We start from the raw sequence: 72,089 nt of genomic DNA on the forward strand, positions 1-72,089 counted from the left end.
TAGGTATTGGAGATTATCGTTGCTCCCTGGAGTTGATCAAATAAATCACCAATCCTGGGAAGCGACTATCGATTCTTAATCTTCACCTTGCTCAGCTCCCGATAGTCTATACACATTCTCATCGAGTCGTCTTTATTCTTTACAAACAATACCAGGGCTCCCCACAGAGAATGACTCGGTCTTATAAACTTTTTATCCAACAACTCCTGCAGTTGAGCTTGCAGCTCCTTCAATTTCACTGGCGTCGTCCGATACGAAGCTTTTGAAATGGGCGCCTTCTTTGGAATAATTTCTATTTCGAACACCACTTCTCACTCCGGCTGTAACGACCCAAATTTGCTAATAAGGCTTAAGGGCCTTGATTAGTATGCCTGGAGGGCATAATGGGAATTATGTGTGACTCTAATCAGTAAGATGCATGATTATGATTTAAAGCATGTTATATGACTATTTGAATATTTGAGATGCATGACTATGTGTATTAGTATGCATGTAGGCCCTGATTAGGTTAGAAGGGCATAATTGTAATTTTGGCCATTATGGGCATAACTGTACTGATATATGTGATAATTGTCGAGACCACATTATTATGTGGATATATCTGTGATCTGTGACTCGAGACGATCCTAGTGAGCAAAGTAGCGAAAAATTCATGGCGGGGATTTATTCCTGGCTCGGGGTGAGCCTAGGGGTACAAATGGGAATTTAGTGAGTATATTGGGGTCTATTTTGACATCGAGGAATATTATTGGTGATTAATTAGGTATCGGGAATTAAAGAGACACTCGAGGAGTTAGCGGGAATTGGGTGAAATGACTAAAATGCCCCTAAGTAGATTAAAGGGTTAGAATTAAAAGGGAGGGCATAATAGTCATTTGGCTTACAAGAGTTAAGTGTTACTGAGGCTTTATGTTAGTGGAAGTTGTAGAATAGTACAGAAGTCTGAAGAAAGAAAAGAAGGAAAAGAAAGAAAGGAGAAAAGGAAGAAAAAACAGAGTTGTATTCTCTAGGGTGGGTTTGTGGTTCTCACACCACTTTCCTTGGGTTTTCTTGGAGCAAAGCTCAGAGGAGAGCTGGGTTAGGCTGAGCATCAAGGATCCTAAGCTAGGTTTGAAGAATAGTAGAGGTTTAGCAAGAACACCCTAACACTTGATGTAAGGCTTTGTAGTTTCCTCAGTTTCTGGTTTTGGTTTTTGAACTATGGTGTATAAGCTGAGTTTGATGGGAACTTTAGGGAATTCAGGCCAAAGTTTGAGGAAGAGCAAGCTAAGGAGGTGCAGAGGTTGTCTTGAAACCGAATTCCCATTAAAGGTATAAATTCTAAAGCTTCTAGCTTTGATGTTTAATTGGTTTCTGCTGAGTTTTGATATCTAGAAGTGGCTATGGTGAATTTTGGGATTAGGGATGCATGTGTTTGGGTTTTGAGTATTTGGGGTGCTTGGGATGAGTGGAGTATGTTCATAAGGTTGTTGTTGAGTTTGGTGAAGGTTTGAAGAAGTTTTGGTTGAGTTTGGCTCGAGGAAATCGCAGGAAGGAAAACTGAGGTGGTGTCTGTCTGTGACTAGCGCTACAGCGCTAGCCTTTGGGCACTGTAGCGCTAGGCCAAGCTTCCTGGGGGATTTTTCTTCTATTTGTAGCGCTATAGCGCCCTCCCAAGAGCACTGTAGCGCTACCCTATCTTCAAAAAGGGATTTTAGGGTTATTTGCAAGGGTTTTTGACCAAGGGTTTGAGGTTTGGTTCCACCACCTTGTTTGGTGGAACTAGGACTTCCCGGGGGCTCGGGATTGGTCCCGAGGCTAGGTTTTGGACTTGAGGTTTGATGATGACCTTGACCTATGGTTGTGTTTAGGTGAGCGCTAGGGCTCGAGAGGGATCATGCTCAAGGAGTCAAGTGATCAATGCTTGCGAATCGAAAGGTAAGAAAAATGCACCCGGTTATATGTTTTTGATGGGACTAAGTGCTTCCGATAATTGTATTATGTCAATGATGGTATTATGCCATGGGACATGTGATAGCGGCCTAAGGGTGCCGTACACAATATTTGCGCACAGGGTGTGGCTTGGCCACTGGTAGCCGAGGACAGCTTAATATTCACTAAGCTCGGTTTAAGCGGGCCAGAGTCTATGGGATAACGGAGGGAGCGGCCTGAGGGCGCTAGCCCTAGTTATCATTTGTGAACTGATATATGATATGAATTGATATGCTTAGTATGTGGAATACTTGATTATACTGAATGCTTATTTGGTTGAGAATATGTGATGCAATATGAGATATTGATTTGTCTGTTGATTGCTTATGCTCTATTGTTGTGTTTTCTTACTGGGCCTTGGCTCACAGGTCCTACGTGGTGTAGGTAAAGGCAAAGGCAAGCTGGACCAATCCTGAGATGGAGAGCTACGGGGTTGAATGTACATAGCCAGCTGTTCGATCGCCATGGTCGAGGAGTGGATCAGGACAGGGATTGCCTAGCTGTCTGTTTTGCCTTAATATGGTTTGATATTGTATTTAGTTCTTAAATATTTTGTAAGCAGTTTAATCTTAACATTTTTGGGATCCCATGTAAACAGAAAAAGTTTCTTTATGAAAACGTGACTTTTGAGACCAAAACATTTTAACCCTAGTTCCTTTATAATTTCAATAACACGTTTTTAATTAAATGACTTGATTAGCAAGTCTAGCACTTTATAAACACACAGTGTAGCGGTCTTGGCTATCCAGGGCGTTACACCGGCGGTAGCACAGGAAGGTCATCGGGAAATACTTCAGGATATTTACATATGATGGGTACTTCGTCTAGTTGTAATGTGCCATCTTTATCCTTATCCACGACGGGGCCAAATATCCAATGCAACCGTCCCCTAACATCTTCCTCGCCTTCATAGCAGAGATCATCACGAATTTCTTTCCCTGGTTGTGCCTTGGAACGTAAACAACTCTTCTCCTACTGGTTTAAAAACCATTCTCCTCTTCATACAGCTAATTATGGCGCCATACTTAGATAACCATTCCATCCCTAATATTACATCATATTCGTGTAGGTCTAAAATCAACAGGTCTATTTTCAATTCTCGTCTCTCTACCCAAACTGGTACGGTTCTTACCCATGACCATACCAACATATCTTCGCCTAAAGGCAACGACACCCCACAAACACTAGGCATAGGTTCAGGCATTCTATTCAATTTTTCAACAAAAGAGGCAGCTACAAAACAATGTGATGCACCAGTGTCCATTAATGCATATGCTGAGGTTTGGGCAATAAAGATCTGAACTGACACCATCTCAGATGGTCCGACTTCTTTGTTGCCTTGAGTAAGAGCGTAGATCTGTGGGGGAGCTCCTATATGCTTTTGTTGGTTGTTGTCACCCTTCGAGTTCACACTTGGGCTATTCTTAGCGAGGTGCCCTAGTTTTCTGCAGGCATAGCATGCCTTCGCCTTACACTCACCCAAATGTCGATGGCCACATTTGTCACAAACAGGCCAGTACTCGAAATCTTGCCTAGGTTGTTTGTTTGAACCCCTGGCCCGTCTGTCAGACGATCCCCCTTTTCTCTTGTCATTTCCATTGCTACTCGGCCTTCAGCCTCCTGGGGCTCCAAAATTCCCTTTATTGTTGTTGGGCCTGGGGAAAAACCTTCCCTTGGAGCCATTCCAGTTAGCTCGGGTCTGACTCGAATTTCCAGAGGTAAACTTTCTTTCTTTAAACTTCTGGGATTCCTTCCTTTCCAGGCCAGACCATGACTCTTGGTGAAGAGCTCACTCCACTGCTTCTGCATATGTTTCTGGGCTTGTCTTCTCGGTGTCCACGAGTTTTCTGATCTCTCCTCGAATTCCTCTCATAAACCTCCATACTTTAGTTAATTCAGTACTAACTAGATCTAGTGCGAATCTGCATAGTTGATCAAACTTCCTGGTATATTCCTAGACGCTTGAATTCCCTTGCTTCAGAGTCGTAAACTCTACCACCTTGTGGTCAATCACGGTACCACTGTAATACTTAGAGTTGAACAAGGCGAGGATTTCTGACCATTCCATTTTGGCCACATTATGACCCTTATTTGCAGCATCCCACCAGATGCAGGCATCTTTTTTCAACATATAACTTGCACAGACCACCTTTTCATGCTCAGTAATTTCAATGAAATCGAAGATCCTTTCAAGTATGCTAATCCACTCTTCTACCACCATTGGGTTAGCAGTACCTTCAAAGGTGGGTGGGTTCTGGTGACCAAACTATTCAAAGATGGGTTTCTATTGGGCCACCCTGGATGCCTAAACCTGTAGTTCAACCCATGCCCCACCAGCAGATGGATCCTGGTTCATTATTCCAGCAGCCGCTACTTCTGGTTGTTAGCCGGTGCTGCTGGGAGGCGTTGAAGTAATGTCTTAAACATCTCTGTTTGGCGGGCATCAGAGTCATCTTTCCTCTTATGTTCCTACTCAATGTTAGCATTATTAGCTACCATATCCCTATGGAGCTCCACCATCTGAGCAGCAAGGTCAGGTCCTTATTCGCCCCATGACCTCGCCCTTGGCCTACTGGAACTTGCGGGTTCATAGCCGATTGCTCTACTGGATCTTGTGCATTATCGGCTTGACGACCTGCCCTAGCTCTGGAATTAGGCACCATCGTGAATTTCTATACAACAATGTATAGTAGGGGAGAATACTAACCTAGCATTAAATGAGCATACAAGTTTTTCTTATACACAAGAAAGAAGAACCATAATGATTGAACCCAAAGCAGGTAGTCATAGCATTCAGGGATGTAACCTAGCAATACAAAATGATCACGATCGATCATGCCACAAAGTTTTAGTTAGCAAAACAATAAATACAAAATAGAACCCTAACTACGCATGGGGTTTCTACATACGCCTGCTACCACTATTCAAAAGTTCTACAACTTAGTAGGTTTACAAAGTCTTTACAAAAGTATCAACAAGACTTTCACAACAAAACCTAATCTATCTTATCCATCAGCATATCCAGCTCTATGTCAGAATCATCATCCAGCTGCTCAGGATCCTCCTCTGGATCTACCGCCCCACCTTGAGGTATACTATCAATCACGGAGATAGGCAAATCCATGGTCCAAACGCTAGCTTGAGCTGCATACAGTAGTCATCCCACGTGCCATGAATCAGCCGCCCACGTCTGTGACAAAATCATACCTGAGCCGTACCTCTCAGACAAGTGCTGACATACCACAATTTTCGTCGATTGGGTGTGTTGGCTCTACCAATGACTTCCATCATGTACTGCGTCCATTGCCAAATGGCACGCCGATGTCGTCGATCATACATGAAGTGGAGAGGAACCTCATTGTGAAAAAATCTATAATAATTGATCTTAGGCAGAGGGATCATGGGTAGGTTTCCTATCACAAGGTTACCTATCTCAGGTATATCGACCATAACCTACAATTTATAAAATTGAGGTAAATAAAATAAAGCAAAGGAAACAGATATGAAAAGACAATACTTACAGTGAGTTTCGGTCTATATTTGTGAATGTACATGTGAGCTTGTCTACAAAACCGGTTTAGCTCAGTGCTTTGATACCAACTGTAACATCCCATAAAATCTCTTAACATAATTTCCAGAAAAACACAACCATTTTATAAAAATAAGGTAACCGAAAATCAATATAGTATATGAACCCTCTAGGACAGCCAGACTGCTTACCTTAGTCATGAGTATGTGAACCCTCTAGGACCACGGTCTTGAGTAAACCTTCAAAGACTAGTTCAAATTATTAGCTTATAACTTAGTTATCTAAACTAGTCATTAATGTGTTGTAACCAAACATATCATAAGTTGTCATACCCAGATTCCTTAACACTTGCTTATGGAAATCTTTTATCCAGAAGCGAGTCTTCCTGCTTAGATAACACTGTAGTGAAACCACACAGTGACTCGAATTAATTATGGCGTTTGATTAATTAAGTTTATGCCTTTAAGTTGAGTGATTATGAATGAACTTAACAAATTTCCAATACTTTAAAAGCATTTGCTCTTAAATATTAAACCTTAGACTAAGCCCTTGAATTTATAGCCTTATCAAATTATTCATAAAAACATGCCTACAAATAATGGTGCCAGAAATTTGGAAATAAATTCTCAATTGCATAAAGAGACCACTTTCTTAAGCCTAAAGAAAACTTTCATTACCGCTTTCTTATTTTCCTTATAAAATAAAAGTGTTAAACTCTATCTCCCGCTTTATTAAAATTATAAATAAATAAAATCTATTTTCAGTAAATTAAGAAATTCATAAGTTTTATTATCCAAAAAGATTTTATTTCCTCAATTAACCAAATAAATAGTTTTAGTCTTATCTCACACAAGAGTATCATCTTAAGATTTTTCAATAAAATGTAAAACCTCATTATATTTTAAGTCACTTAAATCTTAACCCTTAATCCATAGAAATTTATCTTATATTTATTTTCAGAAAAAGAAACACGACTTGACTAGTGAATTATAACTTAAAGTTTAAAAAACCAAATCTGTCCAAAACATAATTTGATTTGACAACCATTTTAGAAAAACAAAACTCACAATCTATGGGGTGTTTCTTAGTCAACTCTTGCAGGGCATTTAATTAATATAAAAAGAGTCCAAATAATTAAAACCATCTAAAATTGTTGATTTTAAACTTGTCAAAACATGCATTCTTCAAGCTGTTAGTTTTTCACTCCAGCTTGCACATCAATCACAAAAAGCTTATAACTTGACCTAGACATAACATTTTTTGGTTTTTAAAAATGCTAAAATCAAGTACTCTTCCTAAATAATGAAATTCTAAAAGTCTCATTTGAAAAGTTGAACAATAACCTAGTGTTTGCCCCATTGGAAGCCACTATAACAAAACCATCTTGGCAGCAAACAGTTTTTTAACATCTAAATTGGAATTTTTTTTTTTTTTAACAAGAGAAAATCTTTATTCAAAAACCAACCAAGTACACAAAACAAAGAGAGCAGCTGCTACAAACCAGCAAACTGCTAACTCAGCAAACTGCTAACTCAGCAAAACACTAAGCAAAAACATAAAAAACTACCAGCCCTCTACAACCTTACGAAAATACATGTCCCTTTTTCTATGAGAAAGAGAACCCAAGCCCAAAACTCTATACTTGACTGATTCCTTGATGTCTAAACTAATGCTACTGGCCAATTTACAAACTGAGTCAAAAATGCAGCTGTTCCTATTGCTCCAAATAATGTACCAGGAAGCAGATAACACTGCATTTACAATCTGGTTCTTCAGATCTCGCTTAGCTTCCAAGCACCAAAGATTAAGCTCCTCATACGATTTAGGCCAATGGAAACAACCCAGCCAACTTCCAATTTCCTCAAACACTTTCCTGGAATAAATGCACTCCATGAACAAATGGCTGTGAGATTCTATTCCAGAATCACAAACAGGGCAGAGATTAGAGGAGAGATGCAAGAAACGGCTCAAATTATCTCTAGTAAGCAACTGATTGTTGAAAATCTGCCAGTATATGAATCTATGTTTGGGCACTATAAGTTTGTTCCACACAGTATCAGCAAACCCAACAGTTTGAGCAGAAATAAGAGTGGTATAAAAGTGTTTAATTCGAAATTTACCTCCCTTAACAGCTTGCCTCAAGGAACCCTCATCAATAACTTGTCTCAGCCTCAACAATTTCTTAAAATACCAGCTCATTTCCTGTTTAATAGGAACAGTCCAAATGATATGCTCTTTCAGATAGATGGAACTAATCCATTTTACGCAAAGGCAGTCTTGTTTGGTTGTTGTCGCCCAAATAAAGTTCGCCATTAAAGCCATGTTCCATTTCTTACCTTCTCGAAAACCAATACCACCCAGCTTTTTAGGGAGACAAACCTTTTCCCAAGAAGGGAGTTGAAGCTTACTTCTATTCCCATTAGTTCCCCAAAGAAAGTCCCGACAGCTTTTATCAATGGCTGCAGTGATTTTGGCCGGAAGTATGAATATACTCATCCAAAAGTTTCTAATACCAAGCAAAACTGAGTGTATAAGTTGGGCACGACCAGCAAACGAAAGATTTCTACTCGCCCAACAATTAAGTTTCTTGTTTAGCTTATCCAGGATCACCCCACATTCTGAAGCTTTCCACTTAGTAGGTCGAAGATGAACCCCCAAGTACTTCAAAGGAAAGGAACCTTCTTCCATATGCATCAACTCAAGAATCTGAACTTTAATGGTATCCTTAACCCCTCCAAAGAAGATATGAGATTTAGATTTGTTCGCAGAGAGCCCTGTAGAACCACAAAATGAAGTGAAAGCTTCTTGAATCTTACTCACTGAACTGACATTACCTTTACAAAAGATAATCAAATCGTCTGCAAAACATAGGTTAGTTAACCTAAGATGTTTACACAAAGGATGAAAACCAAAACCTTTTTTGTCAGAGTAATGAGCAATCTAGTAAGGTACTCCATTATTAGCATAAACAAGAGAGGAGACATTGGGTCCCCTTGCCGAAGGACTTTTTCCCCTTTAAAAGAGCCCTGAATTCTACCATTCATTAGAAGATTATAGCTGGTACCTTTCAAGCAAGCTAGAATCCAGTCGATAAATCTTGAGGGGAAGCAAAGATGCTTAAGCAACTCCTCCACAAAATGCCAGTCAACTGTGTCATAAGCCTTGGTCAGATCTATCTTCATTATACATCTTGCTGAAATATTCTTTCTAGTGTACCCTTTGAGGAGATCCTGGAAAATCATTATATTATGAGCAAGAACTCTGTTTTTTATGAAAGCCCCTTGATTGCTATGAACAAGGAAGGGAAGCACTTCCGAAAGTCTAGTACAAATCATCTTCGATATACACTTGTAGAGAGTATTACAACACGCAATTGGCCTATAGTCACTAGCTGAGTTCAGATCTGCAATCTTAGGAATGAGAGAAATCACCGTTTCATTCAGATCCTTCGGCAAGAACCCATCCTGAAAGAATTCCAACACAGCATTAGAAATTTCATCACCAATATCTGACCATAATCCCTTGAAGAAACCCGAGCCAAAGCCATCCAAACTAGGACTTTTAAAGGAGTGAATGCTAAAAAGAGCCTTCTTCACATCACTCTTGCTAAACGGTCTCAATAACCTGACTTGATGTTCCAAAGACAATCTGTTTCCCTGGTACAAACAGTTTTTATCAATCTCCTTAGAAGCCAAACTTCTCCTCCCCATAAAATTCTTAAAATGAGAGAGAAAGTGCTCAACAACTTTAGAATAATCATCTTCTATTTTGTCTCCAAGAGTGAAAGTCGTAATTTTATTTTCAACTCTTCTCTTCCTCATTATAGCATGAAAGAACCTCGAATTTTCATCACTGAATTTGACCCAATTTAATTTACTCTGTTGTTTGAGATAACTGGCATATCGACTCTGCATAAGTGTAACATTTTGTTGAGCTTGTTTAACTGTTTGATGAAGAGAAAAATCAGATGGATTAGCTGCCAAGGCCTCCTGAACCTTACAGAACTCCTCCTTAGCCTCCCTATAATTCAAAACAACATCTCCAACCTCTTCCCTGTTGAACCTTTTCAAAACATGTTTCACTCTAAACAGTTTCTGAACCACCTTGCTAAGACCTCTACCGGATCCAACAGAAGCATTCCAACAGTGAAGAACAGCTTCTCTGTAACCTCTATACTGCAACCAATTGTTACCATAACGAAAAGGAATGAATCCCACCTTGTTAACTTCTTGACTTCTAATCACATAGAAACTATGATCAGATATACAGTCCCATTTGAAGCATGCTTCAGTTTTAGGGAAAGCATCCAGCCACAAATCATTAATAAAAACTCTATCTAATTTTGAGAAAATTTGGTCTCCTGCTTCATGTTTGTTCGACCACGTATAGAGAGCACCAGCACATTTAAGTTCCTCTACTTGGCCTAAAGCCAACCAATATTGAGCATCAGCAATATCCTTTGCAAGGATTTGTCTCCCACCATTCCTATCTTGGTAGCTAAACATGGCATTAAAGTCTCCAAATATAATCCAAGGAAACTTCAGCTGACCAATACTAGCTAACTTATCCCAAAGTTTTTTCCTCTCCCCCATAGAGTTACTACCATAAACCACTGTAGCGAAAAACAATTTATGCTGGCCACTCACTCTAATCCTACAATGCACAAGTTGAGGATCTTCTAGCAAGATGTCAACCTTCACAAACTTAGCTTGCCAAAAAACCAAGATTCTACCAGATGTAATAGGACTTGAAAAGTAATCCCAATTGTGAAAATTATTTTCAAAAACTTCATTAAGCTTCTCATGTTTCACCTTAGTCTCAAATAAAGCACCAAAACCAACCTTATTTTCCTTGCATATTCTAAGAATAGCATTTTGCTTATCTCTTTTATTCATACCCCTCACATTCCATCCTATCATATTACAAACTTCCATCACTTAATTGGTCGAGAAATTCCTTTTGAACCAAAAAAGACTTTGAATCCGGCAACCAAATGACCAACCCCAGATTCTTGAAGAACAGCATAACCATTACCCGAAATAGCCTTGCCTAGAGCTATATCTGTCTTGTGAGGATCTGCCATAACCTGTCTAGACCCTCTCCTTTTAGGAGTAATCCAGTTTCCAGCACCAACAGTACTCCCTGTTTCAACTTGCTGAGCATCATTTGAAATTCCCTGAACAACACTACTTTCCTTTTAATCATTTAGCTCATGTGTGCTCTTTGTCCTCTCCTCATCTACATTACTTGAAGAATTACCCGCTCTGGTTGCAGGACTAACAGACCCAGAAGGCTGTTTAAACTCCTCCTCTGAACAGACTTTAATCTTGTCTAATTTAACTCCATTCTCAACATTGGGTTTCTTCTTCCAAATCAAACCATTAGTCTTGTTACAATTCGCCATAACATGACCTACACTTGAGCAAGCAGCACACTTAGAGGGAAGCCATTCATACTCCACCAACTATTCAACTAATTGATCCCTTTCATTAATAAAAGAAATGGATTTCGGAGGGTGATCCGTAATCTCCATATCCACCAAAACCCTTGCATATTTCACCATCGATCTACTTTGCGTCACTTTATCCACCATAATCGGCCTCCCAATAGTGCTCACCATAGCACTAAGACTATTCTTTCCCCAGTATTGCAAACCCAAACCATTCAGCCTAATCCAAACCAGCACCAACTTGACCATTCTCACAGAGTCCATGTCTGAAGTCCAAGGACGAAGAACCACCAGTTTTTTGTCAAAATGAATGACTCCTGTTTCCAATATCAGATCCCGAGTTGCTTCATCCCTGAAGTTAACAAGAGTAAAACCTGAGTGCATTCTTACTATCTTATCAACACCTATGTTTCCCCAAATTCTCTTGACAAACCCTTCAAACACTCTAAAGGGTGGGTTAGCTCCCAGCACAATACATACAATAGCATTTTTCCAGAACGAAGCTTCAGTCTCCACCTCCTCCATGTCTAAACGGGCCACAATTTGGTCACCCACTTTCAGAGGTTCAGTGTAATTCAGGCGAGTAGAAGGGGTAAGAACCTGGTTCGACTTAAATTTACTCCAAACATCCTTAGCCGACCTCTGATATTCGGATCCCTCAGCCTCCTCAACCCAACTCACTGAATTGGGAGAGGTGCGATTCACACTTCCAACACGATTCAAATCGACACCACGTTCCATCTTAAATTGGAAAATTTATAACCCCCAAAATATAGTGAATTTATAAAAACTGAATCATGGGGTATATATTAAATATTTTCAAAACTTTCAGCCAAAAATAATAATTTTTACCCACTCAACTAACTATTCAAAGTTTTAAGGTCGGAACTGCCAAACCCTAATCCAGCTTGCACTAGATCCCCAAAAAGCTCATAACTTGAGTTATATAAAATGTTTTTCAGTGGTTCAAAATGTTAAAATCATTTAATATTTCCAAATAATGCATTACAAAAACTCTCATTGAATAATTAGGTTGTTTAGGTATGATTTGTCCCTTTTTAATCCACTGAAAAATTTTGTCAGCAAACATGCATCAACCAATCCTATGGAACTTTGGATTCCAAGCTACCAAACACCACATAAACAACATGCATGCATCATCAGCCCACAAAATAACCTTATTACAACCCAAATAACTAATTTAACTCACAAAACAACAATCAAATTCAGATTTTCTAAACCCATTAAAATGTTATGGTAAGAATCAAGATTTTTACCTCTTTATGTTCAAGCCTTTGGGGTGGTTGAGCTCTTAGGGTTTCAGATCACTTCTCAACACTTCACACACTTAAATCCCTTCCCATAAACACTAAGAATCAGATTATAAATCTAGAAAAAGAAAAGGAGAGGGATGCTTAAAAAGAATTTGCTCTAGGGTTTACCTCTTTCAAAAATTTCTTTCTAAGCTTGCATGCATGTAGATGATAGTGCTCACACTTGCATCAATCATACCTAAGTTTGAGATGATGGATGTGGTGAGTGTTAAACCAACATGGATAGAGTTTTAGAACCCTTAAAGGTTCGGTCAACATAGGAATAAGAAGGAAAGAAAGATGGTAAGAAGAAACAAGAGAACTCGCCCTTTTTCTTAACTTTGGTTCAAGCTTTTTGTGAAACCTTCAATGGAGCTTCTTCAACTTTTAAGGGGCTGAGATGAATAGTGTTTCATGAAGTAGAAAACAATTATTAAAACTAGCCATGAAGAAGAAAAAAATATATGGAGAAAAAATGACATAGTTAGAGCATTTTTACCTTAGGATTTGTAGAGTTTTTTTTTTCAATGGTGCTCTAACTTCTAGAGAGAGAAGGGAGCTTTGAGAGAGATGAGTGTGTGCTGAAAAAAAATCCAATAGAGTAAGAGAGAGGGGGGGGGGGGGGGGGGGGGGGGGTTTGGTTGGGGTCTTTGGGTGGTGAGGTTGAGTGTTTAGTTAGCTTAGTTTTCTTTTCAATAATAAAAAAAGAAAGATGATAACATAGGAAAATAATGATGGCTATTTTCTTGAAATTCTATTGGGCAAGTTTTTCCCCCTCAAGCACTCTACATAACCTGCCACACATGCCTCAAAGTGCCCTTAATTTAAATTTTATTAATCCTCAAATAAGCTTGAACATAAGGTCAAAAAGGCATTTATCATAGTGTATAGTTTTGATTAATATTTCTTAGTGAAGAAAAATCAATTTAAATAAAATGTGACATCACCAAACTTGTCATATTTTATTATTAAAATAACTAAGAGTTATTTTTTTAAGTTTATGATCAAACTTAGTTTTTCCATAATTATTCCATCAAAAATATTTTATCCTAGATTTTTACCCGATTAGGTCTTTTGACCCGGTCCACGAGCAAAGGTCTCAGTTTTCTAAAAAACCGCACTTACCACAATATAGCTAGCATTCAAACATCACGAACTTCTTGTAACATAAAATATTCCTCCAAAATAATACATAATACAAGGAATTAAAATACCCGAACTAAGGTTTACCCAGTGCGCTAAACGCGGGGTGTTACGTTAATGATTTTGTTATGGTAATCATTGGTATAGGTTTAACCTATTAAATAAATCTGAATATTAATTTATATTTTTATTAAGGTTTTATTTAATAGGTTTAAGAGAATTCAAAAGGGGTCCAACACCCAAGATTTTCCAAAACTTAAATTAAAATAATCTTTTTAAATAAAAATCAACTTTTTATTCCAAATTCTCTTAATTAATCTAAAATAATCAAAATTTATAATAATTATTTTTAATTGTTTCAATTCAAATTTAGTTATTAATGTTTTTAATTAAAGTGATTTTATTAGAAAATATGTGAAGTTATTGGTAACAAGCAAAGAAAGGATAATCTCAGTTAAGCTAGGAGGCTTCCGAAACTAGATTCTTCAACTAGGCTCGATAGTGAGAATAGAGTGGGAAATGTTGTAAAAAACCGATTTTCAATTAACTGGACTTGTTAAGAGAAGTTTTGTTGAAAGTTTTAAATGCTCCTTAGACGACTAAACTAAGTAGGGGTGATAATACCCTTACTTAATAAACAGTAACGACTAAAATTCCCCATTGGTTTATTTATAACTTAATTTCCATAACTAATCCGAGTATACTTTCTAAATTACAGTATTGGCCAAAATGACCATATAATTGTGGTCTAAGGATTTATGCTCGGAGCAAAGGAATCCAAGTAAGTCAACCATTGACTTTGTTGGCTACAACATGAAACATATTAGTGTGTCGATTGCTTGAAATAGGATATTAAACTAGTTGTGGGAAGGGGATCAATTGGAGACAATGACTAGGGGTGCATAGACCATTTCTGGGATTGTGCGGTAGGTACCCCACCTATGTTAGCTAAGTGCAGACGGTTTCTTCCTTTGACGTTCTTTTAGTTCAGTTCAAGTTTGTGACAACTAGTATCAATTCGGTTAAAGTTTGTGACAATTATTATTAGTTTGGTTCATGTCCGTGACAATTATTATCGGTCTAGTTCAAGTCCGTGACAATTACTATTAGGTCTGGTTCAAGTCCGTGACCTCCAGTTCGGTACAAGTCCGTGATATCTGGCTATGGGTTAAGCATACTAGTAAAACCTAGAAGTCTCAATGAGCTTGTGTAACTCTAGTTTCACTCTTGATAATACTTATGCCCTAGGTAACATGAAGGTTACCATGGTTGGGGACTTAGGGCAGGGTTATCAGTGCTGAGAGTTGGGTCTCCACCATTGTTTATTTTAAGAGGGCGCTCAAACGCTCCTACTTTATTGACTACTCCCATGTTGTCTTCTAGGATCTTTGTTATGAATATTGTTCATATATATATATATGCTTTTTCTGGGATTTTCTGCGTGCAAGGTTGATTTGAATATTTATGATTATCGAGCATAACCATAAGTTTGCCATGACGCTTTGGCGTTCTTGAATTGTCTGTTTAGGGTCCGGATTTATCTGGAACCCTAATTCTGTAAGTGGTTTGATTTCCGGTCAATAACTTGGTCATTGACCCCTGTCTGCTTTTATGATTTCATGCTGTAAGGTTGAACTTACTAAGGATTTTCGCTTACCTAGTTGTTTCATGTGGTAGGTAAGTGCAAGGGCAAAGTGGAGCAGTGAGCGTCGGATTCTACTAACAGGAGTGTGCATGTGGCCCGACCTTTGGGGAATGTTTTGAGAAAATGTCTTTTGGGGCTAAAAGTGTTTTATTTGTTATGTTTAAACCATTTATGTTTACTTTAGTTGTTTAATAACAGAACTAACTGGTTAAGTGTGCGCACACAACTTTCTATTTTTAATTTTTTTACGTCAATTTTTGGGACATGTTTATAATGAAAATGTTATTTTCTGCATTGTTTTTGGTCTTGTATTTTCGAGTCTTTACACAACGGGCTCTTAAGGACATTCCTCAATTAGGAGAAATTTATGGTTCTCATAAATTTTCATCAAATTTGATTTGACGTCCATCTTATAAAATTATCACCGTTAAGTTTTTCAAGTAAAAGTAAAGCAGTAATTGGATTGCCCATGTTTGACATTATTGAAAGAAATAAAATACAAAAATATTATGATTTGAAAATATCAATAAAATCAAGAAGTAAACATGAAGCATGAATGCAACAATTAAAATACATAAACTTAATATTTACTATTCCACGATTAAACTACCTGACAATTAAAGTGTCGCCTTAGGATCGGTCAAGTTAATTTCAGACAGTTCATAAGACACTCTTATCTTTATTATTTAAAACAAAAAATAACTCATATTTTCTCTATTAAAAATAAAGTACCGCTTGTTTAGTCAAGATACAATTATCCATTACAAAAGCTTAATTATATCTTTGTAAGTGTTACCAATTATTTCGGAATTTATGACTTAACTTAGATAGTGCCGCCTTAGGGTTGGTCAAACCTAAAATACATCACCCTTTCATATCTTCTTAAGAAGCCAACATTGATATTAATATGACCAAAAACCTTCATTAGGGGAATGGAAACAAAATCACCTCGAGACGCTAATCATATTTTACGATGTTGTACTAATAATGGAGACCATAGGTCACATTAAGATGTCAACCTTCTCCCACTTACTATTGTAGAATATATGTGTTTATTAAACTAATCAATTAATTACAAATTAATTATTAGTTCATTTATAACACTATGAATGTAATTAATTACAAAAATCATATAATTATAAAAGAGACTGTTTCTATAATTAAAGTGATCTAAATAATTACCCATTACATTCATCGAACTTTACTAAAATATTTTTTAAATAAAGTTGGTTATCCTAAAAGGCCTATAATAACTATTGCATTTATTATGGTGTGATTTACCAAGTTTTATCTAATTTAAGACTTAGTAGTTTACATGCAATTCATTTCACCAAAACAATTCACATAAACATATAGACAATCCAAGATAATCATGTTTCTACAAAAGAGATGTATGATTAATTAAAATTGTGCGGGGCTTCATGTGTGGCATGTAATAAAATAATGCATGATCATGTTATCAATCAAACATAAATTAACGTTTATTTAAACAAGTACTATAAATTAATAAACAATAAATGATGAACTTAATACTATTGGGTATTTCTAAATTTAAAACCCTTGAAAAAATAGAAATTTAAATTACAAAGTGGGCTTCAGTTGTTTACAATACTCTAAACTAGAGCTGTAAATACGGGCCAGATTTTCTAGCACGGCACGAAACCGGTACAAGCCCGGGAGGCACGAGTACGACACGACACGAAAAAATATGGGCTTGGGCCAGGCATGACACGAATTGAAAATTGGTACGGCACGGCACGACACTGCACGACATGGGCCTGAGCACGGCACGACACGACAAGCCCGAAGGCATGACACGAAAGCACAAACAAGCTAGCCCGAAAGCACGACATGATAAAAAACCCGATATTTTGACATTAATAATGATAATAAATTTTTATTTGTCAATTATGTATAAATTAAAATTATAATAAAAGTATATTATTTTTATCAATTTTATATTTTTATAATTATATTAATTTATTTTAAGATTTGTGAGTTAAAATTTTTAGTATTTATTATTAGGTATTCAAATTCTAATTATTATTTTTGATATAATTTTGTGCAAAGTATTGTTAAAAAGTATATAAAAATATCTTAAACTATAATTTTAAAAAAAATGTATTTGGATTGGTGGTGAGTCCATTGATTGTTAAAGAGGAGGTATAGGGTTCAATTCCCCATCCTCACATTTTTTGGCAATAATAAAATAGGCCTAAAAGTAGGCCCAAATTTGGGCCCAAATAAGGAAAGTGGGTCGGCCCGACTTGGGCCCAAGACGGCATGAGCACGACACAACATGGGGTCGGGCCCATGAGCCATGCTGGGCTTACTCTTTCAAATATTGGCCGGCCTGACCCGGCACAAATTGAAATACGGGCTCGGCTCGACCCAAATTATTCGAAGGCACGAAAAATGTGGGCCGGGCCGGGCCAGGCCGCCCACATTTACAGCTCTACTCTAAACTACTTCTCCTTCTATAAGGCCCATATCTTCATAATCTTTAGGAATCTATTAGGCCCAATAATTAATTAGAAACTAATTTTCTAATTAATTATTTAATTAAAACAATTTTTTAATTAAATAAACTTTTTTATAATCTTTTTAATTTAGTTGAATTTAAATAATTAAAAGAATCACATTCAAATAATTATTTAAAATTAAGATAAGATCTTAACAAACTAAAATATATTTTATTTTTCTAATAAAAATAAAAATAAGATAATTAATTTTTGAATTCAGCAAATTTTAAAATTCATTTAAATAAAAGATAATTGCTAAAAATAGGGATTAGTTGGGCACCATTGTTTGGTGCCCTAGACTAGGGCCGGGGCATGGGGAAAGCCTGTAACACCCCAAATCCTAACCCCGAGACCTCATTAGGGCACTATTCATTTCAAATCGTTTTAAAGAATGAAAACCAAATGATAGACTAAATAGTGCATAAAACTTTGCTAAAAACATTCTTATTAAAACATGCAACATTCAGATATTCGTAATTTAAAATAAAACACTTATCTTAAATGTAAGTGATCAAACAAAACTATTTTTGGTCTCCATTCATAATAAAATACCTTTAACACCACATGAATAAAAAAGTTGATTAAAACTTTGGCGTTTACATCCTTTTGATTGTAACAAGGTTGAGAGGCTCTCATGATATACATTCCTTTCTAGATTGGACTTCACTCGTCGCCATGAAACAAAACTAACATGTGGCACCTGCAACACAGAGTACTCGTGAGCTAACGTCGATCAAGAAGAGCTATGTAGGTCACAACCCAAAAGCCCAGTCATAAAACCATATACTATCTATTATATTATTTCATATAATATAATCTTAGATTAAATAATGTGACAAAATGTGATTTGTCACACCTTGTAACATATTATTGAGAGTCACAAAATTAGACACATGTGTGTGCCCAAATGTGACATATTTTGGAGTGACAAAATCAATTACCAATTTGTAACTCCCAAATATTACCCAATAATGTGTATATTATATGTTACACATTTGAGATTGGATTTCACAAAATCATGATGAAATATGGCTGTTGGAGACATATTTTAACTCCCAATGGGTGTTTGGAGGTTACAAAATCATGTGGGAAAGGATTTGGGATGTTTTGGAACGTTTTGGAAAAATGACTTTTTTGTGCTGAAAATGGCTTGTGGTCGCGGCCTGGGGGACAGAAGCTAGTGGTTGTGGCCACTAAAAAGTCCTATCTGAGGCGAGTGAGGCTAGCAGCCTATTTGGTTTTTCAGTTTTTTCCAAATTTAACGGCACTGACATCCCAAATAACCCCCAAATCCCCATTTTATTTCATTAAACATCCAATTAAACATTGGTAACAGCCATGGGGATTGGTGGAATTTGAAATTCAAAGGGGTATCTCAAACTCTATAAATAGGAGCCTAATACTCACTTGTAAGACACACCATTTTCCATCCACAAAGCACTTGGCTGGAAAATACACCTTGAGGCTTGATTATTCCAGAAAGCATTTCCAAAAATCTGTGAGAGATCCCTTAGTGCTTGAGTTAGGGGGAAATAAGCTTTTGGAAAAAGGTTTTAAACCTTGTTCAAGTTGGTGATCCCCAACCCTCTTCACTTAGGTTGTGTAAGTGAGAGTTTACTATTGTTTTGTTCTTTCATTCTTTCTCTATTGCTTTTCTTCTTATTTTCATTTTCTATTTACTTGTAACTTTTGTTTAGAGTTGTAATATTCTTTTCTTTTGTTTCAAACACCTTTCCTTTACTTGTAATCTTTTGTTTAGAGTTGTATCTTTCACCATTCTCTTATTCTCCTTCTTCCTCTTCCTTTCTTTGTTTGTTTGTATTTTTAGTTATAGAGTTGTAACACTTTTTTTTCAATCATTATTTATTTGTAATATATTGCATAGAGTTGTAATATCTTACCTTTTCCATTGAGGCAATTACATATATTCTCTAACACTATCTCAACTATCACATCTTAAGTCATAACATATCATAACAGAGTCGTAGCATAGTACAACATATTATAGCATATCATAGCGTAACATAATAAAATCATAATGTGTGTCACCAGCATCATTCGACCATTTATCAATATCATTCTGGCCATTATAACCACAAACATATCGCTCTTGCAATGGCACACTACCCTTGCGACAGCCCATTGCCCCACAGTCCCTTGGTTCTTACATCATACTAAGTTAAAAGAATGCGTATTCACTTTATCTTTCCACATATGTTATATTCATCATAACATACTAAAAGCATGATATAATCAAATCTCATAAAGTTAATGTGAACATGCATCAATACACATAAGCATGCAATAATCGTAACCCTCATAATATATATGACAAAGAATAGTCATACACATAACATGAAAAATCATAACCATTAGATCACACCTATAAAACATTTGTGCACTCAAATACATACTCTGTGTTACAATGACCACTCTTCTTACCTCCGGTTCAGCAGCGACACAATCACCTCCATTCAAGTGCCTTGTCGAGTCCTAAATCTAAAACATACAACATATATCATTTAGAGACACATAACTTAACCAAAGGTTATGAACCAAATATTACACTTCATAAGACCCAATTAGCTTTAAATTTTCTTTAGGAAAGTCATAAAAGTCCTAAAAATATCCTCAAGAAGTCTAGGAGGAAGTCCCTAACAAACCCCACTTGAAACAACCTCAAAATGGTCTTAAGAATCCCAAAAATATTCCCCTACCGCTGCCAAGCACTGCAGCGCTACTATTTAGGTGTTAAGGCGCTATTTAAACTCGGAATTCAATGTCGTCGGGTGCTGCATCACTCCTAAATGGTGTTGGGGCGCTAATTCGAAACTTGCTCACCGACTCAACTTCGAGCAACCATAACTTTCTCAATTTAAATCTGTTTGGGACGATTATTTTTGGGTTTTTCTCATCTTGAATCCCTCTATGTCATCATACAATTCTTAGAGATCAATATAATACCAAAAATTCATGAGCAGCCCCTAACTTCATAACTCTAACAATTTCTTACAACAAAACTTCTTCTTCCCCAAGTTATCTTTTCAATCTTTAAAACCAGCAATCATAACTTAATAAATTTAACCATAGCATATTTCTAACCATTATAGATTGATATTGTAGTCTCTAACATGCATATAAACCAATCACCCCAACCTTTCATGATTTCTAATCAAAACCACCATTAACATAACCCAAACCTTCAAGAACAATCAAAGAAACTTAAAAAGTGTGAAAATTTCTTACCAAGATCATGTAAAGTAACCTAAGACACGAAAATTTCCTCCCAAAGCATCCTAATTGAGCCCCCACATTAGCTCCTAGTGATCCATACGTATATGAAGAGATCCTTATGCTTCTTCTTCCTTAGATCTTGAACCCTAGGATAAAGAGAGTGAGTGAGAGAGAGAGAGAGAGAGAGAGTTCTCTCCTTTGATCATGTGTAGAGTAGCCACCAAATTCAAATTCTGAGTCTAACTCTAACCCTAGTCTCTCACTTTCTATTTATAATGACTCACTATCGCCAAATTATCACCCTACCCTTGATCTAAGCCATTCTAACAATTTCAATAAACCATTTTTAGTAATTCCCCACAAAACTATTAGTTTTCATAATCCATAATTAAATTATTCCCTATAAATTGTCTTTATTCTATTATGACCCTTCTTTCAACAATTCTTGACAATAATGCCCCTGGCAGTTAAAGGAAACCGTGATTCGTCACTTTTACTCATAACTGTGATTCTCCATTAATCTTGCCTATGACATCCTTACCATGGAAAGTGTTGGAATAAGGTGACTCAAGGACCATGGACCTATAATACGAAGCTCCTATGAACCAGATTATTAATTAAATAATTTTATTTATTAATTCCATTATTACTCCACTATAAATATGGAATTGCACTCTAAGTAATTATAGAATTATATTTACAGAGTTTCCTCTTGTAGTCCTCCATTTATTGGTTCACTAATTAGAGCTAGTCAAGAATTATCATTTTACCCTTCTAATTACCTCTTGTTCCTTAAGTACCATTAATTCACCAGTGAATAATTAATCTATAATCATATTATAGATTTGAGATCAATAACTATTCAGTCTTAGAATTAACCCTTAAGCGAACCAATATTCAATCTGTTAGGAATGTATGGATTCCATTATTGTAAAATTATGTTCCCTATCATTCATGATATTGAATCTCCAAAACTAAAGTCACTAGCCTCATTATATTAAGAGACCTTAACGAATGAATCAAAAGATCCAATAAACATAAATAGGAGTTCATGATAACCCAGGATTTAGACTGATCTACAAATGATTATCTATTAAGATATGAATTAAATCTTTAGGGAAAACGGTAAGTTTATAACGATAATTAATTCACATCAGTCTTGTCATATATAATCACTATTATATATAGTACATTTACTAATATTTCTATCCACGTCTGTAATCTAAATCTAGATTACTTGCATCCCATATGCTTAGTAAACCATACTAGCAACCATTCATTATAGATTATGTACTTTAATATGTTGCTGACTATTTTATTCATTATATATAATCCTAATTCTCTCATACGCATACGAGATCATATTATCATAAATGAATATGGAATTTTCTAATATTTATATAAATTATTCAAACAATAATTATAATATTCTAATATAATAAAAATGTACTTTCATTTAAATCAATAAAAATGTCTCTTCACATCCTTTTAGGGCACCAACCCTAACGCCATTATGTAAGGTTCTCGTGAAATCATCACTTTGTCTAGTGCTAGTTCTATCGTAAACTCGTTCTCTCGATGGGGTGGAAATCCTTGTAAGTCCTCTGGAAAAACATTCAAGTAATCTCGTACTATCCTTGTGTCTTCCATTCTTTGCATTCCAATTTCTGTAGTGTTGACCACCCTCACCAAAAATCTCATACATCTATGTTGTAGCATCTTCCCAACTTCCAACGCCGAGATGATTGGAATTCACAGTCCTGCTGCTATTCCCATGAATGCGAAAGGCTCGTCCCATCGGGCTTAAATACCACCATTTTCTTCTTACAATCGAGGGTAGAACTATACTTAGTCAACCAATCCATTTCGAGGATATCATCAAAGTCATACTAAGCTCAATCAAATATACATACAGTTCCCTACCATCTACCCTCATAGGCAAGGCTCTAATTCACTTAGTAGATATTACCACCTCTGGTCGGTAACATGGTTCCAAATCCCTTAACATGCATAAGGTCTATCAAACTTATCCATTATTCTCTTAGCAACAAATGAACGAGTGGCACTAGAATCAATTAAAACATGACAAACACTTCCAGCAATAAAGATCTGACCTAAGACCACGAAAGTGCTTGCCTCTGCCTAAGCATTTGTGAGGGTGGTACGTGCCGAAACCAATTTATCATCTTTCTTAGGTTGGTCCTTCACATCATCCTACCCATTCTGCGGAAAAAACCTCTTGATGTGCCCTTCCTTTCCACAAGTGTAGCATTCGTTCACTCGACATTGTCTTTGTTGAGAATCTCTTAGGTTGTTCCTTCCTTGATGTGCCCTTCCTTACATTTTTTGCTTTCTGGATGATGTACCCATTCCTTGTTTCTAGTGCAACTATTTTCTTTATTATCCTTAGACCTCTTATCCGTACTAGATTGCCCTACATTGTCATTTACCTTTCTTCTAATCATTCGAATTATGGTTGTTGGAGGCATTTCTCCTTGCCTCTCTCTTAGCGGAGCCTTCTTTCTGAATTTTGTCTTCCATTCTCTCTGTAATGAGAGCCTTTTCCAATACCTGAGCATGCGTGTTGTTCCCCGCTACTAACACAATCTCCACATCTTTAGCTATCATGGGATTCAAACCACGAATAAAACAGTTTACTCTTGCTGCGTCCAGGTCTGCTATGAACATGGCAAGTTTGTCAAACTTCAATGCATACTTGGTCACTGTCATATTCCCTTGAGTCAAAGTGGCAAACTCATCCACCTTCAAAGCTCGAACCGCATCATTATAGTACTTGTCATTAAATGCTTGCTGAAACTTTGCTGAGGTCATTGAAGTAACACCCCTTGCTTAAGATCAATTCCCACCAAATCCTTGCGTCATCTCTCAGCATATGAGTTTCACACGCCACCCTATCGTTCCCTTCAACTCGTATGAAATCAAAGATTGATTCCATCATGCCCATCCATTGTTCAACCTTCAATGGATCAGTGCTCCCAGCAAACGCTGGAGGATGTTGCTTCCTAAAGCTTTCATACAGTGACTCCAAATGATTGCCAGCTTCAGGAATAGATGCAATTGGCACTAGAGGTTGCTAAATGTCTCTAACCACTTATGTTGACTATGCTTGTTACTACCTCAGTTGCCTCAATTCTCTTAACTCTTTTGCCGACCTTCTCATGTCTTCTTGTATGGCAGGAAACTGCGCTTCCAACCTCTGGTAGGCATTTTGAGGATTTGCATTACGCCTATTTCCCCCATCAGCAGGTACAGGGTCACCATTATAGTTAGCTTGCATATTTGGCCTTACTGCAGGTGCATGGTCAATGCTGCGATTAACTCTAGCATTCCTTCGAATAGATCTTCTTGGAGGCATGTTTCAAGTCGTTCCTATAACCAATAATGTATCTTAGTGCAACTTTTCCATATCAGGAACCATAATACATTTTCAATCATCAAACAACCAACTCAATTTATTCATGAAACCAAAATGTCTTAATACATCCACTATCCATAACATTCAAAACCAAAACAAAAGACAATCAGACTAAAACCAATTTGCATGTCATGAAACATCTATAGCCACATTCTATGCACAAGAAAACAACTTGTGTGCTTGTCTAATAGCTCTACAGAAATTCATTGATGAAAGTGTTTGGTAGCCAGCTCGAACCCTCATTGTCTTTCTTATGCCATAAATATGCACTTATACTTAGTGCCTTCCAAATTCCTATCTTGTACTTGCTTCCATACCACTTCTAAATCCTCCTGCATCCTTCTTGAAGAAATCAAATTGTTGAATACTTCAGACTTCTTCTTATAGCATAACAGTCCTTCGCAGACCATGCCTTGAATTCGTTGGTTGACTGTCACAAAATGATCAACTAACTCTTGTATGCTCCATTCCACAAAATGCCACATCATTATCCTTCTTGTTATCTTCCTTTGTTGAGCCTTGTTCAAGAGAACCTTAGGGACTCTAAGCACACTAGCCATACTAGCTACTTTATACGTGTAGGTAAATCATTAAAACACATAAGGAAAATAGTGACATATTCAAAACAAACATAAATAAAGCTTAATGGGGCCCTTGTTCACATCCTCCTCCGAGGCGCCCCGACGGGTTGGCCTCTCCGCCGCTGGAGGTTCCTCCCTTACCACTATTGCCTGATCCTGCATCGGGGCCAGTGCTCTCCTCTCCTCCAGTCTCTGCCAACCTTCTTGGGTGATGGCTATGATCTCATCGTCAAATGCGTAGAAACCTTGTTGATGTACTTGGTAGAGGTCCTCAAACATCTAAAACAAAACCTAGCAGTGAGTATTTTGATTGAAGGAGAATGGGCCAAAACACGATAACCCCTAAGACAACTACTCAGGGAGTGGAGAATGAGACTAATTCTAAAAGGAAAGGAATGTCCCCAAAACCATAAATCGGCTCCCGGAGAACAGCACTAGCACTCAAGAACTTCGCCAAAATTTGGAAATTTTCCAAATTACGGTTGAATGCCCATAATGTGAAAAATCGCTAAAGAGCCTAAATGGTCCATTTTCAATCAGTTTTAACACTAGCATGGACCTATAAGGACAAGAAAATAGGTCAAAATGACCTCTAAATCCTGAAATCCTAAGAGCATAAACAGAAACCCACAAAACATCAAGAGTATTCAAGCAAGAAAGGGAAAGTAAAAACTTACTTGAAATGGATCACCGATAAGTGTTGTAATGTGTCCGAACACAGAAGTATTTTTTGCAATTATCCCTGAAGTAGTGTGACTCCCTCCAATCTTCCAAGGTCATGAGTGGAAAAGCTCTAGCGCGAAAATGGAATTCTTGATTGGTGAAGAGGTTTTCTTGAGCTCTGGGATGGAAAAAATTTCAAACGCTGGTGTAAAAGGAAATGGGAGGCAAATGTCGATATTTATAGAGTAGGTGTAACGACCCAAATTCACTAATAAGGCTTAAGGACCTTGATTAGTGTGCCTGGAGGGCATAATGGGAATTATGTGCGATTTTAATTATTTAGATGCATGAATATGATTTTAAGCATGCTATGTGATTATGTGTATTACGTTATGTGATAATTATGATATGTGAATCGTACCACGTGGGTGTGGTGGTATCAATGTGACGCACGTGCCGAGACGGTCCTAGAAAGCTAGATAATGGTAACTGGTGATTTGGTAACTTGTGTAACTGTTAGTAACCGTAGAGAGTAACAGGTTTTGTTGGATAAGTGATAAAACTGTAAAGTAGGTAAAAGACAAATGTACCCTTGAGGTTTAGTTAGAAAAGGATATTTGAGGGAGGCTAAAGAGGTCTTTTGGCAGTGGTATAGATGTCTTTTGCTGAGGGAAAAGGATATGTACAATTCTATTATGCTAAGTATAACTGAAGTTAAGACTTGGAAGGCTAGAAAGATCAAGAAGGAAAGGGAGAATCAAGAACCTAGAAGGCAAAGTGGAAGAGGAGCTAAACTGAGTTCTTTGAGGCTAGTGAAGGGCTTAAGGGTGTGGAATCAAGCATATATCAAGGTTTATACTGAGGTAAGGAATTGGTCCCTGTTTTGTTAAGTTCTGAATTTGGTTTTTGAAAGAATTGAGAGATAGCCATGGTTTGTCTTGCATGGAATTCAGCTGGTTTGTTAAGGTGGAATCTAGCTCAAGCTTGGATTGGAGGAAGCTCAAGTCGAATTTCTGATTGAGGTAAGGGTATTAATGTTGGTTTTTATTGATCAAATCAGAGATTATGCGCAGCGGAACAACAATCAAATTGTCAAATTAATCCCATAAGATTTCTAGATCTACTTCTTCACACTCATATATATATTGAATCAAGGACAAGAATAGAAACATTACCTCAGGTCCTTCCTTGCTGCTATCTTTTCGTATGGCTGAATCCTTGAGATCTCACACCAAGATCTTCCAAAATGTTCTCAGTCACCCAAAGAACGAGTGTGGGCTCGCTATACAAATAATAGGCAATAACTATTTATCAGATATTCTCAACACATGAGATCTGATAAAGTTTGGACCTAGGTTTTGTGAAGAACAATGACCTTTGTTTTGTCACTGATCTTTTTCTCTGAGAGAATCCTAGATATTTTTCTATCCCTGAAAACTTACGTTCTGTGAAAACTGATATCCAATATTTAATAATATCCAATATATTAAAATATTTGTTATTTTAAACAAATTCAAAATAACTGATCAGTTATCAGATTTTTGTTTAATTAATAATATTTAAATCAAATCAAAATATCTCATTATTTATTTAATATTTAAATAACTAAAATTGTGGAATCAAGAGACCAAGTCTATCTCTTATGCGTGTAGCACAGTGCATGTGCACTGTACCACACGTGTACCACATGCATGTGCATGCATGTAATTTTTCCCAATTTTTATTATTATTTAAATACTAAAAATCCCAAAAATAAATTAATTCAAAATTAATTATATTTTTGTTAAATCAAATAATTAATTAATTAATTAATTACACATAATTAAACAATAATTATGTTTGATACATAGAAAAATATTTTACTTATCACATAAGTCCTTTTTACCCATTTTTGTATTTGCCTTTGACAGTGATTGTTTGAGCCATTCTGGGGACCATGGACCTATAACATTAAGCTCCAATAAATTGAAACTAAATAATTAAACTCTTTAATTATAATAGTTAATTTATTAATTCTGATATTACTCCACTATAAATTCAGAATTGCACTCTTTATGTTATAGATATACTTTTACATAAATCTTTTTCTTAAGTCGTCCATTGATATAACCATCTTACAATAGTTCAACCCTCTAATTAATTAGTTCATAAATTAGAATGGAAGAATTACCATTTAACCTTTCTAATTTATTTCTTATTCCTTAAGTACCATTAATTCACTAGTGAATAATTAATCTATAATCTAATTATAGATTTGAGCTCAAAATCATTCAGTTCCAGAATTAACCCTTAAGGGAACTAATATACGATCCGTTAGGAAAGATTAGATTCCGTGTTGTTGATACATGCTCCCAGCCATCCATGATATTAAATCTCCAAAACAAAAGTCATTAGCCTCATTCTTTGAAGAGACCTTCACGAGTGAATCAAAAGATTTAATAAACATGAACATGAGTTCATGAACACTCAGGATTTAGGTTGATCTATAAATGATCATCTGTTATGATATGAATTACAAGTCTTTATTGTTAAATGGTTTTTGGATAAAGACTTTAATTCACATCGATCCATGTCATATATAATCATATTATATAAAGCACATTTACCGAGATGTCTTACCACATCAATAATCTGAATCTAGATTATTTGTATCATTATGATACTCAGTAAACCGTACTTACAACTCCAATTAAAGAATTCCATAACTTTAATTTGTCGTTGTTGACCATTTTTATTCATTCATGTGATCTTAATTCTCTCGTACTAATACAAGATCACATCCTCAATAATGAATATGGAATTTTTCTGATATTTACAAAATTATTCAAACAATAATTTAACAATCTAAATATGAAAATAATAATAAACCATTGTATTTATTTATTCACAGAAAAAACAAATGTCTTTACATGCTTTTAGGACACACTCCTAACAATTAAGTATGTTTGCAATTTCGTAGCTGTTATGGTTTAAGGATTTAGAGGACTGGTTTGTACTTCTCTCAAGTTTTAGCTTAAGTGTTAGAGTCTGAATTTAAGTGTGAATTCTGTGGGTGAGTGTGTAGTTGAGCTGGATTATAGTGTTTATAGGTTGTTGGTTGGTCTATGTGGGGTTTTAAATAAGTTTTGGGGCTTGGGTATGAATTTGGAATGATTTGGAGTGATTTGGGTTCGGGGAAAACGCAGGGGAAAAACCCAGAATTGTAGGCTCGCGAAGGAGCGTCGCGGCGCTGTTCTAGCGCGCCGCGGCGCAAGGCTGTTTCTTGGCATGATGGGGTCTCTGACTTGCTGGGCGCCGCGGCGCTAGGCCAATTTCAGGATGTTAGAATTTGCAATTTTGAGCCTTTGCTCCGGGGGTTCGGGGAATGTCTTCGGTGCATTGTTGTAGGGATTTGGGGGTTCCGAGAGTATGGGATTGGTTCCGGGGAGGTAGCTTTGGATTGATTAGTGACAAAGGATGTTTCGTTTGTGTTGTGATTAGGACTTTGGAGAGGCTCGGGGTAGAGGACTGTGCTCGTGGCTTCGTGGCATCGGAAATCAGTGAATTGAAAGGTAAGAGAACTGCACCCGGTTGTGAGATTGTGATGGGACTAAGTGCTCCCGAAAGTTATATCGTGTCAACGTTGGTATCATGCCATGGGACATGTGAAAACGGTCTAAGAGTACCGTATGTGATTTTAGCGCACAGGGCGCGAAATGGCCACTAGGAGCCAGGAACAATGGGATAACAGAGGGAGCAGCCCGAGGGCGCTAGCCCTGGTTATCATTTGTGAATTGTGAATGATATGAATTGAAATGCTTAGTATGTGGAATACTTGGTTATACTGACTGATGATATATCTGAGTTTTATGAAATGCAATATGAGTTATTGATTTGTTTGTTAATTGTTCATGCTCTGTTGTTGTTGTGTTATCTTGTTGGGCCTTGGCTCACGGGTGCTACGTGGTGCAGGTAAAAGCAAGGGTAAACTGGACCAAGCCTGAGGTGGAGAGCTCCGAGGTGGAATGTACTTAGCCAGCTGTTCGATCACCATGGTCGAGGAGTGAGTCAGGACAGGGATTACCTAACTGCTCGTTTTGCCTTAGTATGGCTGGTTAATGTATTTAAACCTTGTAACTTTTGTAAATGGCCTTTAAACTGTTATTTTTGGGATCCCGTGTACATAAACAATGTTTCTTAATGAAAACGTGACTTTTGAGACCAAAACGCTTTTAACCCTAGTTCCTTTACAGTTTCAGTAACACGATTTTGTACTAATGACTTACTTAGCAAGTCTGGCACTTTATAAACACACAGTGTAACGGTCTTGGCTATCCAGGGCGTTACAGTAGGTACTTGAGGGTGATCCAATAGTCACGAATATCAAGCCATGGATCATGATCATAGCCTGGGAAAAGGACGCCTCGGGTACAGGGCGAAAGAATGCCAAGGTACAGATTGGACGTCTTGGGCACATAAAAGTCTCTTTATTAAATGGCACCAATTGATGGGCCCAACAATAGGGACTGAACACATGGCATTAACTTTTGTTGTACCCAAAAATAAATGTGAATTGAATCACTCAGCACAGGGTACAACTGGCAGATAAATGCATGAAGAAAGCCTATAGATAAAATATCTTGCTAACTCTGGAGTGATCAGGTCGAGTTCAACTTGACAGCTTACGACAACCAGATAATCTTAAGATTGTCTCTTGCGCAAACAACCTCGTTCGAGATGCGTGATGGCCAGATTGCCTTTTTTGAAACTTTTAACTTAGCACGTGTCAGGATAGGTTGGTTCTGAGGCATTCAGCTCGAAGGAAGTGACCAGCTCGTGGAAGCCTGGTCATGACGCACAGTGAAGGATCCTAAAAGACTCGGAGATTCCTTATATTCTCATTAATGATCATATTTTATTACACATTTATTAACAGAGATAATATATTTAAATTCTATAGGAAATCATATGCCTATGTAAATGGGAGGCTATCCAAATTTATTATTTACCATATTTATGTACATGGTTACCCAAAGCTGTCCAAGAAAACCCTCTATAAATACCAGTGGAATGGATAGAAAAAGGGTACGATTCTTTATATACTAAAATTCTATTGAAATTGTGAGGAATAATTTCACCCAGAGCCCTAAAGAGATCAATAAGATTGTCTCGTGGACTAGGTGGATTTTAACCACTAAACCACGTAAAAGTGTGAGTGTTTGTGATATCTTTTATTTGTTCAATCACGGTTTAGCAAAAAGCACAATATCTATATTGTTTGATTTCTTAATCAACATTTGGTGAAAAACTACGTCAACATATTGGTGCTTTTGTTAAGAGTTTATTAGTTCTTAATCCCCCATGCAAGTTTCACCCAACATTCACCATGGTGGTCACCCGGTCTATGCGTGACAACAAGATGGAACAACCTGATTATCAGGAGGTGCACCGTGTGACTATCCCCAGTGGAGAAGGCTCAATTACTCATCGTCGTCTTGGAAAGCAACATGTGGGCCAAGACAACACTGGGAGCTCAACATCACGCCCACCAAATCCCCAACCAAGATATCCGACACCCATCGAAATGGAAAATTCGCAATTAAGGAGCCATCTCGCTCAGGCTAACAAGTAAATTGAGGATACCTTGGCTCGATAACCCCCTCCTGCAACTGATGTTAACATCGGAAGGATACAAAGTGGGTCCCATAGGTCCCACAATGATAATCGACCTAATCTGAGTCGCTCTATTAGAATTGCAACTCTGAGCTCCATACCTTCAAAGCAGATTCAATGAAATACTCAACCTGCTAATACTCATAGGAATCCTTAACCTCGTGTCAGTCAATCTATTCGAACTGCGACCCCGAGATCTGCGCCTTCTGAATAGATCCCATGGAATTCCCTAATAGGGCGAGCTAGGACTAATTCGAGGAAGCTAAACACCCCAACAAATCCATTTGTGCCACGAGCAAAGCTTCCAGCATGGAGAAATGAACCGGTCGTACCTCCAACCATGGAAGTTGGGATAGATCAGGGATGGGCTAACCTAGTGCGCCCCGATGAAACAAGGATAGCTTCACTTATAAGACATCCGACGTCACTGGTTCGACATCCAACGCCACCTTGCCCACAGAGGAATGTTCCAGTTCAAGGTAATAGTAAGAGAAATCCTCCTACCTCAAAGGACGTGTATATCCCACAGTCCTGCACTAATAATCCAGGTCCTCGATCCCAGCCACAAGTTGTAAGCTTCGCTAATGGAAGTTAATGGATGGAGAGTCAGCGTGGATGAAGGCATGAGAGCGACCTGAGGAATCACTTGAGCTTCGTACAAAGTCTTCTTACTGACCCAAATCCTGACCTGCGTGATCATTTGAATTCACAAATAGGATATCTAGTTTTCATGATTATTTGAGTTATACTCAACTCAGGGGAGATTTGTCTATCGTACGCAACAATGGGAATGTCCCACCTAACGAAGCTCAAGCTTGGAGGGAAAACAACCCATCTAACACATACAACAGGTTGGGGGCTAATAATCAACTCCCAAATAACATAGATGCCAAGGATCTAACCCTCGAGCGACTGGCCTTAATGGAAGAATAGATGAAGAGACTCTTATCTGGAAAAGGATTCGATGATTGTGATTCCGATGAGGAGCTCGAGTCTTTTCCTCCTAACATTGCGGCAGCTCCGTATCCTGTTGCCTTTAGGATGCCGAGCATGCCCGCATATGATGGAAACACTGACGCGTCCAACAACCTCAGGACGTTCAACACATTAATGATGGCCCACAATGTTGAGTTCGACTTAAGATTTATCTTGTTCCCTGAAACTCTGACCGAACTAACCATATTGTGGTTCAACAAGTACAAAAACTATTCAATCACTAAGTGGAAAAAATTGTCTTCCAAATTTAAGAGACAGTTCCGAGCTTCAAAGGAAGCTCTCGTTGAGGCCGATTCACTGGCCAAGCTAGGGATATTGATGATAGCTCCAAGCTCATGGCAATGAGGACATGGATCACAAGAGGTGATTTATGGCAAGAACTCCAGCAAAAAGGAGTAAATAGTGTAGATGAATTCCTGGCTCGAGCTTAAGAATGGATAAATCTAGAGGAGGCGTGATCTACTGTCGCAGGAACCAGCCAGACCCTTATTTAGCCTGCTAGAGCAGTGGCAGATGTTGCTGCCACAGCTCAACCTGCTACCCAGAATAACCAGGCGAGGAACAATAAGCGGAAGGGACTAGTGAGGGTGACCATAATGGGAACAAAAATAACAAGCCCGGATAAAATTTCAAGCCCATCTACAACACCTACACCGACCTAAAAGATATGCGAGAGCAAGCCCATCTACAACACCTACACCGACCTAAAAGATATGCGAGAGCATATTTTCCTAGAGAACTCTAATCGCCTTCTATTGAAGAAGTCATAGTCCTTAAGGTACTAGAGGGCGAAAGAAGGACCCTGCCAATTCTACCAATATCACAACGACATCGGTCATAATACTAATGATTGCTGTCAGCTAAAGGACGAGATCGAGACTCTCATTCGGGCTGGATCGTTAGCCCAGTATGCCCGAAACCGAGTATTTCCCAATCAGCCAGTCGGGCAAAATATTCTTCTAGTTCTGGAAAATCTGATCGGTCAACCCAGGGCTCAAACAGATCAGGGGAACCAAATCGTCCCCCCTCCAATAGAAGGAGGGGATATAACCACTATAGACGGAGGATCCCATTTGGCGGGCACGAGTAATGGGGCCCAAAAAAGGTACATACAGGAGCTAAAAACGCACAATGGTACTGAATTTATTCCGGAGCAAAGGTTATCGAAACAACAGCAGTTGGAGAAACACCCAATCATTTTTACAGAAGAGGACACTAGCCACGTCCAGTTCTCGCATAATGATCCGCTAGTGATAATCGTTTAACTCTCCAATCGAAGAGTATAGAGGATATTGGTTGATAATGGGAGCTCGGTAAATGTGTTATTCAGGTCCAGCCTAAAAAATGGGGTTGTCCGTAACTGATCTTAAGGCAACCCTCAATGACCCTACACGGATTCTTAGAAGAAGGAATAGTAGCCATAGGGACGATCAGACTTGTAGTTATGCTAGGGGATGGTACGCAAACTATTTCTAAAATGCTCGAGTTTGTCGTAATCGATTGCCCAGCTGCATACAATGCAATTTTGGGATGATCCGCGCTGATGACTTTTGAGGCTATCACCTCAATTTGACATCTAGCAATGAAGTTCCCCTCGACCTCAGGTATATGTACTGTAAGAGGAGATCATCTCATTGCTAGAGAATGCTATGAAGGGAAAATCACAACCCGGGCAGCAAGCAATGGTCGTTATTGGGGGAGGAGAGGAGCCTCAAGTAATGAAAATTTTCCATGGGGCGGAAGAGCTTCAGGAAGGAGGTAACGAGGTTCCCTAGGAAGACGACATTAATCCATGATTAGGTGAAGACAGCTCTGAGCTCCAAGCATTGGAAGAGCTCGAGGAAATCAGTATCGACCCAGAAGTACCTTGGAATCGAAAGGAAGGAGTTGGTCGAGTTTCTGATAAATAACCTGAACGTCTTCGCCTGGTCACATGAAGATATGGTGGGAATCAGTCCAACTCTGAATCTGGACAGGAATGTGCCTGCAAAAGTACAGAAACGAAGGCTTTTGGGGAAGGAGCGATCAGAAGCTGTAAAAGAAGAATTATCTCGATTTCTTAAGTGTGGATTCTTCAGGGAAGCTAAATATCCAACTAGGATTGCTAATCCTATTTTTCTCCCAAAACCCAATGGAAAGTGGAGAACTTGCATTGACTTCTCCGACCTCAATAAGGCATGTCCTAAGGATTGTTTTCCACTACCTCGAATCGATCAGTTGGTAGACGCAACAGCCGGTCACGAGCTCGTGTCTTTCATGGACACATATAACCAGATCGCAATGAATCCTGCAGACCAAAAGCACACTAGCTTCATGACTGAGCATAACATATACTACTACAAGGTTATGCCATTCGGGTTGAAGAATGTTGGTGCAACGTACCAACAATTAGTCAAGAAAATGTTCGTTAACTAGATCTGGAAAAATATGGAAGTGTATGTCGATGATATGCTCATTAAATCAAAGACTACCAATAACCACCTCTTTGACCTGGAAGAATGTTTTGGCGTGTTAAGGAAATATGACATGAAGCTAATCCCTGAGAAGTGCACCTTTGGGGTTTCGTCGGGAATTTTTTTGGGCTTCATAATCAAGATAAGGGGGATAGAGGCAAACTCATAGATGATCAGATCGTTTTTAGAAATGCCCTCACCCAAGTTGTGTCAAGAAGTACAGAGCCTAACTGGTAAAGTAACGGCCCTAAATCGATTCATTTCAAAATCAACTGACAAGTGTCTCCCGTTCTACAACTTGCTTAGTGGAGACAAAAAGATTGAGTGGAATGAAGAATGCGAGCAAGCATTTCAGAATCTGAAAACTCTCCTGGATGAACCCCCCATAGTATCAAAACCAACAGGTGGAGAATGTTTTCTCTTATATCTAGCTGTGACTAGAAAGTCATATTAGTTTGAGAAAAAAATTAGGCACAGAAACCAGTGTACTACATGAGTAAAAGGCTTCCGGGAGCTGAGTCTAGATATCCTTTAATAGAAAAACTCACGTTCTGCATGATCTTTGCCTCGAGAAAACTCAGATTGTATTTCCAGTCCCACACCATCCACGTCTTAACTGATCAACCTTTAACGCAAGTCTTGCAAAATCCTGAAACATCAAGAAGTTTTCTAAAGTGGGCCATCGAACTAAGAAAATTTGAGATATTGTATATGCCACGCATAGAAATTAAGAGTCAAGCACTCGGTAATTTTGTGGCAGAATGCACAGGTTTTCAAGATGAGCCAATGAGAGAACCAGTGCAATAGTTGTGGAAACTCTTCGTTGATGGATCAACAAACGAAACACAGATCCAAAGCTGGGATAATTCTAATCTCACCTGAGGGACATCGATTCCATACCGCCCTAAGGTTCAGGTTCGAAGCATCCAACAATGAAGCAGAATATGAAGCTCTAATGATAGAATTACGGGTGGCAAAGGAACTGAAAGCAAAGGAAATCCAGTGTTATAGTGATTCTTAGTTTGTGGTTAATCAAATATTGTGAGAATATCAAGCTCGATGTATCGAAATGGCAGCTTATCTAGCGAAGGTTAAAAATGAGTTGTCTGAGTTTGAGTTCTACTCCATTGAGCAGGTACCCCGGGAGCAGAACTCAAATGCTGATGCCTTAGCCCGACTTAACACCACCGAAGAATCAGATGCATTAAACGTGGTCCCAGTAGATTTCTTAGAACAACCAAGCATAACAAACGAACTAGTTGAGTTCGGAGTGATTAACACAAAATCGACCTGGATAACCCCCATAGTGGAATACCTCACAATTGGCAAACTCCCAAATGACTGAAAGGACGCAAGACAATTTTTATATCAATTCCCACGGTATGTTATGGTTGAGAGAATTCTATACCAATGAGGGCATTCGCTGCCCCTTCTGTAGTGTGTTCTGCGAGAAGCAACACAGACCACCCTACAAGAGATACATGAAGGATTCTACAGAGACCACGCTGGGGGGGCGAAACCTAGCTCTAAAGATATTGAGGCAGGGCTATTTTTTGCCAACACTCAAAAAGGATTCGGCCTCGTATGTACAAAAATGCAACAAGTGCCAACGCTTTGCCACAGTTGCTCGGGCAGTGCCCATGGAATTAACTATGACTTCGTCACCCTAGCCATTTGCAGTATGGGGGATCGACCTGATTGGTTCATTACCAACAGGAAAAGGAGGAGTTCACTATGCATTTTTTTCATCGACTACTTTATAAAGTGGGTTGAGGTCGAGCCTTTGGCGACCATATCCTCGAAGAGAGTCTTGGATTTCGTCGTGAACAACATCATATGTCGTTTTGGGCTCCCGAAGATGATTGTGTCTGATAATGGAACTTAGTTTGATAGTGATCTTTTCACAAACTTTTGTGAGAAGCATGTCATAATGAAGAGTTTTTTTTCAGTGGCGTATCCGCAAGCTAATGGGCAAGTCGAGGCTGTAAATAAAACCCTAAAGGCAAGTTTAAAGAAATGACTAAATGAAGCCAAGGGATTGTGGCCCGAGCAGCTCCAGCAAGTACATTGGGCCTATAGGACTTCACATCGCACCTCCACGGGGCATACTCCCTTCTCTTTAACATTTGGAAGTGAGGCTATGCTCCCAATTGAAGCAATAGTGATGACACATAGACAAAAAACCTTCGTTCAAGATTGAAACCACAAATTACTCAATGAATCTCTTGATCTGTTCGAAGAAAAGCAGGAAGAGTCATAATTATAACTCACCCATTATCAGCAGAGAATTACATTTTACTTTAACTCGAAGGTAAAAGGACATAGACTCTAACTGATTAATTTAGTGCTTCGAAGGGTGTTTTTGACGATTAAGGATCCTAAAGATAGTTTTTTGGGACCGAACTGGGAAGGACCACGCTAGATCGTGGAAATATTATGAGAAGGAACATTCAAACTAGCTCGGTTAAGTGGATAGTTGGTACCACGAACCTAGAATTCTCTACATCTTAAAAAATACTATCAGTAATAGAACGACTTTATTAATTTTTGATGTTTTCATTATTTTTCCGTGTAAGGAATATTTATAAAAGCCATTCTATTTAAATAACACACTATCACTACGTGTTTATCTTATTCTTGCGATGTATCACGTACTCATTTTGTAAAAGTGACCTAGAATACCCATAAATTATAATCGCTTGGGGGCATATAACCCTCGATGAGTCTTTAAAAATATTTAATGTGTTTGGATAAAATTTGAAACTTAGAATTTGGAAAATTAATTATTCAACGTCTTAATAAAGCAAGCGAAAATTTTCAAAGAAATTCCAAATACAAACTAAGTTAGGAAAATTTTTAAAAAAAAACTAAACCTAGAATTCAACTAGGGAATCCTGGATATAACCAGGTTCGAGGCCTAATTCCTAACAGGTATAATGCTATTAGGCGAGCAAAATTCTTATATATAAGCATGTCTAAGGCCTGATTCCTAACAGGTTTTAACCCTATTAGGCGGGCAAACTCCTAGATATAACCAGGTTCGAGACCTGATTCCTAACAGGTATAACACTAATAGGCGGGAAAAATTCCTGGGTATAACCAGGACATCTGCTAGAATTAACTGGTCGAGCCATCGAAAATCTATCTCGATCTAAATATAACCCCTATGATTACGAGTATGCAAGGACTTAAAATTCATGAGCATAGCAAGATAATAGATTAAGGGGAAATAGATCATAAAATAATAAACGTGTATTGACAGGTATATGAATATATCACGAGGAGGAATAACCTCGAACTAAGCCCAAAGGTGATTGTTTCAACTTGTGAATGTTTAATTACAAGGGATATAAAAATAAACCTGAAATAAAAAAAATAAAAAATATGAGGGCGCCCTAAACATCACTGAGCTCCGATAACCTACCCTTGTGATGTCAACTCATTGTCACCCACCTCAGCAAGTCCAGAAGCCTCCACATTCTCGGAGGGATCTTGCGAGAGTCGGCTCTGGAACTTGGTAACATAACGCCCCTAAAGCTCCACATCTAGAAAGGAAAGATCCCCTTCCTAGTTGTATGTCCAGCACTGGTAAAGCATTTCCTCCAGGGTGTTCATTGCTTCGGCAACATCCAGCTTTGCCTGCTTGGCATCCTGTTTCGCTTTCTCGAAATCCTCCTTGGATTTGACTTCGACCTTGGACAGTTTATTTTTGAGCACATCGACTTCATCAAGTATTTTGTTGAGGCTGTCAACCTCGACTTGCAGCTAGTCTCGTCACTGGCTCACCTCAATGACATGTTCCTTGGCAATTCGCTCGTTGTCTAGGGATGCAGCCAGGGCAGCCCTGAGCTCATCTCTTTGAGCTCGGATCCGGGCAATGCCATGGATTTAAGCTAAACAAGACTACAAAAGAAAAATACATGATAGGATTAGCTCGCGAAAGTAAAAATAAAAAAGGAAATAATATAGGAGGAAAAAGGATAACTTACAGTCAGGTTCATCCCCAAGGCTGACTCCAAGATGTCCCCTAGGGAATGCTCCTCTATGGCCCTCAAGTCCTTGACATTCACTTGGTTTGCATGACCCATAATGTGGTATGCCATGTCATGGAGGGGTCCTCGAAGCGCTTCCGAGATCCTTGCAATCTCGAGTGGCTTTACTAGGAGCTGCGTACCTAGAAGTTGATCAGACGGGGCTCCGCAATGAGCAACTTGAGGGACCAGAGTAGGGTCGCAAGGATGAGGAGGAGGATCCTTGTAAATGGTAACTATAGTTACCTGGGCTAGCGGTTGTATTTTCTGTTGCTTCTTTTGAGTGGAGTTGGCACCTTTTATCCTTTGCAGGCGATCCAGTGATAGATCCGGCTTTGGAGGTGCTTTTCTTTAATATTCTCGCCTTCTTGATGATTGCTCCAGTCCCAGCCCCACCAGATTTGAAGGCACCCTTCAGGTCCATATCTTCACCTTCAAAAACACGTGTAGAAAATTCAGATCCAAGAAATGACTAGTCCAGGTAATACAAGGCTAAGAATAGAACAAGAGCCCTACCCTCCGAGCTAGAGGAGGAAATTACTATGATCTGCTCCGGATTACGAACTGGGCTGGATAAAACCTCTAACTATTGGATTACCGGGGGAGGGGGACACTCTAATATTATTACATTTTAGGAAGACTCATTTGGACTAGACTTGTGCACGACCTGCCTAATACCCGGGGAAAAAACACCCTGACAAAGGGAAGGTCACAACAAAAGGTTTGTGTTGTATTCCTCAAAAATGGCGGATCTAAAATAAAGGGTGTTATCTACAACTACGATACACCAAGGGTAGCTATGGTCATAGCGGACAACCAAGTGATCCACACACTTAAAGAGGGTCACGTTCAGGTCTGGATCAACTGGGTGTCGACTCATGAGCTGCCTTGGAATGAATCGAACTAGCCTAAAATTGGTAGCAGCTTGGTTTAATTCTCTATATGGATTACCTTGGCAGCAGGTGCCGGCTGCTGCCCGCGATTCTGCTCGGCCTTTGTTAGCATGTTGTCCATCTTCAGAGACCTTCCTTTTGTTCACCAACTGTGCGATCTCCTCCTCTTCTTCAACGTCTTCAACGACAGGGATGAGTTCTTGAGGAGGAGGGAGCCCGGGGGAGGACCTCGAACTCTTTTGACCAGTGTCAGATCTTTCCTGATTAGTTTGCAGGCCACCATGGTGGCGTCATTAACTACAATCAGGAACACCTTCTCCTTGGCAAGAATACGATCCAGTGTTTTATATTGACCTCTCAGGGTCTCTGACATCCCTGTTCTCTTATATGTAGCTACTCAAAGTAACAACTCAGTCATAATATGTTAAAACTTGATTGAAAAAGAATTCAAGTACAAAGTTCAAGCAGCTGAGAAAATTACGACGACAGTTGAAATACCGATGGGTATAGTTCTTGAACCCATTTGACATGAAGAATTGATCCTTGTAGTCATAAGGATGGCTGGGGAGGTCGAAGATGGAGGTTGTATTAGGGAATCCGGTGAGGTAGTAAAAGCCATCACCTCGCCCCTTTTGTTCGGGGTTGGCTTTGAGACAAAAGAAGTACATGATGTCAGCGTGGGTGGGAACCACCCACGCATGCTTCAAGAATAGACACTTCATCTCGCCAAAAGTCGATACGAATTGGGGTGAAGCTGGAATGGTGCCACTTCAACGTAAGGGAGAAAGGCACCTGCCTTCAGGTGCTTGTCACTCCAGGCCCCAAAGTCATCCTGAAGTGGAGTTCAGCTCCGCTCTCCTTCTAGCAGAGGGTGGACAACAAGACCCTCGGACCCTAATTTTATCATGTGACTCAGTAAAATTTTATTCACCTTGCCCTGATTTTTATCCGGGATTCGATTCACTCAACCTCAATGTAACGCCCTACTGCCTTAGAGTCGTTACTAAGTGAGTTTAAAATGTGCAATTAACTCGCTAATCGAGGTTTTAGGACAAAAAGTGTAATTAAACCATAATCAGAGTCATAAATTTGAGAATAAACCTTTCATTGAAAATTATAAGACATTTAAGACTTAGGATTCCAAAAACATTGTTTAGAAATATTTACAATTAAAAATATAACCATAGTCGACTAAACGACAAAATTCAAGTATAGTACAAGCATCTCCCAAAAACACCCCTGGCCGTGGCAGTCAGGCAGACCAGACATGTACGCGCAGCTCGTCACGCTCACCATACTCAAGGTTGATCGACTTTTCCCTTGCCTTTACCTGCACCATAGAGCATCCGTGAGCCGAAGCCGAGCAAGAAAACCCTCACAAGCAGATAATATATGCATATCAAACACTTAATACAAAATCAAGCCATCATCAGGCTATACACATACGACCATGTCGTCCCAGGCACTTTACCAGGCCTTGGGTTCGCAGTCTATACCGTAAGGATATCCCATGTATCCCTTGGGGTCTCGCCCTGGTAACTTGCACTCCGCGTGCTAAACGTTGCCCCCGGCCCCTTGCCGTTCCCGGCCTTCGCCATTCCCATCCTTCGCCGTTCCTGGCCATCGCCGTACCACCATTTATATACACACATAATATAACTAAACAGATATTTAAACACATATAAATGCAATCAAAGGGCCACGCCCTGCAACATAGTTATATAGGGCCGAGCCCTGGAGCTTAATCATATTGGGTCGAGCCCTGCAACACAAGCTATACGGGAATAGTACCTTTCTTACCTGTGTCTTGAGCTTTCCAAGAACCGATGTCTTGAGCACAATTCCCTAGTCCGAGCCTTGCCGATATCCTAGTCACAACGCATTAACAATATCCACCCATCAAGTTCTTATCCATTAAATAACTTTGGGTCATAATTTTAATCTCCGGGACGTTGAATTTTATCAATCCGGGTGATAAAATCCATCCCGAGCATTAATTATTAGGTTCCCAAGTCAAATCCCACTAAACACCCTGCATCTTGAACTAGGGTTGCGGCCCAACCCCTTAAGGGTCACGCCTTGCCTCAAAGCAGAGGCTAAACGCCTCCCTGGAAATACACACAGGCCGCGGCATGCTTGGCCAAGCACCGCCCCATGGTCAGTGGCCTCCCCAGGCCTTGTGTGCACACGGGCCACGGCATGCCCCTCCTAGGGCCACGGCCCTTACCTACAAACCCAGAAAACCACCATTTTTCCCTGCATTTCCTTCAAGCCAATCCTTGTAAAATCATCACAACTCAATACCCAAACCCAAAATTAAGCTTAAGCCTCCCTACCACATCATCTAAGCTCCATAACAAATCCAGCACAGTCTTATAAACTCAACCCACAGCAAAATTTAACTCATGATTCTGGTTCACATGCAACTTACAACTCTAGCTATAATTCTACTGAAACTCAAGGGATTTTAGAGTTAGACCCCTTACCTCAGCTGATGAATTCAAGCTTCCACTAGCACCTCAACCTCCAAAGTTCACTTCTTCCAAGCTCCAAGCCTCAAGCTCCAAAAATCCCAACTCCGATTCCTTAGTTTTGACTGGTTTCCTCCAAGATGTCACTAAGCCTTCAAGTGAAGAAGAGAAACAGAGTGAGGGAGAGGGAGTGGATCGGTTTAGAGAGTTCCAAGTGATTCTATGTTTTATTTTATCTAACTTAAGTTTATAAGGTTACCTCAAGGCTCGGGGTACCAAAAACGTCGCCGAGGGCAAAATGGTAAATTTCCCCAATATTCCCTCCTAGGCATTCTAACCTCAAATATATCTTCAAATATTTATTTCCATAACCCGATAACCCCATAAATTGACTAACACCCGAAACACCCCTCGACTCGCCCTGAGTCGGATTTTCGACCCTATTGTGACTTTCTAGCTAACCGCTCCCTAGGACTGTCTCGGATCGTGCAACACAGATATATCACAAGTATATCACAATTATCATGTTACACCCTCAACGGGCTAAAATTACAATCAGCCCCTAATAACTAGACGGGGCCCACATGCATATTTAATTCACCTAAACATGCATTACTAATCACATATTCACACAAATTCACATATTATAACAATAATTCATTTATTTCCCTCCAAGCACGCGAATCAAGGCCCTAAGCCTTATTAGCAAATTTGGGTCGTTACAACTATCCCCTCCTTACAGAAATTTCATCCTCGAAATTACCTAAAGAACTCGGGATACCACTCCCGCATCTCTGATTCTAATTCCCATGTCGCCTCCTTGACCTTGTTGTTCCTCCACAGCACTTTCACCATGGCGATGGTCTTGCTCCGCAAGACTTTGTCCTTTCGGTCAAAAATCTGAACTGGTTTCTCCTCATAAGACAAATCTTGATCCAACTCCAAATTCTCATAACTCAGAACATGCGTTGAATCAGACACATACTTCGAAAGCATGGACACGTGAAACACATCATGAACCCCTGATAAGGCTGAAGGCATCACCAATCTATAAGCTACGTCTCCAACCCGTTCCAGAATCTCAAAGGGGCCAACAAACCTAGGGCTCAGCTTGCCCCGAACACCAAATCGTTTCACTCCCCTCAAAGGTGAAACCCTAAGGAACACATGGTCACCAACCTGAAATTCCACACTCCTGCGTTTCAGATCTCAATAACTCTTTTGGCGACTCTGGGAGGCGAGCATTCGAGCCCTAATCTTCTCAATCCCCTCATTAGTCCTCTGAACCATCTCAGGACCTAAGTACCTCCTCTCACCAGTCTCATCCCAATGGATAGGTGATCTGCAATTCCTCCCATAAAGCATCTCATACGGAGCCACAAAGAAATTAGGTTAAGAATCAAAGCCTTTAAGGAGTTGGAAAGGTGAAAGGGCGGAAAACCAGAAAGATAGCCCTCCGATAGTCGCCTGGTAACTGTTGTTGTACAAGAACTCAATCGAAGGAAGATACTTACTCCAAGATCCCCCAAAATCTAGCACACAGGCTTGTAGCATGTCCTCCAATATCTGAATCGTCCTCTCAGTCTATCCATCTGTCTAAGGATGATAAGCGGTACTAAACTGTAACTGTGTGCCCATAGCCTTCTGCAGACTTTCCTAGAACTTGGAAGTGAAAGTGGGGTCCCTGTCGGATACTATCGACCTCGGAGCCCCATGCAGTCGGACAATCTTCTTCACATATAGCTCAGCATACTGCTCCACAATATAAGTTGTCCTGCCTGGTAAAAAGTGGGCGAACATGGTGTACCTATCCACAATCACCCACACAGAATCATGCTATCCCACGGTCTTTGGCAACCCAACCACGAAGTCCATGGCGACATATTCCCATTTCCACTTCGGAATCCCTAGAGGCTGCAGCAACCCTGCTGGCCTTTGATGTTCAGCCTTGACCTGCTGACAAGTTAAGCACTTGGCCACATAATCCACCACATCCCTCTTCATGTCCGACCACCAATACAAAGCTCTCAGATCCTGGTACATCTTCGTCGTACCCGGATGTAAGGAATAGGGAGTGGTATGCAGTTCATCTAAAATCTCTCGCCGAATATATAAATCCATTGGAACATAGATCCGACCCTTGTACTTCAATAACCTCATCTCCGAGATAGAGAAGTCCTTAGCCACTCCGACTAAGATGTTCTCCCTGTAACCCCTCAACTGGGAATCATTCCCCTGTGCCTCCTTGATCCTTTCAAGGAGCGAAGACTAAAGAGTGATGTTGGATATCCGACCAACCACCAACTCTATTCCCGCTCTGGTCATCACCTCCGCTAACTTACTAGATATCTGCCTCGAACTGAATAGCTGTCCTAGGCCCTTCAGTCTCAATGCATCAGCAACTACATTAGCCTTCCCAGGATGGTATAGGATATCACAATCGTAATCCTTAACCAACTCCAACCACTGTCTCTGGTGCATATTCAGATCCTTCTGAGTAAAGAAGTACTTCAAACTCTTATGGTCAGTGTATATCTCGCACTTCTCACCATATAGATAATGTCTCCAAATCTTAAGTGTGAACACCACTGCTGCCAATTCTAGATCATGCGTGGGATATCTCTGCTCATACTCCTTTAACTGTCTTGATGCATAGGCTATCACCTTCCCAGCTTGCATCAACACACACCCCAAACCCTGTCTGGAAGCATCACAATAAACCACGAACTTCTCATTGTTCGTCGGCAGACTCAACACTGGTGCGGTGATCAGCGCCGCTTCAACTCTTTGAAACTATTCTCACATCTGTCTGTCCAAACATACTTCGTCTTCTTCTTTGTCAACTCTGTCAATGGTGTAGCTATCCTGGAGAACCCCTCAAAAAACCGCCGATAATACCCTGCCAATCCCAGAAAACTCCTCACCTCAGAAACACTGCTCGGTCTAGGCTAGTCTCTCACTGCCTCAATCTTATTTGGGTCGACCAGAATTCCCTCCTCACTAACTATATGGCCTAGAAATGTAACTTGCGGTAACCAGAACTCGCACTTGCTGAACTTAGCATATAACTTATGCTCTCTTAACCACTGCAATACCAAACGTAGATGTTGCTCATGCTCTGTCTCTGACTGAGAGTACACCAGAATGTCGTCGATGAACACAATTATGAACTTATCTAAATAATCCTTGAAGACCCTGTTCATCATGTCCATAAAAGTTGTTGGGGCATTGGTTAATCCAATGGACATAACCAAGAATTCATAGTGTCCTACCTCTGCGGAAAGCGGTCTTTGGTATGTCCTCCTCTTTGATCCTTAACTGATGGTAACCCGACCAGAGATCTATCTTAGAAAACACTATATTTCCCTGCAGCTGGTCAACCAAATCATCAATCCTAGGCAGTGGATACTTATTCTTAATGGTCAACTTGTTCAGGTCCCTGTAGTCAATACACATCTTGAGAGATCCATCCTTCTTCTTAACAAACAACACTGGAGCACCCCATGGAGAGAAACTCGGTCTGATGAACCCCAAATCCAGTAACTCCTGCAGCTGAATCTTCAACTCCTTCAACTCTGCCAGAGCCATTCTATAAGGTGTCCTAGATATTAGCTCCGCTTCTGGTACCAACTCTATAACAAAATCAATCTCCCGCTGCGGCGGCAGCCCTGGAAAATCTGCTATAAATAAATCTAGAAACTCGTATACCAATCTGGTCTCCCTCGGTCCAACCGACACAACCTTAGAGGTATCCACAACACTCGCTAGGAATCCTATGCAACCTCCCTGCATCAGGTCCCTAGCCTTCAATGCTGAAATCATAGGTACCCGCGATCCACTAGCTGCTCCCACAAGTACAAAGGGTACCTCCCCTTCTGGTTCAAAAGTCACCATCCTGCGCTTACAGTCAATTATCGCCCCATACTTCAATAGCTAATCCATCCCTAGGATTACATCGAAGTCATCCATCGCAAGCTCAATCAGATCAACAAACAATTCCCTACCATCTACCTCTACTAGTAAAGCTCTAATCCACCTCCTAGAGACTACCAGTTCCCCAGTCGGCAACAAAGTCTGAAAACCCTGACATACAGAACACTAGGTCTACATAGCTGATCTATCACTCTAGCAGACACAAACGAATGAGTAGCTCCTGAATCAAACAATGCAGTATAAGAAGAGCCAGCACTAGAGATCTGACCTGTCACAACCGAGGGTCTAGCCTCCGCCTCAGTCTGAGTCAAAGTAAACAACCTGGCAGGAGCGAGACTGTCGCCCTACTTTGGCTCCTCCTTCCTGGCTTGTGGGCAGTCCTTCTTTAGATGATTGGCACTCCCACAGACAAAGTAGGCCCTAATCCTACACTCACCCTAATGTTGTCATCTGCACCAAGGATACACTGGGAAACTCCTCCAGTTGTCACTTCCGCCCTGACGGCCACTAAAACCACCCCGTGCCTTCCTATCTGAACTGGGAGGAACAAAGGAATCTGGGGCCTTTCTCTTCTGCTCACTGGAGCCACTACCCAAACTGGATCCAATAAAAGGAGGCACTGTCCTCCTGGCATCGCGCCTGACTGCGCTCTCTCTCCAAATCTGGTCCTCAGCCCCCTCAGTTGTAAGGGCCTTGTCTACAACCTGAGCGTAGGTAGTAGTCTCTAGATCCAAGGTGATCTTCACATCACGGGTGATCATAACATTCAATCCCCGTATGAACCTGTCTCTTCTTGCCGCATCTATCGGCACTAAATCTAGTGCAAACTTTGCCAATCGGTCAAATTTTATAGCATACTCTGTCACAGTCATCCGGTTCTGAGTCAAGCTGATAAACTCATCAACCTTCGTAGCTCGAACTGCAACACTATAATACTTCTCGTTGAAAATGTTCCTGAACTCTTCCCAGGTCATAACAGTCACATTTCTCCTTTGAACTACTACATCCCACCAGATGCGGGCATCATCTCTGAACATGTAGCTTGCACAAGCTACCCTCTCGTTCCCCTCAACCCTCATAAAATCAAGAATAGAGGAAATCATATTCATCCACTGCTCTGCTCGCAGTGGGTCTGGTCCACCCTCAAAGGTGGGAGGATGCTGCTTTCTGAACCTCTCATACAAAGGTTCCCACTTGTTCCCCACAACAGGTTGGATTGGCACTGGCGCCATAACCTGCTGAATTGGCAACCCTGGGGCCTGTGGAGGGGCCTGCTGCCTCAACTAGCGGAGTTCTTCCTCTGTTCGTTGCAGTCTTGCTTCCATTTCAGCAAACATTTGTTGCCAATTCTGTGGGGCAGGTGGAGGGTCCTGGCCCTGGTTATCATCCTCGGCCCGACTACCGCGAAGTCTAGATGATTGACGAGGCATCTCAACAGATATGCCTGCAATCAATGATGTCGCTGATCAGGCATGACACCAACATCCAAAACCACCTCCCAATCACATCAGTCAACCATGAACAACAATCCACATAACACACAGATAACATATAGCACACAATGGGCCATGCCCTGACATCATGCATATATTAAATCATTCATCATGCTCTATATGGAAAAAGTAGGCAAACAGGGCATTTAAGCACATAATCAGACAAACAATTCAATTATTACTAACCATCCCTGAGTCAAGCTTGCCACTGACAATGAGCGTACATGTTCGGTCATTCTCCAGAAACCATAAACCTTGGCTCGCTCTGATACCAAGTTGTAACGCCCTACTGCCTTAGAGTCGTTAGTAAGTGAGTTTAAAATGTGCAATTAACTCGCTAATCGAGATTTTAGGACAAAAAGTGTAATTAAACCATAATCAGAGTCATAAATTTGAGAATAAACATTTCATTGAAAATTATAAGACACTTAACACTTGGGATTCCAAAAACATTGTTTAGAAATATTTACAATTCAAAATATAACCATAGTCGACTAAACGACAAAATTCAAGTTTAGTACAATCATCTCCCAAAAACACCCCTGGTTGTGGTAGTCAGGCAGATCAAACATGTACGCATAGCTCGTCACGCTCACCATACTAAAGGTTGATATGCTTTTCCCTTGCCTTTACATGCACCATAGAGCACCCGTGAGCCGAAGCCCAGCAAGAAAACCCTCACAAGTAGATAATATATGCATATCAAACACTTAATATAAAATCAAGCCATCATCAGACTATACACGTATGGTCATGCCGTCCCAGGCGCTTTACCAGGCCCTGGGTTTGCGGTCTATACCGTAAGGATATCCCAGGTATCCCTTGGGGTGTCACCCTAGCAACTCACACTCCACGTGCTAAACGCTGCCCTCGGCCCCTTACCGTTCTTGGCCTTCGCTGTTCCCGACCTTCGCTGTTCCCGGCCATCGCCGTACCACCATTTATATACACACATATAACTAAACAGATATTTAAACACATATAAATGCTATCAAAGGGCCACATTCTGCAACACAGTTATATAGGGTCGAGCCCTGGAGGTTAATCATATTGGGCCTAGCCCTGCAACACAAGCTCTACGGGAATAGTACCTTTCTTACCTGTGTCTCAAGCTTTCCAAGCATCGATGTTCCAAGCACAGTTCCCTAGTCTGAGCCTCGTCGATACCCTAGTCACAACGCATTAACAATATCCACCCATCAAGTTCTTATCCATTAAATAGCTTTGGGTCATAATTCTAATCTCCGGGATGTTGAATTCTATCAATCCGGGTGATAAAATATGTCTCGAGCCTTAACCATTAGGTTCCCAAGTCAAATCCCATTAAACACCTTACATCTTGAACTAGGGTTGTGGCCCAACCCCTTAAGGGACGCGGCTTGCCTCAAAGCAGAGGCTAAATGCCTCCCTGGAAACACACATGGGTCGCGGCATGCTTGGCCAAGCACCGCGGTGTGCCCCATGGTCAGTGGCCCCCCAGGCCTTGCGTTCACACGGGCCATGGCATGCCCCTCCTAGGGTCGCGGCCCTCACCTCCAAACCCAGAAAACCACCATTTTTCCCTGCATTCCTTCGAGCCAATCCTTGTAAAATCATCCCAACTCAATACCCAAACCCAAAATTAAGCTTGAGCCTCCCTACCACATCATCTAAGCTCCACAACAAATCCAACATTGTCTTATAAACTCAACCCACAGCAAAATTTAACTCATGATTCTTGTTCACATGCAACTTACAACTCTAGCTATAATTCTATTGAAACTCAATGGATTTTAGAGTTAGACCCCTTACCTTAGCTGATGAATTCAAGCTTCCATTAGCACCTCAACCTCCAAGGTTCACCTCTTCCAAGCTCCAAGCCTCAAGCTCCCAAAATCCCAGCTCCGATTCCTTAGTTTTGACTGGTTTCCTCCAAGATGTCACTAAGCCTTCAAGTGAAGAAGAGAAACCGAGTTAGGGAGAGGGAGTGGGTTAGTTTAGAGAGTTCCAAGTGATTCTATGTTTTATTTTATCTAACTTAAGTCTATAATGTTACCTCAAGGCTCGGGGTACCAAAAACGTCCCCGAGGGAAAAATGGTAAATTTCCCCAATATTCCCTCCTAGGCATTCTAACCTCAAATATATCTCCAAATATTTTTTCCATAACCTGATAACCCCATAAAATGACTAACACCTGAAATACCCCTCGACTCGCCCCGATTCGGATTTTCGACCCCGTTGTGACTTTCTGGCTAACCGCTCCCTAGGACTATCTCGGATCGTGCAGCACAAATATATCACAAGTATATCACAATTATCATGTTACACTCTCAACGAGCTAAAATTACAATCATGCCCCTAATAACCAGACGGGGCCCACATGCATATTTAATTCACCTAAACATGCATTACTAATCACATATTCACACAAATTCACATATTATAACAATAATTCACTTATTGCCCTCCAGGAACGCTAATCATGACCCTAAGCCTTATTAGCAAACTTGGGTCGTTACACTCAAAAAAGGTGTTGGGGTCAACTACGTTCTCTCTATCCACTATTGGGCTAAGTGAGGAATAGGGACCTTAGATGTAATCTGCTTACCATTACTCTTACTTTGAGAAGAAGAGCTCGCGGCTGACTTCTTCTAGTGGGCCATGATTTAGCTCGCTTGGTGACAAAGCGAGCTGTTAGAGGCGCCCTAAGATAAAATCTTGATACGTTGATAATGGTATGGCAACCTGATGATTGAACTTGATCTATCCGACCTAAGAGATATACGAGCTAAGATTTCCCCAAGCAACAATGTGTGCGTTCACGTGCGTTCGATAACCACGCGTTGTAAACTCGAGAAATCCCTGATACTTTTGGATCCGCGTGCCAGAACCAATTCCTTTTTGGGAAGCGGTTTAATGCAAAACCACTCTAGAAATCGTGACCCTTAAGCTACCCAGAACTGAACCTATAAACCCTCAAATTTTTTACACACTCAAAAGATCCTCTTCCTAAACCCAGATAATCACTTGTTCCTTTTTTTTACACTATTTCTAATTAGACCTGGTGCTATTATCTTTGGCTTAACAAGAATCCATACTAAACTCAAACATAACTGAAGTAAGCAAATATGCTGGAAAATTTCATAGAACTTATTGAAAAATAAGAAGATGAAATTCAAATCGGATATAGAGATATTTCAGATTGGATGTTCGATCGAAGGAAGTGATGACAACCCCAAAGATGGAAGCCTGAAAGCTTGTGGAGAATGAGGGAATGCCAAAGGTTTTGAAGGTGTTTTGAGAAGGAAAATGAAAAAATTTTAACGCAAAGGTGGTGAGGTTCAGGCCTATTTCTCCTATTTATATGTAAACTTCGTGAACAATCTAGGCCACCTGATTAGTTCAGTTCAAGATCCAAGGGCCTAGATTAAATAACCCATGCGGTTGCAAAAATTTGACAAGACAATTTTCACATTACTCGAAACCTGAACATGCACCTATTACGGACTGACACGTGTTTCGTACTCGAGTAGTGGGTGGGCACGATTTCACATGACAGGATCCTAAAATCCTTTACTATGCATGTCAAAGGTGATGTCATGCACGAGCAAGAGCTTGGAGGGAAAATGTTGTTGCCCAAAATAAATACAAACCGAATCACTCAGCACGGGGTACAATTGGCAGATAAGTGCATGAAGAAAGTGTACAAACAGTATATCTGGCTAACTCTGGAGTGAGCAACTCGAGTTCAACCTGACAGCTTACGAAAACCAGATAATCTTTAGATTGCCTATTGCGCCAACAACCTAGTTCGAGATGCATGATGGCTAGATCGCCTTTTTTGAAACTCTGAACTTAGCATGTGTCAATATAGGTTGGTTCTGAGGCATTCAACTCGAAGGAAGTGACCAGCTCGCGGAAGCCTGGTCATGACGCACAGTGAAGTATCCCAAAAGACTCGAAGATTCCTTATACGCTCATTAATGCCCATATTTTATTACATGTTTATTACCTGAGATAATAGATGTAAATTCTATAGACAATCATATCCCTATGTGAATGGGAGGTTATCCAAATTTATTATTTACCATATTTATGTACGTAGTTACCCAAAGATGTCTTGGAAAACCCTCTATAAGTACCAGGGGAATGGATAGAAAAATGAATTGATTCTTTATATACTAAAACTATGCTAAAATTGTCAGGAACAGTTTCACCCAAAGCCCTAATGAGATCAATAATATTGTCTCATGGACTAGGTAGATTTTAACCACTGAACCACGTAAAAGCGTGAGTTTTTGTGATATCTTTTATTTGTTCAATCACGGTTTAGCAAAAAGCCTAATATCTTTATTGTCAGATTTCTTAACCAACCATTGGCAAAAAACCATGTCGACACCTTTTTATAGGTGTTATGCCTCGAGAAACCCAAACGTCTCCCCCCGAACATGTACCTCATAATTACTCCTCTTTGTATAAGTCTCCACTATCTGAGGACGAGTGAAGACATGGGGGTCAAATATTGTTTGTGTTTTCTCTAAGTGACGTGGCAGTCATTAAGGAGTGATTAAGCTTTGTGAAAGGTTATGATGCCCTCTGAGTTCGCATAGAACTCCTTAGAAGAAAGGGTTTACCCGTGTTAATCATGCATCGACTCCGGGTTAGTATGTCCTCAAGGAGGACTACATCCCGAGCACTATGATTAAGATGTCCTCCAATTCCTTTCCATTCAAGTTATCTGGTTCTACGAGGACCATCCTCAGAGCCTGGAATGCAGTGCCAGGGGTCAAGCACAGTAACCATGGACTACAAGCAGCTATCTGATGAGTTACTATTATCCAAGTCGTGGTGTCGAGTCCATACAAGTGACAAGCAGGATGTCTCACAATGTCGCCTGACATGGGAAAACATGCTGCTACCTCCTGACACTATCAGGGACATGTTACCCCATGAAGTTGTGGGTTGTAACCTCATAAATGGGTCCGAGGAGATACGCACAAGCCCACTAGCTCCTTAACTACGGGAATGGGTATTTATTAGTTGTTAAGACCCCATTAAGGGAGAATGTTTTGTATTAAATCCCCATTAAGGGAATTAATTGTCCTCAACTATCTATAAATAGGGTTAGGGCACACTTTGTAAATGATCCGAGATTGAATCCCCACTTTTGTATTCAGAGCATTGGTAAAACACTGCTTGAGCTCCATAGAAGCTTGAGACCTCTAAGCTTCCCAAATCCTAATACAAGTGACTCATGGACAAGGGTTAATTAATAACTCAAACCACATAAAATCTCATTGTTCTTTATTGCATTTTCTTTAAGCTTGATTTAATTAGTTAATAGCGAAAAAGACAGTCAACAATATATAATCATCGAGCAAAAGATTATAATCCAAGTTAAATTGGAAAATCATGCAGTGAGCACAAAATAACGTAAGCATGTAGTTTTCAACATATCGTAAGCATGTAATTTTGTAATGTAGATAGGCATTTAATAGCATAAGCATGTCATGCAATCATAACACACATGCATAAATACACATAACATATTCATAATTAGATGTAAGCATAATTATGTTATATTATTTCATAAAATATAATATTAGATTAAATAATGTGACAAAATATGATTTGTCACACCTTGTAACATATTATTGAGAGTCACAAAATTGGACACATGTGTGTGCCCAAATGTGACATATTTTGGAGTTACAAAATCAGTTACAAATTTGTAACTCCCAAATATTACACAATAATGTGTATATTAAATGTTACACATTTGAGATTGGATTTCATAAAGCCATAATGAAATATGGTTGTTGGATACATGTTTTTAACTCCCAATAGGTGTTTGGAGGTTACAAAATCATGTGGGAAAGGATTTGGGACGTTTTGGAACGATTTGGAAAATGACAATTTTTGTGCTGAAACTAGGCTGTGGCCGCGGCCACTGTCTTTCCCTGGCCGCAGCCTGGGGGACAGAGGCCAGTGGTCGCGGCCACTGATGATTCTGGCCGCGGCTAGTGAGGCTGACAGCCTATGTGGATTTTCAGTTTTTTCCAAATTGAATGGTTCTAACATCCCAAATAACTCCCAAATCTCAATTTTAATTCCATAAACATCCAATTAAACATTGGTAACAGCCATGGGGGTTGGTGGAATTTGAAATCCAAAGGGTATCTCAAACTCTATAAATAGGAGCCTAATGCTCACTTGTAAGACACACCATTTTCCATCCACAAAGCACTTGGCTAGAAAATACACCAAAAGGCTTGATAATTCCAGAGAGTTATTTCCTAGAGATATCCCTTAGTGCTTAGAGAATAGGGGGAAATAAGCTTTTGGGCAAAGGTCTTGAACCTTGTTCAAGTTGGTGATCCCCACTACTCTACACTTTGGTTGTGTGAGAGTTTGTTTTATTTTCATTCTTTTGATCTTGTTGATCTTATTTACTTGTATTATTATTGTTTTGAGTTTGTAATCTTCTTCTTCTACATCTTTCTAGTTACTTGTATTTTGAGCAATTGAGTTGTAATATTTATTAAATCAATTACCTTGTCTATTGTATTTTTTGCAGAGTTGTATATTGGTTTTTCCATATTTCCATTGAGCAATAATATATATTCTCTAACAAATTAAACCATACAAGTTCTACAATAAATGAGTATGTAAAGCATACACCCTGCATGCAAGTTTCCACTCTTCTTACATCAATAGCAGCAACAATCCAAACACACTAACGTGTCCCTTCCAGTATCCTTAGTGAGCCTATCATATAATATAACATCAAAAACTTTAAACTTAAGCCAAAACAAAACCATTTTAAAAATACACCCATGTCCCTCTTAAGGCTAATTCATACTCAAAATATCCTTAAGAAAGTTATTGTACCCTAAAAATACGAAATAAATCATCTTGTTCGAGGTATAGCATTAAACCAATAGTGAAGGATACAAGACTGAAGACATTTCATTAACTCCAAATTAAATAGATCGAGATTACATCATTGAGTTGGGCTATCATGATATCCTTCAGGTCGCCCTAAATGTCTGTGATAGAGATCGAATAACACAATGACCAAATCGCCCCCGTCGGTCTTCAAGCATTACTCAGGTCAGATCGCCCTGTCGTATAACCTCCAGTTTGAGGAATACACTCAGCTCGCGGCAGACTTGGAGATTCTTTATATGCAATTAATACTTGTAATCGTTATCTAATAAATACTCTGTATCAAGGGAATTAGCGTATTCAAGGAATTATGTATTTGGGAAGTTACCAAATATTGTATGGTCACCCAAAAATGTTCTTCAACCCCCTATAAATATAGAGGGAATTGACGATAAAAGGGACCAAATTTTGTAAGCAAAAACTCTGGAGAAATTGCCTTAAACAATTTCTCCAAGAGATCATAAATAGAATAATATATACTCATGGACTAGGTGGATTTTACCATCGAACCACGTAAATTTTCATGTGTTCTTATTTTATGGTTTACAAAAGCCTAATCATCTCTTATTCAGATTTCTTAATCTACTGTTGGCAAAAAACCGCATCAACAGATTGGTGCTTTCATTGAGAGGTAGATTAGGCTTACTAATATTTTTTAGAAAATTTTCATCCCAATATCATTATGGTGGTAACATTTGGAAAAAATAATCAGAGTACGCAGGGGAATAGGCGTAGTGGGCCCAGTGTATACAACAACAAAATCTTCCATCTTTCATATAAATAGTTTATATGATCAAGAAAACATCCAGACAGTAACAGTAACATACAATATTATTAATCATGAAACATATATATAGATATACAATATATTTATATATATCATATAAACATATACATAAATATTAAAGAACATGAGTATTTACCTCTTGAATCCTATCAAGTGTCCTTGAGACTTTTCGTATATATATATATATATCGATTTTCCTATCCAACACTTTGAGCACTCAAACCACGATCTTCCGGAGTGTTCTCTACACCTTAAGATGTGTGTGGACACATAAAGAACATGGGTTATAATTTATGAATCACAAGTATTTCTCAACACATGAGAACTTGGATTATGGTATGAGAAATGTTAGAATAAAGAAGAAGAAGATAATCTTTTGTCTGACAAAAATTCTGAAACTTTTCTGAATTCTTATTGACTTGTGTATGGCTTATTGTATATTCTTCTTATTATTATATATTATATAGAGAGAGATTATTCTATTACCTTATTATTCCTAATAATAATAGTAATATAATAATAATATCATAATCATGATATGAATTGATTTAGGTAAATATATAACATACCAAATTTGAAAAAAATCTATTTTCAAATTATTAATTAAATAAATAAATAAAATAAAAACAACACTGATACAATATCAGTGTAGTGCTACACGCATGGCACAATCCCTGGACTGTGTCATGCGTGAACTGCTATATTCCTTTTTCAGGGATATTGTATTTTTTATTTATTTATTTATTTAAGTAAAATCAATTCTTCCACAAAATAAGGTATTTATCTTTTTAAGGAATAGATGACAACCATATTTCAAAATTTAAATCTTAAATTCAAAATTCAAATTGATGATCATCATTATCATTATCTTTTAAAATTCAATAAATCAAAAATTATTTTTGACTTACCAATCCTATTTTCTCCCACTCAAATAAAATAATTAGTTTCAAAATTTTATTTATTTATTTATATATATGAATTTCAAAAATTATATATTTAAATTATTAAACATATTTTCAAAAATTTAATAATTAATTCCAAATTAATTATTTAACCTCAATTATCATATAATTGTATACTTGACCTGAAGAATAAAATTCTTCTCAAATTTCGAAATTATAGTTTTATCCTTGTATTAACTCTTACCTTGATATGGTGTTGGTAGAGCCACCCTGGGGACTATGGACCTATAATATCAAGCTCCAATAAATATTAGATTATTAATTAAAGTTTTTTTATTAAATAATCATATTTATTAATCTCATTATTACTCCACTATAAATATGAGATTGAACTCTTGATAATTATAGACATATATTTACAGAGTACTTTATTAAAGAATAAAGTGCTCATTGATATAATCATTACATACAACGTTAATCTTCTATTAATGGTTCATAATTAAAAGGGAATAAAATTATCGTTTTACCCTTTTAGCTATATCTTGTTCCTAGAGTACCATTGACTTTACTAGTGAAGGTTGTGTCACAACAAGTTTGCAACATGAGCGCTCATAACATTTTCAGTTCCAAAAGTCAACCCAATAGGGAACCATTATTCAATCTATAAGAAGGTATAGATTCCATATCTGTTAAACTATGTGTAACGCTCTGGATAACTAAGACCGTTACACTATGTAGTTGAAATAGTGCATGTAACGACCCAAATTCGCTAATAAGGCTTAAGGGCCTTGATTAGTGTGCCAGGAGGGCAGGTTGGGATTTATGTGTGATTTTGTGAATTAAATGCATGGTTATGATTTAAAGCATGTTATTTGGCTATTTGTTTAACTGAGATGCATGGCTATGTTTTCTAGTATGCATGTAGGCCCGGATCGTGTTAGAAGGGCGTAATTGTAATTTTGGCCATGTTGGGCATAACTGTATTGATATGTGATAATTGTATTCTGTGAATTGTACCGCGCGGGTGTGGTTTTATTATTGTGATGCACGTGCCGAGACGGTCCTAGAGAGCTAGTTAACTTAAGAGTCACAACGGGATTTCTATACCCGGCTCGGGAGGAGCCTAGAGGTACCTCGGGAATTTTATGGTTAAGTTGAGATTTAGCGGGTAATGGTTATTGGAGATTTAGTAACATGGGTAACCATTTGTTACTGCTGAGAGTAACAAGTTTTAGAAAGAAAATGGTAGATATGAAATAGAAATGAAAGGACTTAAGTGCCCTTGAGGTTTAGTTGGGAAAGGATAGGCAAGGAGGGGCAAAATGGTCATTTGGTTGGGAATTAGATAAATGGCAGCTGGGTTATATGGGGTACACGGTTTGGGGGCTTAGTCATTTTGGTCATGGATTGGTTTTGTTAGAAATAAAGAGAAGAAAAACTAAAGAGAAGGAAAGTTAGGGCAATGAGAAGAAGAAGAAGAAGAAGAAGAGAAGTGAAGGAGCTGAAATTTGGAGACTTAGGAGATGAATCAAGGGAGCTTAGGATGGGATTCTCTACTTAAGGTAAGGATTTATGCATATTTAAGTTTGATTATGTTTAGATTTGTGAAACTTAAAGCTTGAGTTAAGTTTTTAAAGTTTGAGTTTTGAAGTTGCTGATTTTTGCAATCTAAGGGTGGATTGTTGGTTATGTTTGTGTTTTGAGCTTGAATCTAGTGTTTATGGGTTGTTAGATGGTCCATTTGAAGTCTTAAATTGATTTTGGGGTTTGGGTATTGGTTTGGTATGATTTTGGAAGGTTTTAGCTCGTAGATAGTGCAGGGAAAAACCCAGAATTCTGGGTCTGCGAAGGCGTGCCGCGACACAGGTTTTTCGTGCCGCGGCGAGAGAGTCCCTGACTGATGGGTGCCGCGGCACAAGGCAAATTTCAGGTTGACATTTTTGGCAATTTTAGGCCTTTGCTCCGGGGGTTCGGGGGATGTCTCCGGGGTGTTGTTTTAAGGTTTTAGAGGTCCCGAGAGTGCGGGATTGGTCCCGGGAAGTGGTTTTGGGTTGATTAGTATTGAGGGATGTTTCTTGTGTGTTGTGACTAGGTTGTTGGTGAGGCTCGTGCTAGAGGACCGTGCTCGCGGCTTTAGTGCATCAGGAGGCTCGGAATACAGGTAAGAAAACCGTAACACCCGAGATTAGGGCATGGCCCCACTGTGTGATTGCAGGGCATGGCCCCAGATTGTATTATGTGCAAATGTTTAACCTTAAATGAATCATGATGTGTGTGAATGATTATTTCGAATGTACTATATGTGTGATTATAATGAAATGAACGGCAAGGGCCGAGTGCGGCGTAGGCCGGGTGCGGCCGTGGGGCCGAAAGTAACACACAGCACATGGGATGCTTATATTCAGGGTGGGACCCAAGGGATACATGAGTTATCCTCGCGGTGAGAACCGAAACCCCAGGCTTTGGTAAGGCCTCTGGGGCGGCATGGCCGTGCTTGTTTATTATGATGGTTTTCCTATTTGTCAGTGATTTATGCCAGCTATATGAATTGCATATGTTATGTATTATTTGGGTTTTCTTGCTGGGCTTCGGCTCACGGGTGCTCCGTGTGGCAGGTAGAAGCAAGGACTGAGTCAACCAACCATGAGTACGGAGAGCGTGAAGCGACGCGTACATGTTTGGCCTGCCCGACTGCTTTGGTTGGGGGTTTATTCGAAAATGGCTGTAATAATCTATGATTTTATGATTTCTCAACTGTAACCTTATTTCAAGATGTAATTAGTTTTCAAACCTTATTTTGGGATCCCAAATGTTTAATAATAGAAGTTTTAATGAAACGACGCATTTTCAAAGATTACAGCCTTAACTTTTAATTAGTCACACTTTTGTTTCAAAACCTCGGTTAGCGAGTTCATTGCACACTGTTTTGTCTTAAAAACTCACTTAGTAATGTCTCTAAGGAAGTAGGACGTTACAGTGCAGGACTTGCTAATCAAGTCATTTGAATAAAAACGTGATCCTAAGGTCAACCATCAGGTTAGGTTTAAAATATTTTGAACATAAACAATTAATTTTCATTAAAACAGATGTTTAAGACATGAGATCCCAAAAACAGGGCAAAAGTGATAGTTACAATTCTCAATAGTTTTAATACAAACAACCACCATTATAATGGCAAAATACAAGTTTTAGGCCTCTGTCCCTGGACTTTCCCTTGGCTGTGGCAATCGAGCAGCTGACTATGTACACTCCGTCCTCAGAGCTCTGCAACTCATAGTTGGTCCAGTTTCCCTTTGCCTTTACCTGCACCAAGTAGCACCCGTGAGCCAAGGCCCAGCAAGAAAACCAAAAATAGCAAACATATGTAGCAATAATATATTCAATCAAGCTTCTCTCATTCAAACATAAAACAAAGTACAAATATTCAACTAATAAATGATTAACACATAATCTCAAGTTCTCAAATAATAAGGGTTGGCACACTTAGGCCGAGCCCCTTGTTGATCTAGCTGGCCCCGACTCGCTTAGGTTGGGCTGCACTTAGTATGCTTATCGTCAGCCCAGCTCCCTTAGGCTAGTCATTCTTGTATATCATATCAATCTTACAAACACATAGTACAAGCAATCAATAATTGGGAATCTCATACCCATTCACAACCATGCAGGGGTGTCATTTTCTTACCTTGAATTCCAAGAGGAGGATACAGAAGGGCCCCAAGCACGATCCTCAGTAAAAAAAAAAAACTAAATACTTAGCCTTGGCAATACTAGTCACAGTGGCCAATGGGTAATCATCAATTCCTAATCCAAATAAATACTTAGGAGACAAAAACTAGCCTCTGGGACTTCGATTTCCACTAAACCGGGTAGTAGAAATCGTCCCTAGCGCTTAGGTTTGAACCCCCAAGCCTTACTAATCCTAGAAACCTAACTAAGGCAAAAACTCTAGGCGGACTACGACTTAACCCTAAGGGTCGCGGCGCGCCCCAAAGTCAGAGACTTAACCCTCAAGCTTCAAGGGGAGGCGGGCCGCGACTTGCCCTCTAGTGTCGCGGTGTGTCCTCAAGACAGAGAGCCACCCAGGGCCATTTGGGCATACGAGCCGCGGCACCCCTGAGCTGGGTCGCGGCGCGGCCCCACATACCCAGAATTTCTTGGTTTCTTCCACATTCTTCCCAGCCAAAATCCTCAAGGATTCAACCAAACTTTCATCCAAACCCAAAACTAAACCCAGAATTATTATCCCCGCAACTTAACCATCATAGCTAGCCTTATAAAAACCTCATACTCTTATAAAACATTTAAATTCAATCCAAATCCAGATAAAAAAACCAAATGTCGTGCAAACTTAATCCTTAACATGATTTCAGCGTAATTTAGAGATTCCAGCCTGAATTCTTAACTCAAGTGGCATCCTAATTCCTCAACAATATCTCTGAGTATTCCCAACTTGAATTCCCTCAAAGTTTCAGCTTAATTCCTAGCTTGATCCCTTAGCTTTCCTTCAAAAATTCAGAACTTCCCCTTAGGTTTCTTAAGTGATGAAATCGTGAGTGGGAGTTGAGAGTTCTAGGTGATTTCTGGCTAAGTCTAGAATCCTACATAATATAACCTTTAACCTCTAAAAAGACCATTTTTCCCTTCTAAGCTTATTAATCCTCTAATTTTCTCTAGGGGTAAAATGGTAATTCCGCTACCAGTTCCCGTTAATTCCTCAAGTGTTCCTAATGTTTACCAATTAATCTCGTCTTGTCCAATTAATTACCACAAACTTATTCAATATCTAATAAATCCCAAAATATTCTCTAAATTCCCAAAAATACCCCTAGGTTTCCCCCGAGCTGGGTATCGAACCCCGCTGTGACTATTTGCTAATCCACTCACTAGGACCGTCTCGAGCCATATACTGCAAATATATCCACATAATAATGTGGTCTTAACAATTTATTACATATAATCACATTTATGCCCTCAACGGGCCAAAATTGCAAATATGCTCTTATAAGCTATAAAGGGCCCACATGCATATCTAATGCACGTAAACATGCTTATCACATATTCATATAATCGTATTAATCATGCATGCCACATAGTCATGCATTTAACCATTTAAACACATATATGAACCAATTATGCCCTCCCAGCATGCTAACCAAGGCGCTAAACCATATTAGCAATTTTGGGTCGTTACACTATGTCCCCAGCCATATATATCATTGAGTTCCCAAAACAATTGTTCTTAGCCTGATCATTCTGACAAACCTTAACGCGTGAATCAAAGGATCAGATGACATATATAGGAGTTCATAGCAACCTCATATTAAGATCATCGTGTATATGATCATTGTTTTATGTGTTTGATTAAAACTATGAAACAGTGTTTAAATAAGTATAAACAAATCACATCTGGTTCAGTTCTATATATCACTATATATATAGTACCTTCACTAAAGTGTCCTACTACACTAGTGCCCCGAATCTAGGTCACTTGTATTCATAATACTAGCAAATCGTACTAGCAGTAATTAATCTAATGATTCCATAACTTTATTTTACTGTGAACTGTTTTAAGTTTATTAACTTAATCTTGATCCTCTCATACCAATATGAGATTAAGACCACATAGATAAACTTTGGAATTTTCTGATATTTACATAATATTATCAACATAATATCGGACATAGTCTATATATATAATAATTCAATTCAATTATATATTTCATTTAAAACATTTATCAACTATAATTGCTTTAAGGGTACTATTCCCAACGGTAACATGTTCACTACGCAACAATGAGTCTGAGAGACTTGGAGATCAAGGAGAGTTTCATACGGCTAACTCTGCTGGAGAGGGCACTTCCGTATGTCATCTTCCTAGAAAACAACCTCAAAACCAGGACGGCGGCCATGGTGATACTAGAAGCTCAGCTTTGTGTCCCCACAATCCTAACCTCGGATATCTCACTGCCATAGAGATGGAGAATGCTCAGCTTAGTAGCCACCTTGCACAGGCCAATAGGTGAATTTATGAAATAATGGCACGGTTACCCCTTTATATAACCGACTGTAATGTCGAAAGGAGAGCAAGTGGGTCCCACAGGTCTAGATCCCACATGCATAACCATCCTAATGTGAGTCGCTCTGTTCAGACAGCAACTCCGAGCTCTGTGCCATCAGAACGGGCTACCAAATTAACCAGCCTGCCCATAATCTCAGGATTGAGCAGACAACTCATGTCACCAGAAACTAGCCCAGTCTGACAGGGCAAGCAGGGACCACGTCAAGGAGAGTTGAAGTCCTTATCAATCCTCCAGCACCTCGACCAGCTAGTCAAGTACAAAGAAATGAGGAAACTTTAACACTAACCTGAGATATTGGAGTGGGTGCGCCTTGATAGACGATGAACTGCCTTGCTAATAAGGCACCCATCATCACTTATTCGACATTCGACACCCCCACGATCACAAAGGAATAAATCAGCTCGTGGGAACAACTCAAGAAATTATGTACCTAGAGAAGATGTGTATGTTTCACGATCTTGAGAAACTTGAGTCCAAGTTAACGCGAACAACCAAGCCCCACGACCTCAATAGCGAATGGTAAGCTTCACATAAGGCAGTTACTTGACGAAAATCCATCATGAAGGTAGGCCAGAAAGTATGCGCATTATACACTCTCGAAGGCAGGAAACCGAACTAAGGAGTCATTTGAATTCAGCTCAGAGTTTTTTCTCTAACCATCAGTCCGACTTACGCAGTCATTTAAACATCCAACAGGGACAACAAGCTCGCGGTAATGATCTAAGTTATAATCAGCCGGGGGGAAATCCTTCGATTAGGAGTGAAAATGGGAACATCCCGATTAACCGAGCTCATGCTTGGAGGGACAATAACCCAAACAACATGTTGAATGGAATGGGAGCTAATAATCAACTCCCAAATAACCTAAAAGTGAAGGATCCAACCCTTGAGCGGCTCACTTTGATGGAAGAGAAAATGAAGTGTCTCATGTCTGGAAAAAATCAGGATGACAGTGATTCTGACAAGGAGCTCGAGCCCTTCGCCCCTCACATTGTTTTAGCTTTGTATCCAATAGGATTTAAAATGTCGAACATGACCTCCAATGATGGGACTACTGACCCTTCGAACCATATTCCTGTTCCCAGCCACACTAACAGGACTAGCCAAGTTGTGGTTTACTAAATTTAAAAAAGCACTCAATCACCTCCTAGAAATAGTTCTCGAGAAAGTTCAAAAAACAGTTCCGAGCTACGAAATAAGTACGATTAGAAGTCAATTCCTTGGCTAATATAAAGAAACAACACGGTGAATCCCTCAAGGCGTATATCAACTGGTTCGCAAACATAGCAGCTCGAGCCAGGGACGCTAAGGAAATCTCCAAGCTCATGGCCATGCGATCAGGAATCACTGGGGGAGGTGAATTTTGGAAAGAGATCCAAAGGAAGGGAGTGAAGAATACATATGAGTTCTTGGTTTGAGCTCAATAATGATAAAATTCAAGGAGGCAGAATCTGTAATGGCCAGAACTAGCCAAATTCCCACTCAGCCTGCTAGAGTGGCAACAAATACTGCAGCTACGGGTCAGTTCTCTACCCATAAAAAACAGGCAGAGAATAACAAGAGAAAGGAAAACAGTGAAGCCGACCAGACAGAGTATAAGGAAAAACAAAGCCGGAGATAAGTACACCTCAATATTCACAGCATATTCTGACCTGATTGATACGCGAGAACACATATACCTGGCAAATTATGTTTGCCGTCCTTGGAACAAGCCAGAACCCCTGAGATATCAGCAGGCAAAAAGATATCCGGCCAAGTTTTGTCATTATCATAACGACATTGGCCACAACATTGACTATCTCCATAAACTAAAGGATGGGATCGAAACAATCATTTGAGCTGGGTCATTAGCATAATACGCTCGAAATTGGGTACCTCCAACCTGCAAGTTGTGCATAATCCCAGAGGCTCACTCCTAACCCTAGTTATAGACCTACTATTCCTAGATGCCGAGACGTTAGAAATATCACCCGAGTGCCCAAGTGGGCCCCAAATGGGCTCCTGAGCTCCCCAAGCCCCAATCCTAAAAATCAGCAAAACCCTTTTTTCGGGGCACCTGGCGCAGTCACACCCACTAAAATTTTGAAGTTTCTAAGGCACTGGCACGGTCATGCCCTACCCAGTGCGGTTCTGGGACACTAGCGCAGTCGCGCTAGGTCACCAGAAACCCAAAATTACCCAGAAATCATATTGTTCTTCCCCAATTGCTCCCCTACGAATCCCCTTATGGAACCAAACTTGAAACTTGACCTAAACGAGTTTTCTAGCATATTTTTAACACCAAAATAAACACCAATCAGTTCTACAACCTCAAGACAATATCAAAACATCATTAACACAACAAAAACACCAAGATATCAAGATTCGATACTTTGAGCTTTGAACTCAAGCTCATTCTCTTCACTTCTGAGAATTTAACATCAAATTTATAACAACCCATTGCAGGAGGAGTTACATAACCATTTCTAAGCCTATATCAACCTAAACTCAATCATAAACACAAATCAATCAACTTCAAATACATGAATTAATCGAAAATCAAAAGCATCAAGAAGATGATGAACACCTAAAGAAACTTGAGAAATTCTTACCTCAGCTATAAAATTTGAAAATCCCAACTTGATCCTAGCTTTGGCAGCTCCCAAGTCTTCTCACTACTGCTCAATACCTCCTCCAATCTCCACCCAATTCTCTCTCAAGCTCAAGACCTTTCCTTAGCACCAAAAGCACCTCAAGAGAAAACCAAGGGAAAGGGAAAAACACGCAAGTGTTTTCCCAAGGGCTGCTACCCATTACTTAGCATAGGTCAAATGACCATATTACCCCTACCAATAATTAACCCCCAAGGCAACCTTCAAGGAAGGGTACCAAAGTCATTTTGCCACAATTTCCACTAAACCTCAATTAACACCCTAAATTACCAATTAAATCACTAACCTTCCAAACACTAATATTTCCCTCAATAATTCCCAACATACACAAAATTACCAAAATACCCCTTAGCTCACCCTGAGCCGGGTATAAATCATAGTTGTGACATTTCCACCAAATTACTTTAAAGGATCGACTCAAGTTGAATATCGTAAATATATCCACATAATAATATGGTCTATCACATAACACATACAATTACAATTATACCCTCAACAGGTCAAAATTATGAAAATTCCCTTTTTAATGAAAACGGGCCCACAAGCATAACGAATACACATAAACATGCATGAGCATTCATATCATAATATAACTCATATATTCCACATAATCACACATATATTCAATTAAATTCACATATAAATCCAATTATGCTCTCCCAGCACGCTAATCAAGGAACTAAGCCTTATTAGTGAAATTGGGACATTACAAATGAGCTCAGTGAACATGCTATTCAGATCCACTCTAGAAAAGATGGGGCTATTAGTAGCCTATCTAAAGAGGACCTCCACGACTCTATATAGGTTCTCAGGAGAAGGAACAACAACCATTGGGACGATCGAGCTCGTTGTAACTATTGGAGATGAAGCACAAGCTATGGCCAAGATGCTTCAATTCATTGTAATAGAAAGTCAGACTTCCTATAATGCCATTTTGGGGCGACCAACATTGATGACGTTTGAAGCCATAACTTATGTTCGACATTTAGCCATGAAGTTCCCATCACCCTCAAGCATATGCACAGTAAGGGAGGACCAGCTCGCTGCTAGGGAATGCTATAGCATTTCCATGAAGGGAAAATCATAACTCGGACAACAAGCCATGGTGGTAATCGAAGAAGTTGAGGAGCCTTAGGCAATGGTAGTTGCTGAGGAGGCGGAAGAACCTCAGGTGGCAATAAACAAGGTCCCTCAGTAGGAAGAAATTGAATCAAGGATAGGTGATGACCGATCTAAGCTCCAAGATTTGGAGGAGCTAGAAGAGGTAATTCTCGATCCAGAAACAACATAAAAAGTTGTAAAGATCGAAAAGAATCTTATTTGTGAACATAAAAGTGATTTGGTCAAGTTTTTAAGGAAAAACCTCGACGCCTTTGCCTAGTCACATGCTAATATTGTAGGAATCAGTCTGATTATGATCATGCACATGCTAAATTTGGACAAGAACGTAGCTACAAAGCAGCAGAGGAGAAGGCTATTGGGAAAGGAAAGATGATAAGCTTTGGAAGAAGAGGTAGTTCACCTCTTAAAATGTGAATTCATCAGAGAGGCGAACTGTCTGACTTGGATAGGCAACCCCATCCTGGTTCCAAAACCAAATGAAAAATGGAGGACCTGCATCGACTTCTCTGACCTCAATAAGGTCTGTCCAAATTGATCGGTTGGACGATGCCATAGCGGGTCACGAGCTCATGTCCATCATGGACGCGTATTTTGGATATAACAAGATCACGATGAACCTTGCGGACCAAGAGCATACCAGCTTCATGACTGAACACAACGTGTATTGTTACAAAGTCATGTCGTTCAGGCTGAAAAATGCTAAAGCAACTTACCAGAGATTGGTAAAAAAGATGTTTGTTTACCAAATCGGGAAAAACATAGAAGTGTATATTGATGACATGCTCGTCAAGTCAAAAATTGCCAATAACCATGTACTGACTTGGAAGAATGTTTTGTTGTATTAAGAAAGTACGATATGAAGCTAAACCCCCAGAAATGTACCTTCGGGTCTCGTCGGGGACGTTTTTAGGCTTCACTGTCAACTCGAGGGGGATTGAAGCTAATCCTAAGAAAATCATATCATTGTTAGAGATGCCATCTCCCAAATCACGAAAGGAAGTTCAGAGCATAAATGGGGAAGTCATAGCCCTTAACTCATTCGTGTCAAAGTCCATTGATAAGTGCCTCCCCTTCTACAATTTTCTCAAGGGAAATAAACAATTTGAATGGACAGAAGAATGCAAACATAAATTTCAAGATTTAAAAAGGCATCTAGCTGAACCCCCCATCCTGTCAAAACCTGTTGCTGGGGAAAACTTACACCTCTACCTGGAAATAACTGAGAATGTGGTTAGCGTTGTATTAGTTCAGGGGAGGGGGAATCGGGTACAGAAACTAGAATACTTTATAATCAAAAGACTTTTGGGAGCTGAATCCTGATATCCCTTGATCGAGAAGCTCGCGTTCTATCTAGTTTTGGCCTTGAGAAAGCTTAGGTCGTATTTCCAGCCCCACTCCATACAAGTCTTAACCGTAAGGCAGGTCTTGTAAAATCCTGAAGCATCAGGACATTTGTTAAAGTGGGGCATCGAACTCATTCAGTTCGAAATTTTATATAAACCACGAATAGCTATAAAGGGTTAGGTTCTCACTGATTACGTGGCCGAGTGTACGAGTTTCCAAGACAAGCCTATGAGAGAACTAGTTCAAGAATTGTGGAAACTCTTCGCTAATGGATCATCAAACAAGCACGGGTCTTGAGCTTGAACAATCTTGATCACTCCCGAAGGCCATCGTTTCATACGACTCTCATATTTGGGTTTGACGCATCCAATAATGAGGCTAAGTAGGAGACTTTGCTAGCTGAAATTCGTGTCGCCAAAGAGCTAAAAGCAAAGGCTATCAAGTGCTTTAGCGATTCTTAGCTTGTGGTGAACCAGGTGTTAGGCCAATACCAAGCTCGTGGAATCAAGATGGCAGATTATCTAGCTAAAGTAACAATGCTAACTGTCAGAATACAAATGCAAATGCTCTCTTCCGACTTGCCACCACTAAAGAGGCAAACGCATTGAATGTAATCCCAGTTTAATTTCTAGACAAGCCCAGCATAGAGGAACAGTCAAGAAAAATTGAGATGATCTGTGAAGTCTCGACCAGGATGAACTCAATCATGGAATACCTCACCACTGGAAAATTTCCTGAGGATCACAATGATGCGCGGAAATTTTTATACTAGGTCTCGAGGTATGTTCTATTCTAGGGAGTTCTTTACAGAAGAGGTCATTCCATGCCTCTCCTTATATGTGTTTTGCCCAAAAAATCCCAGATATCCTCAAAGAAATCCATGAAGGATTTTATGAGGACCACGCTGGGGAGCAAAGCTTGGCCTTGAAGGTATTGAAGCAGGGTTATTTTTGGCCTACACTAAAGAAGGACTCAACGTCGTATGTTCAAAAATGCGACAAATGCCAACGTTTTCCACGATTGCTCGAGGCGCACCTATAGATTTGACTATGATCTCCTCGCCCTGGTCGTTTTCCATTTAGGGGATAGACTTAATTGGTTCATTGCCAACTGGAAAAGGGGGAGTTTGCTATGTGGTGGTTGCAATCGAATATTTTACAAAGTGGGTTGAGGCCAAACAACTGGCGATCATAACCTCAAAGAGAGTGCTAGACTTCATGATAAAAAATTTAACATGTAGTTTTGGACTCCCGAAGAAGATTGTGTCCAAAAATGGAACTCAATTTGATAGTGATCTGTTCATGAACTTTTGTCAAAAGTTTGGCGTAATCAATAGCTTCTTGTGAGTAGCATATCCTTAGACTAATGGATAAGTGGAGGCAGTGAACAAAACTCTCAAGACCAATCTAAAAAATGATTGGAGGATGTTAAAGGGTTATGGTCTGAACAACTCCCACAAGTACTTTGGGCTTATAGAACCTCACATTGCACCTCTACTAGGCATACTCCATTCTCACTAACCTATGGAAGTGAAGTTATGCTCGCAGTTGAGACCTTGGTGACATCACATAGGCAAAGAATCTTTGACCAGGAGCAGAATCACGACCTGCTAAACTCATCCATGGATCTAATTGAAGAACAGCGAGAGGAATCATAGATACAGCTCACCCATTATCGACAAATGGTAACACGATACTTCAATTCAAAAGTCAAAGAACAAAGGCTCAAACTAGGAGATTTGGTCTTTGAAGGGTGTTCCTAGCCAACAAAGACCCTAGAGATGGTGTTTTAGGACCGAACTGGGAAGGACCATATTAGATTATGGAAATTTTGTGAGAAGAAACTTTCAGACTAGCTCAGCTAAATGGAAAGGCACTTCCACAAACTTGGAATGCCTTGCATTTAAAGAAATATTATCAGTGATAGGGCCTATTTGTTAAGTTCGATTTATGTTATCATTTTTGTAAGGCTTAATTACAAAGGCCATATCTATTAATCTATCTTTGAATTTATAAAAGATTGTTGTGTAGTTTAAACACGGTACACGAATTTTTCATTAAATCTTGTTTAGTACAAGTTCATTGTGTAAAAGAGATCTAGAATATTTACCAATTCTAATCGTTTGGGGGCATATAACCCTCAATACAGTCTTTGAAACATTCTACAAATTTAAGAAAAATTTGTATAACTTAGAATTTGGAAATTTGGAGACCTTGTAGATTTCTAAAGCTTGAGTTTTCAAAGTAATTTTGAATACAAACTAAGCGAAGAAAATTCAAAGCAACAGAAAAAATCCTAGAACTAAACCAGCTACAAAGAATCCTGGAACAAAATCAGGTCTAAGGCCTGAATACTAACAGGTATATGGAAACAGGCGATTAAGCCCCTAGAAACACCCAGGTCCGCAACCTGAAATTCACTGGTTAGCCATCAGGCATACGCCTCGATCTATAAAGCAATCCCTATAACTATGTAATTGTATAAAAACTTTGAAAGTTTAAAAACACGACAATCTTTAATAGAAGAAAGATAGCATAAATATTGTGGATAAAAAATATATAAGTTAAAAACGAGGATAATTAACCTTGAACTGAGCCATAAGGCAATTGTCTTGGCCTGAAAGGCCTACATGTAATGGATAGTAGATATCTTTCAAAAAAAACAAACATAAAAACAATCAAAGAAGAGCCTCTCAACCCTGAGCTCCGAAAACTTGCTCTTGGGATGAGACCTCATCTTCCCCGCCATCTCCACCAGCTCTTGAGGCCGTGTCAACCATCTCTGCAGGCTCATTTTCCAAAAGATCCTGGAATATGGCGAGGTAACACCCCAGAGCTTGGCATCAAGGAAAGAGAATTCCCCGACTTGGTTGAAACATTAGACCTGGTAAAAAATCTTTTCCAATGCGTCCTCCAGCTAGGCGTTGACCCCCTTCATCTTCACCTTTAGTTCCTTGACCTGGGCATTATTCTTCTTAGACTTTAGTTGGAGCCTCTTAACCTCATTCTGAAGCTGGTCGCGGTTTGGATCACTTTTAGAGCCTGTGCCTTGGCAATCTTTTCGTTATTCTGAGAGGTCTCTAGATTCACCCTACCCTCTTTAAGCTCCTGGGCGGCTCATTCCACCTCAACGAGGGCAGAGCGAATTCGCTCTTTAGCTCAGTTCAGGGTGAAACAGGACTGCATTGAAATTCAAATAGGGAATTAGATCGTAAAAACTATATATATGGGGAATTTGTAGAACAATGAGAGAACTCGCAGTCAAAGACATTTCTAGAGCAGAATCGAGGATGGTCATGGCGGGATTTCCTTCAATAGTCTCCAACTCCCTCAAAGTGAGATGGTTGATATGCCCGACCACTTGACTGGTGTTCCCTTAGATCAGAGCCCACAAGTGCTTTGGGTGCTTCTCCACCCTGATGGGAGGACCTGAAATTTCAAGGGGAGGAGCTGCATCAACAACCTAGGGAACTGAGGAGGCATCCTGGGGAATTGTAGGAGGAGCCTCCTTGGTTGTTATCATGGAAGATCGAGGTTGTTCTTGGGAAAAAGCAGTCTCCTTGGCCTTCACTAGAGTTCCCATCGAAACTCCATCCTCATATGTTGTCTTCTTGGAGACTCACTGTCTCTTAACGACAAGTTGGAGCTGGTGAGGGCATTTTTCATATTCATATCGTCTTCTACAAATTGATCAAAAGAATTAGACAAATTCTAACTATGTAAACAACAAAAATTATAAGAATCCTACCCTCAGGACTAGAGGAGGAAACTACAATGATTAGCTCCAGATTGGGGACCGGGCTAGATAACAGTTGGGACTTCTAACTCTTCGATTATTGGGGGTGAGGGGAGACTCTAACAAAGTTACATCGGGAACCCTTTTAGGCTCGATCTCTTCATCCGGGCTAGGCTCATATTCGACTTGCCTAAAGACTAGGGTAAAGGCGCCGCAGTCTAAGGTACACCCATGTTGGATGTTTATTCCATATTGCTAAAAAATGGTGGACCTAAATGGAAGGTGTTATCTACAACTACTATATATTTAGGGTAGGCAAGATCGTGGCAGAGGACTAGGAGGTCAACACATTGTTGCAGCGTGATGTCCATGTTTGGATACTCAAGGTGCCTCACGACCTTCCTCGGATCATGTCGGATTAATACAAAACTAGCAGCAGCTCGGTTAATTTGGCTATAAGGGTTACCTTGGCCAGAGGTACCGGCTGCTGTCCCCGACTCTACATGACCTTGGTTATTATTTTGGTCGCCTTGGACATTCCTCCTACGCACCAAAGGCGTGACTTCTTCTTTTTCCTTGACCTCCTCAAAAACGGCTAGAGTCCTCTTAGGACCTTGAGGTTTATTAGCCAAGGTTTGACCCTCCTTGATCAAACCACATGCCGTCATGATGGCATCATTCACTAATACTCGATACTCATTTTCAGCAAGAGGAGCAGAAGTAAGGGTCTGGCTATAACCCAAGTAAACCTGAAAAGCTGCGAACCTTTTGTAAATAGCTGCACAAGGAAATAACTCAATCAGAATAAGCAAATGCTTAGCCATAAAAATTCAAACAAGGTTAAAAGCAAGGAAATTTACGAGGTCGATTGAAGTAGCAGTGTTCGCAGGTCCGGAACCTGTTCAACATGAAGAACTGGTCTTTTGTAATGATTTGGATGGCTTGGGAGGTCAATGATGATGGCATATTTGGGGAACCGAGTGAGGTAATAAAAACTATCACCTCCAATACTAGTGTCCGGGTTGACCTTCAAGAATAAAAAATAAAGGATATCCTCTGCGAGGAGGAGATAAGTGATAAACGAGTTTTAGGCTCGTTTATGGTCCTAGTTTTTAGGCTATTTTTCATTAGT

At 39.5% G+C, this 72,089-nt stretch overlaps 1 protein-coding gene across 1 annotated transcript; it reads right to left on the bottom strand.

Annotated features, from left to right (window-relative positions):
• Window positions 1-7,063: 7,063 nt before the first annotated feature.
• Window positions 7,064-10,434, bottom strand: LOC133814785 (uncharacterized). The gene is made up of 2 exons (XM_062247702.1): window positions 8,565-10,434; window positions 7,064-8,358 (listed from the first exon to the last, which is right to left on the bottom strand). The coding sequence occupies exons 1-2, from the start codon at window positions 10,432-10,434 to the stop codon at window positions 7,064-7,066; spliced, it is 3,165 nt and encodes a 1,054-aa protein (XP_062103686.1).
• Window positions 10,435-72,089: the final 61,655 nt, after the last annotated feature.

Source organism: Humulus lupulus, chromosome 2 (genome assembly GCF_963169125.1).
Source record: "Humulus lupulus chromosome 2, drHumLupu1.1, whole genome shotgun sequence".
In the NCBI taxonomy this organism is placed as follows: domain Eukaryota; kingdom Viridiplantae; phylum Streptophyta; class Magnoliopsida; order Rosales; family Cannabaceae; genus Humulus; species Humulus lupulus.

What these genes read in the sequence shown, in the direction of transcription:
- LOC133814785 (XM_062247702.1), bottom strand. Translation starts at nt 10,434, where the DNA reads ATGGAAGTTTGTAATATGATAGGATGGAATGTGAGGGGTATGAATAAA. An exon ending in GATTCTAGCTTGCTTGAAAG is followed by an intron (nt 8,359 to 8,564) that starts GTACCAGCTATA and finishes TATGTTTTGCAG; the next exon opens with ACGATTTGATTATCTTTTGT.